The 72,089-nt window shown below is 41.0% G+C and overlaps 2 protein-coding genes and 1 non-coding gene across 3 annotated transcripts; 1 reads left to right on the forward strand and 2 right to left on the reverse strand.

Annotated features, from left to right (window-relative positions):
- Positions 1-10,176: 10,176 nt before the first annotated feature.
- LOC101596827 (proline-rich nuclear receptor coactivator 2-like) lies at positions 10,177-10,611 on the reverse strand. Its single transcript, XM_004661845.2, has one exon. It carries the CDS (start codon positions 10,585-10,587, stop codon positions 10,177-10,179), a length of 411 nt encoding a protein of 136 aa, XP_004661902.1. The 5' UTR covers positions 10,588-10,611.
- Positions 10,612-40,890: 30,279 nt separating this feature from the next.
- LOC123462401 lies at positions 40,891-41,098 on the forward strand. Its single transcript, XR_006638225.1, has one exon. It is a non-coding gene; the product is annotated as a small nucleolar RNA U3 (small nucleolar RNA).
- A 3,901-nt stretch (positions 41,099-44,999) lies between these two features.
- LOC101609484 (mast cell protease 4-like) lies at positions 45,000-47,444 on the reverse strand. The gene is made up of 5 exons (XM_045154934.1): positions 47,324-47,444; positions 46,799-46,949; positions 46,102-46,237; positions 45,651-45,905; positions 45,000-45,300 (listed from the first exon to the last, which is right to left on the reverse strand). Exons 1-5 carry the CDS (start codon positions 47,442-47,444, stop codon positions 45,136-45,138), a joined length of 828 nt encoding a protein of 275 aa, XP_045010869.1. The 3' UTR covers positions 45,000-45,135.
- Positions 47,445-72,089: the final 24,645 nt, after the last annotated feature.

Consider the following 72,089-nt stretch of genomic DNA (forward strand, 5'->3'; position numbering starts at 1 on the left):
GACATGGCTGGTCCCACCCCTCCCACATTTCATCCTTCCCTCAGATTGGCTAAGACCTTGGTCCAGGACAACAACCTGCCTTGTGACATGGAAGATGCTGAGCCCCAGCTCCCATCCAGTGAAGTGAGTGCAGAGGAGATGGAGATGGTAGTGCAGGTAGGTGGTCATTCAGCAGAGGAGTTGACCACAGAGACATGGGTACAGGGTGAGAAGTAAGGAGAGGAGCTGGGCTTTTTACTGTAGTGCAAATTCTGGCTGTGCTGTGCTCTGCTGAGCTTGGTTGGGGCATGGCTATAGTCAGGGCTTCAGAGAACAAATGGTAAGAACTGTCCAGCCATAGTCCTGGCCTTTCAGGCTGACCTTCAGAGGACATTCAATAGTGCTGTCCCTCTCACATCTCCACATAAGTCAAAACAGACCTTCCTGTTGGGAGCCATTTTGGCTGGACTTGTATCCATAGCTCTGGGCTTCTGGCAGCAAGACATTAGCAAAACTATAGCAGCCTACATGTAAGCAAGATTATGTAAATTCAGTGTCCAGAAGCCATTTGGCAGCAAGACTTTAGCACCTACTTATAAGCAAGATTATGTATATTCAGCCATTTGGCTGGTCTTTTGTACTGAGAAGTGATTGAAGTGCAAAAACTCTGTAACAGGAAGGGTTTTTTGATAGAAACTTGTGAAGCTCATAAAATCTTTGTCCATGGAAAAACTGTTTGTAAGAAGATATAAAAAGGAATGCTGTGAAATAAACCAAGTCTTCAGTCCTGGATTGAGGCCTTGCTTCAGCCCTGGACCGGAGTCCTAGTTTTCAGTCTTTCTTCTGTCTTTCCTTAATCCTCACTCTCCATCAGGATTGACCCCTTTCAGCCGGCAGGCTCCGGCACCCTCCTGAGGTAAAATCAGTGTGTCTTAGACTTGCTCCTTGTGGACAAGTTACTAAGGCTGAGAGTTCTCTCCACAGATGGGGGGCTCAGGGATTTAGAAGAGTATCCTCCCCCATGACTACCATCCATGTGCATGCTCTGTGTAGGTCTCTCATTGTCACATCTTACTGTGACAATGCACTTCTGTCTTGAGCCTGAGACCCTAGTCCCAAAGATGTGCTCCTTAGGGTGGGGCTCAAGGGCCAAGGGCTTAAGGGGGGACTGAGGTCTTCAACAGCATGAGGACTGGGCTGTTCCAGGGCAACTCTGAAGTGAGCACTGAGGGCTCTTCAGGCTTCCTGCCTGACCAGTTCCTCTTCATGGCTTACCTGCCTCACTCTCTGATCTAGGTATTCTCTGTTGGGGGTAGACACTTGTGGAGAGTGTCTTCTGCTCTCTCATTCATACCGTGGCCCTAACTGGAGCTTCCAGACTGGGGAATAGCAGATTATTTTCCCATGACAGTAGTTCTTGACTGATGCCTCTATTTTTCTGCTTTTCCACGAAGGTTAGTAGAATGTGGGATTTCACAGTGGTCTGTGAGGAGTGGAAAGCAAGGTGAGGGAGACGAGCAGTGACAAGGTGTGCTGGAAACTAATGTCATCAATCTGTACCAGGAAGAGGCAGTGATGGCTTGTGAGAGTAGGGTGACCAATCTGCCTTTTGATTACAGAGGGATCTCCTATTGTAGGTGACTCTGGGGCTCCTAGATGTGAAAGAGTTTGAGGCCCTGTGCTTGGGAAGAGGACCATCCTCAGTCACATGACTCTCATCTGTCACCTTTCCTGCCTTGTTTCCTCATATGCAAAATGAACATGATCATCACACTTACCTCAGAGTTGTTGTCATCTCCAAATGACCCAACTCAGGAAATGAGAGAATTGTGTCCTCAAAAGTATTAGGCTGAACAGGCCAGAGAGATTTGCTCAACCATGTTTGTAGTGACTCACTTCATAATAACTAAGAGCTGGAATCAACCTAGATATCCATCACTAGAAAAATGGATAACTAAGATGTGGTATATCTACACAATGGAATTCTATACAGCAGTAAGAAAAAAATGACACAATGAAATTTGAGGAAAAATGGTTGAACCTGGAACAGATCATTCTCAGTGAACTTACCAAATCACAGAAAAAAAAAAAAATCACCACATAGTCTCACCCATCTACAGTACCTAACCTGAATCAACCCAAGATACCTTATATACTCAGCAAGCATCTCGTGGACTAGACACTAGGATGGATGGGGAGGGAGGGGAGGGCATCGAAGGGGTGGGAAACACAAATATAGACCCAAACAGCAATGGTACCATAAACTTCTACTTCCTAAAAGGCAGAACAAATGGCTGAACCTTCACCAGGCCCTTATAGGGAACACCTGAACCACAAGACCCTGGAGAGGGTAGGATCAAGGCTAACCTTAATCTTCTACATCTCCCCTCCCTCCCTCTCCCTCTCTCTCCCTAACTCTTGTATATTAGTTATCTTTTTCCTCATCTTCTTAGTGGGCACTGACCTGTAACTTCCAGTACCAGCATGGGGCTATCATCCACAATGAGCTTTTGATCAGAGAGACCTACAAGGTTTCCTAAAAGAAAGACAGATTTCTGTCAGAGTACTTGATGACCCACCAAAGGTTAGTGGTAAGACCCTACTGCTGAAGACACCATATGCAGTTGACATGTAAAATGGGAAGGCATGGTTGGAAGCTGGAAGAGAGTCAGTCCCCAGACAGTCAGCGCGTCCAGGGCCAGAAGGTGCTACATGGGTGACTGGGGGAAAATGACCAATATCTGTCCAAGCAACTCATGGTCTAACCTACTTAGCAGCAAATAACCTGTTGTGATGCCCACACAAGTACAATAGTAGCACACAGCCATGGTAGGGAACCAACTGCTCTTGATTTGGCTAACTGATCCCCTCAGTGGTATGGGACCCATAGCTGGAGCTGGGAACCAAGTCAGAACCATATCCAAACATAAACCCACTCTCCAATATCAAGCTACCATCAATCATGGGCTACAAGAGGGCCTACACCTATTAAATTCTCTATAAAAAAGTAAGGGTCATCTCATTTGTCCTGGTGCTAACTTACTCTTTGTTGGAGAATCTGCTTCTCTTTTTCAGATAGATGTAGATCCTAAGGAGAGAGCCACCCCATCATACCTCAAAAGGGCCCCCGCCAAAATTAAGAAAAATTGGTGAAACAAGCAAGGGTGCTGTTTTCCTGATGAACCAGATACCAGCACAAGGGGGAAGGAGACCAACACAGAGAAAAATCAACTCCTACCAAATCAGAGAGCCAGAGCCTCAGAGGCCCCCAATACCTCATCACTGAAGCAGACCACAAATGAACCCAACATGGCTCAGGGAAATTTTGTGGAAGAGGGGCAGAAAGAATTTCAGAGCCACATGTTGGGTCATGATATGCAAAGACATTTATCTTACCCATAACTTTGGGTAACTCCACAATGCACGACCCATATACCTCAACAAGGAGGGGCCAATGGGAAGGGGGTAGGTCACAGATGAGCTTAGTAATGGTACCAAACTGACTGTATTTGCTGAATACAAAACTAATTAATAAACAAAATAAAAAAAAGTATTAGGTTGAACCATATGAAATTTCCTTTGTTTAGATAAGCTTGCAGATGGAGGGGGCTCATGTGGTGTGCTCAGTACAGGCATGTAGGTGTAGCTGTCTTGGTACACAAAAGTCACAGATAGGAGGGTGATGAGGTCCTTGAAGGTAAGTTATGAGGTCCTTGAAAGGGAACTTAAGGAATGTGGAACCTGGGTTGGGAAGAACCAGAACCAAGGAGGGCTGGGATTTGGAGATAGCATTCAGGTGCCCAGTATAGAGGCACTGAGTCTCTGTGGGTGCTCCAACCCTGCCATGCTCTCCTTCTTCCTCCATGGGTGAATAGTCAACTGGGCAGTTTTAAAGACAAGTTTGGATATTAGGACACATGGTGATAAGCACTCTGGTCATATATAGAGAAGGTGACAGTACAGAAGCCCTCCTGTTGTGGGGATGAAAAGGCCTGGGTTCCTTTCATGAAGATCTACAGGGTCTCCACATTGCTGCATTGCCACTGGGCTGAGTTCTGACTGAGGAAACACTAACCTGGATAGGTTTGGCATGGGAGTTCTAGAAAGACCTGTTTAGGATACTTAAGAGCCTCTGGTGGGGGCCCTAGCACACAGTCCACTTGTATCAAGTGTGGTTTCATTGTATAAGAGGATCTCTGTTCTTCAGCTAGCTCCACTTTTAGGATTAGGATGTGAGTGTGTTCAAGGTGGGCCTTACCCTAACTCAAGTGAAGAGGAGACCAGAATGGCTTTTGGTAATTTGGATCTGATGGCTCTGTCTCCACTTTTTGTTCACCCAGTGTATTAGCATGTGGACATGAGTGTAAGGTCCACATGTTTCTAGAGCTGGGCACTGTAGTGTTTGCTGCAGATCTTGAGCCCCTACCTTCATCTCCTACCTTCATGCTGACCTTGCTCCCTGTTCACTCCCAGCATCCTCTTTGATAGAATGGTTGAGCAGCTGGACCAGTACCAGGCACAGCTAGCAGCAGAGATGGCATTCAGAGTGAAGATGATGTCAAGAGGGACTAGGCTTAGGCTTATGGCATCCCCTCCCACTCCCAGGTGTGTCAGCCAAGTGCACTGGGAAGAACCTTATCACTGTTCCTTCACTCTGCCTCCCTCTGCTAGTCAAGAGAATGAGTCAGAATGTTAACTCCATTTAGACACATGATCATAAATTCTCATGTGACACAGAACATGGCTGTCACCATTTGATAACCTCATAAAGATAGGACAAAGACCATGTGACAATGTGCATTTGAAGGAAGTTCATGGGAAGTCCTGCTTCCAGGTACTGCATTGGGAATAGACATATATGCATCATTCATTCTTCTCCTCACTCCTTTATTCCTTCACTCACTCAACAACAGTAACCCTAGCCCAACAGCACTTACATCTGTCCCTCATGTCAAGGCCTGTGTCACAGTACACAGACCTATGTTCTCATGTGCCTCAGACAGCCTCCCTTTGAGAGGAATGTCCATGACCAGTTCAGGCTAATGGAATTCTTATCCCTTAATCCCTTATCCCCATATACATATGTCCCTTCATTCACCAGTATATCATGAACACATCTGATGTCAGTCCCCACATTTCTTCCTGTGATTTGTTTTTGGATTCTGGGAGTCAATCCCATATCATCCAGCATGCAGCAGAAGTACTCTACCACTGAGCCTGTCACAGCAAACAACACATTTCTGTGATGTCATTTGTGATAATGTATACTTTCCCATGGGTGCGTTTGGCATGATTTTAGGTAGACAATAACTCATCAAAGCTGTTCATATATCTGATTGTTTCCCCCTCATTGATAGTGCCCTGGATAACTTGAATATCATGACATTCTCCACTATATGATCAAGACTCTCTTGTAAAAATCAAGCAGCTTCAAGCCTGGCCAGACATAACAACACTAATCTCCTCCTGGGTTCCTGAAGAAACTTCCCCTAGATGTGTCCAGCACTAGCTGAGTTCCATGTATCTTCTGTTCCCTCAATATTCCTGGAGGTGAAGCAGGAAATACTGGGTAGTGATATAGATGACTCAGCAACAATTACTAGGGAGCCTGACTTGAATGGAAATGGGGCTCTGAATGAAGGACTGCTGGAGCCTGCCAGTTGAAAGGGTTTGGGCCTGATGAGGAATGAGGATTAAAGAAAGACAGGAGAAAGAATGAAAGCAAGGACTCCAGTCCAGGACTGAAGCAAGGACTGAAGCCACATTTATTTCTCAGCAGTCCTTTTTATATCTTCTTCTAAACAGTTTGCCCATGGACAATTCCATGAGCTTCACACAAGTTCCTATCAAGACAACTTTGTGTTACAGAGTTTTTGCACTTCAATCACTTCTCAGTACAAAAGATTATCCTAAGGTAGGAAACAAACAAATCCTTTGATCCTAGCAATACAAGCATAAATCTTAAGGCATGGCCAGCTCTTATCAGTAACACTGAATATACATAATCTTGCTTACATGTAGGTGCTAAAGTCTTGCTGCCAAACAGCTCAGAGCTATGGATACAAGGCCAGCCAAATGGCTCCCAACAAAGGACCCACCAGTGTGGAGGAAGACATGAGGATGACACCTATAGGTGCTCCCAGGCAGCAATCAGGTCACTGTATAGAACTTCAGGTAAGTAACTTGGCCCTTAGTCCCCTGTAGTTTTATGCAATCTGTCCTAGAAGATTCTGGTGGAGACACTCTTTGATGCAGACAGAGCACACCAGAATCTCATTCCATGACCTGTCTCGTCTGCACATGCAGGGCTGAGGATGCACAGCTAGAGATGATGACTAGTTCACCAGTTACCATCTGTTAGTCATTTGTTTTCCTTAAGAAAAATGACAGGGAATTCTCCAAATATGAACTGATTCTGAGTGAGGGTTTGAAGAGGGTGACAGAGTCTTCTTTGAAGGATTTTCACAGGCAGATGCTTCCCATGGAGTTGTACCATACTCGGAGGGGCATGAGGCTGTTGTTGTAAAGCATCAGGTAGTGCCCTGTTACCTGTATGGACATCAACGACGTAACCCCGTGTCAGTCATGCAGCACAGGCTGTGATGCCAGTGAACATTTCCCTTCAGGATTATCCAGAGTGCTCTTCGAGTTACAACTTAGCACAAGGATAAGCCCTTAGGAACAAATAAAATTAACACCAGCACTGAGGAGGGAAATTTTAGATAATTTCATGGTGGTCAGGAGTGACATGGAGTGTTGCTTGATTGTGTGGAAGAAAAGATGAAAGACATGGAGAAACACTATTGTAAAGTCATTCAGCCCTAAAGATGCCCTGTATTCAGAGTGAAGGAGTGGACCACTTTCCTGATAGAAGAGAAGATGATGATGACATCTGCTTGGGATGAAAGCAAAGAACAATGTGTGTGTGTCATCTGTGGATAATGTACGTTTGTGCATAATGTGGAATCACTAGATGGTGATAGTGAACACAGTGCTGGGGGGCATGTATGCAGGAAGTGGGGCAGATGTGGCATTCCTAATAGTGCCATTTTTATCTCACCTGTATGCCCTCAAATGGACCAGAATTTGAAGCTTGATGATAGATGTGAGTTTCCAAAATTATTACTAGTAGATGAGATTTTATAAAAATTAGATGCCAAGGATCCTTCAAATTGTAATCTCCATCCACACTGTTGTTCATAGTGGAGGTCCTCTTGGTGGACACTGCATGGTTGATCTCAACCCAAAGTGGATCGTGTGTGTTTTAATTTGATGATGATGTGTAGAGCGGTACAGAAGAGGAAACATCCCAGCCCAATCTCATGATCTCAGTGATGACTTGTCTTTCTGCTGCTGTACTGATGCCTATGTGTAAGTGTGAACAGAGAATCAGAGCTAAGTGACACTATCAAGATTGTATGTGCCATAATATCCCTCAGGAGTTGGGGAAGAATTTCAGGAAGAGACAAAAATTAAGGCCACTAATCCAAGGAGAAGCCAGGGTCCAATCTGTATATGCATGTGCAAGGAGTCACAGAGGAACAGTTTCATGTCTTCTATGAACATGAGATGCATGATGAAGATAAAGTGATGGATATTGGGTTCACGGTTCTAAAGAATTCCTGGTTGAGATCATTCATAGCATGTCCCCAGACTATGGAATTTCCATGGGATCAAAGTTGATCATGGCCCATGCAAGCAAGCAGTAATTGAAAAAAAATGGACAACAATGTAGAAAATGAAGCAATAGCAATGAAACAATGACTTAACTCTGTGATAGTGCAAATCCTTGGATCATAATTGTGGAAACAGTGGGTCCCGAGTGGCTGTTAGTGGAGCTACAGATCCAATGTTTGATTGATATTGAGATATAATGCTATCATTGAAGATGTCTGATCCTAAATCATGGTGTGTGAATTAGCATAGGACATGGCTTTACACTCTTACATATTTCCCCAAATTCTTGACTTGTTCCCAGTTAGGTTGACAGATTTATCCAGGATAGTAACCATATCGCCTGTAAGGAAGTTAAATGGAATTTAACAAGAGAATTCTGGACTATGACTAGTCTTTATAATTACCTTGATGAACCAATGGATAGTGATGACATGATTGTGTTTCAGAAGGATGAACTGTAAAATGATAATAGTGAATTATCTACCGCATGAGAATAAATCATAGATAATAGGATCTATATCATTGTGATGAAACCAATCCCTAATTCCTGGATTTGGTTACATTATGGAACAAGATGGATTTTCTTGTTGTAAGGACAATTGATAGAGACTCATCCTGGACCCTATGTTACTGCAGTTTCTGAAGTCTGGAGATTGTAGAGATGGGTGAGGCAGTCCTCTGAGACAGAATTTAGAAGGTGTTTTAAGAGATCTACAATTTTTCAAACTTTACATGCAAGTTTCCCCACACATAGAAGCTATGTAGCCCAGTGAAAAAGCCGGGGGTAATTTGGGCCATGGGGAACTATAAGTAACAAAATTACTGGTGTGTTTAGGAAGATGAGATATCAGAATGTTTATTTTCTGCAAGGAGATGAAGGTTTCCCAGTGAGGAAATACCTGTGGATCAAGTTGAATGGATCAGGAAAGTGGGATGCTGACCACAGAGGTGCATTTCCACAAGGGGTCTTAGGCATGACTGGAATTCTGTTTGTGCCAAGGATATACCAGGTAAGCATTTCAAAAACTCACCATAGAAACCCAGAACCTGCTGGACAGGACAAACCCTAGGTAAAGGAGTTGAATAGTTGAAATGTGTGGTTGCCATGATGGGTGACACCAATAAACTTGTGAAGGGAAGGATGGGATAAATTTGAAAATCTCTGATATGCAGCTGAGTCCAGGACTCAACTTTGGTCTTGCCAAAACTGGACTGTGTGAACAAAACACCAACGAGGGGTCACTACCCCTATCTTGAGCAAGCTGTTAAAATCCTGGACTTACTTCTTTTAAAAAAATATTATTTTAGGGTTGGAGAGATGGCTTAGTGGTTAAAGCATTTGCCTTCAAAGCCAAAGGACCTTGGTTCAATTCCCCAGGACCCACGTAAGTCAGATGCACAAGGTGGCATATATGTCTGGAGTTCATTTGCAGTGACTGGTGCCCTGGTACACCCATTCTTTCTCCCTCTGTGTGTGTGTCTGCCTCTCTCCTCCCTTGCTCTATCAAATAAACAAATAAATAAAATTAAAAATATTATTGAAAATTTTTATTTTGTTGTCTTTACTTTTTATTTTAATTTTTTTTTGAGGTAGGGTCTCACTCTGGCCCAGGTTGACCTATTGATATGTAGCTTAAAATCAAATCAATTGTACATACACTGGCACTTTAGCATGAGGGTAGGCTTCTTTAAAATAATTGGGGACCTTTAAGATTAGGCCCTAGTAGAAAAAAAAAAAGTCCATGGTCATACATCCAGCAAATTCATACTAAAAATAGTCTTTGTAGGCTGAAAGAAAACTTTACATATGTTACAAGCTTATTACATGTATTTACATGGCTCTTTCTTCTCTAGGTACTTAAAACAGTTTTAAAAAAATTAGTCCCTCTGCAGGCAGATGCATATCCACTATACTTAAGAAACGGACAAAGCCAGGCATGGTGGCATACACCTTTAATCCCAGCACACTTGGGAGGCTGAGGTAGTATCACTGAGTTCAGGGCCAGCCTGGGCTACAGTGAGATCCAAAAAACAGGGCCACTTGGACATCGACTGCTTTGTTCCAGCAAGCCCTGACTGACCTTCACACATATACCAATTAGTAAGTACAATTTAGTAAAATGAGATCTTCAGTAAAAATTCATTTTCTTTTGGCAGTTTAGGTGTCTCTAGGACATTTAATTTCCTAATGTTTACATTATTTTTCAGTCCCTGTATATTTCAGCTAGAAACCTATAACCTGACTGACTGTAAACTACTTTCTCCATAATAGACAATTTTAAAAGTCAGCTATTCCCCAAATCAACCTGAATGGTTCACTTGAATTTACTTTCTTGGCAATCCTATCAAGTACAATTATTTAAATTGCAGCGATATGTCACCATGCACACAGCACATAAAATAAATGAGATAGTCTTGATTGTACTTGTAAATTATAAGTTTTACCTCCTTAAGTCAATTTGGTTCAGACCAATTCATGACTACATAAACAGTGCTAAATTTAAATATTAGTACTTCATCTTAAACTTGCACTTTAAGTAAGGTTTTAAGTTGAAATGTCATTATTTCCTTATCTGAAGGATTAAATGAAACTGGAACCCAGTGGCCTGGTGGCTTGGGAAGAACACTTGGTGGCTCACTAAATTTGGCTCCAGCATAGTTCTGGTTAGCTTGAGATTTAAAAAACAAACTGGGACTCAACAGGCTAGAGTTCCAATTTGGATTACTAGAAAAATTGTTCTTCCCGCCATTTTGCATGGCCTGCCATGCAGCTGCTGATGAGTTGTAACTGTGACCTCGTTCTTTTTTCTTGTGAACAGTCTTCATCTGGGAATTCTGTTCTTTAGTCTTCTGTCTAGTAAGCTGCTGTTGGTTCTTACTGACTTTTCTAGATTGAGGGGCAGGACTGTTATACCTCTCTCCGCCACCCATCGTTCAGCTTCTATGTCACCTTTCAGTGTGCTCTTTAGATTGCAGGAATTCCACTACTTGTCCTCTTCCTTGCTGCCAAGTCCAGGATAATAGATGTTGCTTTCTGCCAGATCCTTTCCTTTGTCTCAATACATTAGTTTTCATGAGCCAATCTGCTGAGTTCAGCCTAGGAGCTGGGGCCAACATCTGAGCCTCCTTAGCACACAAGTTTGAGAGAAGTCCTAGCGACTTCGAGCTGACTGCCGGGGCGGAGGCTCACTCTGATCCACGAAGCCTCCTTCTCTTTCCAGGGAGAACCAAGGCACTTCTGAGCAAGCGAGCGAGCGAGCCACTGAACTCTCCAGCGTCTACCGACAAAATGCTTATGTCTGTTTTCTTTGGGTGCTGGAGAGCTGAACTTTGACCTTACAAGCAAGCACCTTTAGTAGCTCTGCATTCCAAGCCCCTGTCCTAGGATTCCTTTTCCCTGGGGAGATGTGAACTTATGTTTATTCACCCCAGCTAGTGTACAGAAGACAGACTGAAGTACCATTGTGCCAAAATCAGTTTTTATCAAGTTCTGACAAGGGGTACTGGCTGCAACACCCCGAAGTCCACCTCCAACAACACACCTCCTCCAGCAAGATTCTACCTCCCAAATGGCCATTAGCTGGAGAGCACACATTCAAGACACAAGGGTGTATGGAGTCCATCTAATTTAAACCCTCACATTCTATTTCATGCCCATGCAATTTTACGACCATCTTGATGTAAAATGCAATGCATTCATTCCAGTTTTCTAAGTCCCCATAGTTTTTATGAATTCCAATGCTATTCATACATCCCCATAGTCCAAGGTCGCTTAACCATGAGGTTGTAAAACAAAAAACACACAACAGAACAGAGTAAACATTCCCACAGCAAAAGATGGCTTTGTGCAGGTCCTAAAACAAACAGGGGCAGGCCAATCAGGAAGATGGAGTAGAAGGCCTGCTTCAGACATACACATGCAGGGTCCAGGCAGCCCCAAGCCACCAGCAGAGGTGCTAGGACCAGGGAACTGGTAGGTGGGAAAGGAACCTGGACCTCTTATTCCTTGGGCACAGCCTCTGGAGCCAATATTTATTCTCTCAATCCATGAACATGAGATGCGTTGTCATTACCCAGTGTCATCTGTAATCTCTCTCTTGAGAGTTTTTAAGCTTTCATCACTTCCTTGGTTAGGTTTTGTGGTGGTTTGATTCAGGTGTCCCCCATAAACTTAGGTGTTCTTAATGCTAGCTCCCCAGCTGATGGAGATTTGGGAATTAATGCCTCCTGGAGGGAGTGTATTGTTGGGGGCGGGCTTAAGGGCTTTATAGCCAGTTTCCCCATGCCAGTGTTTGGCACACCCTCCTGTTGCTGTGTTCCACCTTAAGTTGGCCAGGGGGTGATGTCCACCCTCTGTTCATGCCATCGTTTTTCCCTGCCATCGTGGAGCTTCCCCTCGAGCCTGTAAGCCAAATAAACCTCTTTTTCCCAGAAGCTGCTCTTGGTTGGGTGATTTCTACCAGCAATGCGAACCGGACTGCAACAGGTTTATTCCAAGGTAATTTATTTATTTATTTGTTTTTCAAGGTAGGGTTTCACTCTGGCTTAAACTGTCCTGGAATTCACTGTATAATCTCAAGGTCGCCTTGAATACATGGTGATCCTCCTACCTCTGCCTCCTGAGTGCTGGGATTAAAGGTGTGAACCACCATGCACAGCTCTACTTTATTTTTATTTATTTATTTTTGAGGAAATTGTGGATTTCATCTTTAGCACATTTGTTATTGGTATATAGGAAGGGTAATGATTTCTGTGTGTCAATTTTGTATCCTGCTACATTGCTGAAAGTATTTATCAGCTCTAACAGCTTGCTGGTAGAGTCTTTAGAGTCCTTTATGTATAGAATCCTAGCATCTGCAAATAACAGTAATTTGACTTCTTCCTTTCCCATTTATAACCATTTTATTTGTATTTCTTGTCTTATTGCTATAGTTAAGACTTCTATAGTACTATAGTAAATAAAAGTGGAGAAAGTGGCCACTCTTGCCTTGTTCCTGATTTTAGTGGAAATGCTTCAAGTTTTTTACCATTGAGTAAAATTTTGGCCAAATGTTTGTCATAAATATTTTTTATTCTGTTGATATGTTCTTTCTTTAGGGCTTTGATCATGAAGGGATGTTGAATTTTGTTATCCCTTTTCTGCATCTAGTGAGATGATCATGTGATTTTTGTCCTTGATTCCACTTATATGGTACATTACATTTATTGATTTACAGATGTCGAACTATCCCTGAATTTCTGGAATAAAACTCTATAAGGGAGAATGACCTTTCTGATGTGTTGTTGTATTTTGTTTGCCAATATCTTGTTGAAAAATTTATTTATTTATTTTTTTATTGACAACTTCCATGATTGTAAACAATATCCAATAGTAATTCCCTCTCTCCCCTACTTTGCCTTTTGAAACTCCACTCTCCGTCATCCCCCCTCACCTCAATCAATCTCTCTTTTATTTTGATGTCATCATCTTTTCCTCTTATTATGATGGTCTTGTGTAGGTAGTGTCAAGCATTGTGAGGTCATGGATATCCAAGCCATTTTGTGTATGTAGGAGCACATTTTAAGGAGTCTAACCCTTCCTTTGGCTCTTACATTATTTCCGCCACCTCTTCTGCAATGGACCCTGAGCCTTAGAAGGTGTGATAGAGATGTTTCAGTGTTGAGCACTCCTCTGTCACTTCCTCAGAACCATAGTGCCTTCTGAGTCATTCCAAGGTCACTGCCATCTGAAAAGAGAAGGTTCTCTAACCACATGTGAGAGCAGTATTAATATATGGGTCTGAACATTAAGAGAAGTGCTTACTGGGTAGTTTGATGAGCAGAGTATATACATTTAGTCAGACAGCAGCAGACTTTACACCCCTAGGGCTCATGATTACCCTTGTTGTAGGTTTTCAGTATCAGGGATGTAGTCTATCCCATGTAGCAGGCCTCCAGTCAAATTAGAGGTGGGTTGATGTTGGAGATTAGGCTGTAATTTTTATTTATTTATTTATTTATTTTTGTTTTTTGAGGTACCGTCTCATTCTAGCCCAGGCTGACCTGGAATTCACTATGGAGTCTCAGGGTGACCTCGAACTTACGACAATCCTCCTACCTTTGCCTACTGAGTGCTGGAATTAAAGGCATGTGCCACCATGCCCGGTTGTAATTTTTTTTCTGTGAGAGAGAGAGAGAGAGAATGAGAGAGAGAGAATGAGAGAGAGAGCAAGAAAGAAAGAGAGAGATTTGGTATACCAAGACCTCCAGCCACTGCAATCAAATTCCAGACATGTGAGCTACCTTTTGTGCATGTAAAACCTTGCACATATATTGCCTTGTGCATCTAGCTTATGTGGGATCTGTGGGAACATGGGTTCTTAAGTTTTGCAGATGAGTTCCTTAACTGCTAACCCAGCACTATAGCCCTGTAATTTTTTTTGTGTGTTTTTATCTGGTTTTGGCATAAGGGTAATGCTGGCTTCATAAAAGGATTTTGGCATTATTACTTCCTCTGCTATTTTATAAAAAGAAATATGAGAAGCACTGGAGTTAGTTCTTCTGTAAAGGCCTGATAGAATTTGCCAATGAATCCATCTAGGCCTGAATTAAAAATATTTTATTTAGGTATTTATTTGAGAGAGAAACAGATATATATAGATGCCCTAGCCAGTGGGGAGTTGAACAAAGACTCGAGGAGAAGCTAACCTGGGTGAAAAAAGGCAAACAGACACAAGAAGGAGACCATGCTAGGTGTTTCTCAAGGCCTCGAGAGTTTATTCTTACATGTAGATTTATATAGGGTTGTAGGGGGAAGGGGACGTAGTTAGGGCAAAGATCACAGAGTTACTGGTTAAACCGCAATGCCTTTGTTTCATCAGCTACTGGCAGGATGGGGGAGTGTTTAGCCAGGTGTACGATTCCATTGTTTCTGGTAGTTGAACATTAGGTGAAGTAGAAACTTAACTTGCTATATGGCAGTCTTTGTTTCTTGTAGTTGAGTATTAGGTGAGGAAGTAGAAACTTAACTTGCTATATGGCAGTCTCTGTTAACATGGCTGAGGTTTGGTTCATAGCTCCCAACATATAGAGACAGCATGGGTGTACCAGGGCCTCCAGCCACTGCAAACCAACTCCAGACACATGTAGCACCTTGTGCATCTGGCTTTACATGGGTAGTAGGGAATAAAACCTGGGTCCTTAAGCTTTGGCAGGCAAATGCCTTAACTGTTAAGCCATCTAACCAGCCATACTTTTTTCTCTTTTTCCCCACTTAAAAACTATTTTATTTTATTAGAGATTGAGAGAGGAAGAGAGACAGAAAGTGAGCGAATGGTCATGCCAGGGACTCTAGCCACTTCAAGTGAACTCCAGATGCATATGCCACCTTGCATATCTGGCTGGGGAATTGGACCTGGGTCCTTAGACTTCTCAGGCAAGCACTTTAACTGCTAAGCCATTTCTCCAGCCCTGAATTTATTTTTATTGGGAGATTTTTTATACCTGCTTTATTCTCATTGCTTGTTATATGTCTGTTTAAATTGTTTATCACATCTTGCTTTAATTTAGGTAGTTCATATATACCTAGAAATTCATCCATTTCTTTTAGATTTTCCAATGTAGTGGAGTATTTGTTCTTAATGTGTTTCCTTAGGATTTTCTGAATTTCACTGGTATCTGTTATAATGGTGCCCTTTTTACCTCTAATTTTATGAATTTGTATCTCTCTTTCTTTTGGTCAGTTTCTTAAATGTATTTTTCAAACTTTTTTTATTGACAACTTCCATAGTTATTGATGCCATGGACTGACTCTCAGGGAGATCAGGACCGAGGGAGAACAAGGGCGAAGGCTCAAGGAGAACTCGGGATTCGGCGAGGAAATGACAGACAGACACACTCTAAGTTGAATATGCTGCTGCGATTTACTGAAGTTTTCATCAAGGTTTTATACAGATTGAACAAGTGATCTCAAGAATTATTAATCTAAACAATCTTAAGTATTGTTCTATTCTATACATGCAGTGTTTATCAGGCAGGAAATGTACCCATTTTCTGAGAAGCACGTCTCGCACCATTGACCACAACATTATATGAACAGAAACTAGGGCAAAAGGTGTAAGGTAAATAACAGGTTACTTATTTCTTATACCCCAAGGACTGTCATGCCCCAAGGACTGTCCCAAACCATCTTTTTTCCACTTATTAAATCATTTATATAATCCTCATATTCATTATAAAAGTGTTTCCATCCAAAAGACCACCAATATTTTAAGGCTGGTGTAATACTTTCCAGAAATTCCCTTCTTACTTGTTTATTGTATAAACACCAAGGCTTACGCTTCCTTGCTAAGTGTTCCATAAATGGAAGAGAATGCCATAGCCTCCTTTTTCCTTCATAATTCACCCATCTATTACCGAATTCATCATATCCTCCCTCATAGGGGAGTGGATCTAAGTAGTTTCCAGCTCTAGGAGTCCACTTCGGTGGTGTCCACCATCTGCCCTTTATCAAGTACTGAACATATCCCCCAGGAAGTTTCCTGGTGGGAATGCCTAAGTTTTGCAACTCCTTTTCTGCAGAACTGTCATGCTTCTTATGAACATTACCGATCAACATTTCTACTTTCATATTCTCAGGCTCAGTATCGTTCTCAAACATCATAAGCTGTTTTTGCTCTACACCATCAAAAAATTGTCCTAAAGTTAATTTTTTTATTCTTAGTAGAGTTATACATTCCCTCCATTGCCCTAATTATAGGAGGGGCACATTCAATGCTCAGATTGTTCCTTGTACTCTGATTGCGTGCATGATTAATAGTAAGTGTTGAATTAGCTGTTCTTAGACAAACAACTGGAAGGAAGCAGGAAAGAAACAGAGCGCAGAAAACAGCCCATTGGTGCCAGCAATTGGGTCTTTGTGACTTCTTATGGGCAGCAGGAACCATTACAGTAACCGACTGCCAAGGGGTCACCGGGGGCATCCCTCCGAGGAGTGCTGGCCCTCTGTCCTCAGCTCTCTTCCAGTGTAGAGGCATCTTTGCTACACAGGCGAGGTCGCCGTGGACGTAGCATATTGACAATAACCCATGGTAATTCTAACTGTCCTCCCACCTTCCCCTTTGCAACCCCACTCTCCATCATACATTTTCCCCTCTCAATCAGTCTTTTATTTTGATGTCATCATCTTTTCCTCCTGTTATGATAGTCTTGTAGATGGTGTCAGGCACTGTAAGGTCATGGATATTCAGGTCATTTTGTATCTGGAGGAGTGCATTGCAATGAGTCCTACCCTTCCTTTGGCTCTTACATTCTTTTTGCCACCTCTTCCATGATGGACTCTGAGCCGTGGAAGGTGTGATAGAGATATTTCAGTGCTGAGCACCCCTCTGCTACTTCTTCTCAGCATCATGGTGCCTTCTGAGTCATCCCAAGGTCACTGCCATCTGAAAAGAGAAGCTTCCCTAACCAAAAGTGAGAGTAGCATTAATATATGGGTATGAACATTAAGAGACATGCTTACCAGGAAGTTTGGTGATCATGGCATATACATTTAGCCAGATAGCAACAAACATTACACCCCTAGGGCTTGTGAGTACCCCTGTTGTAGGTTTTTAGTATCAGGGATGTAGTCCCTCCCATGGAGTGGGGCTCCAGTCAAATTTGAGGGCAGTTGGTTTCCCCCATAACAGACATACAACTATTACACCCATGGCTCATTTGGCCTGGCTGGCCAAATATAAAGCTTGCAGTCTTGACTGTTGAGTTTCTTCACTGGTGATTTCTCTCTCTCCCATTGAACTGTATGCAGCATGGCTTGTTCCAGATTTCTGTCAGCAGCAGGAGATAGTGTATTAAACACTGGCAAGGGGAAGCTGGCTACAATATTCATAGCCCACACCCAACAATACACTGCCTTCAGAAAGCTTCAGTTCTCAAATTACCACCAGCTGGGGACCTAAGCATTCAGAACATATAAGTTAATGGTTAAAATATTAACCAAACCACCATATACTGCCACTGGCCCCCAAAACTGATAACTATCCATGTGAAATTCAATGCATTCAGTTCAACTTTAAAAGTCCCCAATAGTTATTATCAATCCAGTGATGTTCAAACATCTCCATAGTCTAAGGTCTTTTAACCAAGCCATAATAGAAAAAAAATTCACAAACAAACAAAACCAAAAATAAAACCAAAATGACACAGAATAAACATTCATGCTGTAAAAGATGGTACTAGACATAACAAGGAAAATTGCACCAATGCAAAATTTAAAACAAGCAGGGCAAACATCAAATTCTGTAACTCTAAGTCTGATAACTTTAACCCATAATAAGTTTCCAAGTTTAATCTAACCAGTGATGAGTCTTTGGAGTACCAATTCTGCCCCTCCAGCTAGGCTACTATATGTCTTGGTGCCAGAAGCTGCCCTTGGCAGCCATCCCATATGCCTGGCATCTCCATTGGGTCACCACTGCAACCCACAGTTCATTCTCATAGGTCCATTGGGTCTCCATGCAAGTAATCCAACAAGCTTGCTTTGCACTGCCCATGGCCATTTCCCAAAACAAAACTGTGTTGCAAATTCAATGACCCTCTCTTTCCTGCATTTGTTATGCTCCATAGCATCAGGTGGGATATCAGTTTGTTAATCTGGGGAGGGAAGGAATAAAGTTTACTTTGAAGAACAGGACACTCCTTTATCATTCAGGCCCCTTCCAAAGAGTCTGTATTCTTCCTGTTGTCCCAGTGCAGATCAGTTGTCCCAATCTCGATGGTTGTAATCTCTCAAGCAATTGCAGCTGGATGGGCAGCACTTTCAGTCCAAAGATTTCATTTCTTTCTGTGCCATATTCTTCTGCTCATACCAGTCCATTTCTATGCAATGCTACATTGCACAAGTTCTCAGAACATGGGCATAACAGCAAGCGTCTCACACAAACTGCTTCTAGCCCACCCACTTCAGGCAAAGCTCTTTCTCATCCTCATAAGCCAAACCTCATAGTTCATAGTTCTTAATGTATTCAGATCTTTCAGCTGTAACCAAAATGGTCAATCAAGCTGTACTTAAAGAACTGTAAGGTGTCTCTTAGGCTAAGGTTTCAAATCCTCCCACATTCCTTCCGCCAGCCAGTTACAGATGACTAAAGCCACACAGTCAGGTTTCTAGCAGTAGCAGTTCCACTTTACTGTTACAGTCAGCCTCACATTGCTGGCAAAACCCACCAGACCAAGAGAAGCTTGTGGGAAGAAAGGGTTTATTTTGGCTTACAGACTCAAGAAAAACTCCATGATGACATAAGCAGAGGATGGGCATCACTTCATGTCCAACCTCAGGTTGGTAACACAGCAGGGGAGTATGCCAAACACTGGAAAGGGGAAGCTGGCTATAACATCCATAAACCAACCCTGAACAATACACTGCCTCTAGGATGCTTCAAGTACCAAATTGCCACTAGTTGGGGTCCTACCATTCAGAACATATAAGTTTATGGGGGATACCTGAATCAAACCACCAAGAGTGACCTTCTTTCTGTTAGCAGGTCTACATGGAGGAGGTTTTCAGCTCAGCTCCAGCAAGATTTTTCAGGGACCTTGTAGCCTAAGCATGTGGAGTCTTCAACAATAGGGCCTTGCCATTTATTCCTGGTGGGAAACAAAGAGCCCTCAGCTCCAGAAACCTTGCAGCCCAAGCAGGTAAGTCTTTAGCAATAAAATGTAAATATTTTCAAAAATTAATATGTTGATGAGAGGTTCTATTCTGGTCTTGTCTGTTTGGTGTTCTAAATGCCTTCTGTATTGGTTTTGGCATCTTTCCTCTTATTTGGAAGAAATTTTCTCCTATGATTTTTTTTTGTTGAAAATACTATGCCTTTAGATTGAAATTCTTCTCCTTCTTCTATACCCTAAATTATTAATTTTTTTTGAGGTAGGGCCTCACTCTAGCCCAGGATAACCTGGAACTCACTCTGTAGTCTCAAGCTGGACTTAAACTCACTATGATTCTCTCCTGAGTGCTGGTATTAAAGGCATGTACCACCATTTCTGGCCCCTGAATTTATTTATTTATTTTGAGATAAGGTCTCACTCTAGCCCAGGATAACCTGGAATTCACTTGTAGTCTCAGGCTGGCCTTGAACTCATGGTGATCCTCCTACCTTTACATCCTGAGTGCTGGAATTAAAGGTGTTTAGTACCACACCTGGCTGCATAGAGATTTTTATATCTTGAGTAATTTCAATGCTTGGACTTTCTAGTTATCTGTATTCTTAGAAGTGTAGCTCAGATATAACTTTAGATATAATTTCAGTTTTCAAGATGTCAAATGTGACTTCTTTATTACTCCCAGAGTAACTGCAGGGGTGACCCATGCTGGTGGATATGCCTGCTATGCACATATCCTAGTAGGACATTAACAACAAATGTTACTTTAAACTTCAATAATTGCTGGTGGGCAAATGAACAAGGCTGGTATGAAGTATGCTAGGGTTTTGGTTACTTAGAACTGGAAGCAGTGTAGGGTGAGTAAGTGTAAAGACTACTATCAACTTTGGAAAAGGTGGCACAAATATCTATGAGAGAGAATTTTGGATACTGCTAGTTTCCACAGATTATATAGGTTGCTGAGGCTATGAAAGTTTGTAGTTATGGAGAATAAAGTAGAATGAATAAGGATATATTTGGTGCAGGATTTTGACCCCCTCCCCCTAGGCCCATGAATCCTAACCTTTGGGTTCTTATTCATTTAACAAAGAATTGAGAAAATAGACTCCAAAAAGGGTGAATTATAAATTGTGAAGTTTATTTTAGATTTGGTATTGAAAGGATAAAAGTTGCCCTATTTCTGCTGCCCTGTTTTCTAGTTGCTCTGATAACCTGCCTTTTTAAGCTTCTGTAATATGGCTTGCTTGCTGCTGCACTGAATCACAGAACCGCCATTTTGCAACTGCCTCCATTTTATAAAAAGTATACCATGAGGAACCTGACCTTTTGTATGCCTTATACAATGCCTAAATTCCAGGAACTCGAGTTCCTCATTAAGATAACTCCCCACCTGGACACAACCAATCAATGGTCAACACATATCTGAAGCCCCCAGACAGTAGCCCACCCCGTGGGCCCCACCCAATCAGAGGGACCCACGGCTGCAAAGCCCCTATGACTCTGCATACCTGTGGTTTTAGCCTATATAAGCTGACCAAACTCGTTGCTAGGGGCTCTTCACCCCTCCTGCAAGAGGAATCTGTGTTGAGCCCCGATGCATCGGATTCAATAAACCTCGTGTGGTTTGCATTGAGAGCGTCCTGCGTGAGTGTTCTTGGGGTCGCGTAGACAGCCCTGAGCAGGGACCCCTTTGGGGAACCCCGCAGTATCTAGGAGAAGGCTGTAAAGTCTCAGGACAGAAGAAAATTCCCCTCCTCACTCCATTGGAGAGATGAGAGAATGGAATGGGGGAAATCTCCAAGAGAGAAGCCCATGGAAAGGGCACAAATGGGAGGCCAGGCCAAACAATTTAAAAGAAACACAAATGTGGGAAGCAGAGCTTGTGACCACAAGCTCTTAATTTTCACATAAGAAAGAGCCAAGGGATCACATAGTGAAGCAACCAGAGCTGAGAAAACAATCATACATGTAACACAGAAAAAGCATCTAGAAACCAAATGAATGTAAGAAGCAGGAAAACACCCAGTGCTTCCCTCTCTGTAACTCAAAGGGAGCAAGTGTAATTCACTAGGATCTGTTACAGCTGGGCCAAGCAAGAACTGCCAACAATCAGTAGGATCAACACTGTGTCTCCCTGCTAAGTACTTTCAGGAAATGCACTTCCTAATGAGGACATCCCCTTGCTAGTGGACTCACACAAAAGAAAATAAACTACTAAACAGAACCACCAAGAGGAAAGAATTTAAAACTGAAAGGCCTATCCATCCCCACAGATCCACAAAACACCATTAGAAAAAGACTATGGGACAACAACCCACCATGACACATTCCTGACCTCCCACCTCTCACTGAGAAAGCTGTAATGTATGAAAAGAACATAGAACCCTATTTTCAAAAATAATTAACAAATATAAGTGGATAAATGAGCTAAAGATATCTATTCAAGACCTCAGTAAGTCTCCAAAATGAACAAAATGGTGAGTAAACTAGAAGAAAACTTCATTAATATGGTGGAAAATTTGGAAAGGAAAATGGAACACTAAAAATACCAAACAGAAAGTATGGAAATGAAGGAAAGAATCAAATGAAAACCTCATTAGAAAGCATCATCAATAGATAAGATTATGTAGAAAGGTTAATTAGGGATGGAATAACAAAATCAGGAGAGTAGTATACTCAGACATACAAAAAGAAAGAAATTAAAGACTATGACCAGTACTTTCTAGAATTCTGGGATACATGAAAAAGACCATGCCTCAATGTCTTAGATATAAGAAGAAGCTGTGATAAATTAAAAAGAAACAGACAGAATAGACTTATGGGTAAGATGGTGGTGTAGGAACCACACCAAAGCAGCCTAGGAGAGAAAAAAGCCCCCCCCCCAAAAAAAAAACCCAGAGAAATACACTCTTCTAAAAAGTGAGGTGTATAAGAAATTACCAACTGGGACTTCCAGGTAAGATGATGGCATAGGAGCCATGCCAAATCAGCCTAAGGAGGGATTTAAGTAAAACCACAGCAAAATACACTCTTCTTCTGAAAAGTTAGGGACTATAGGTTATTCTTAGACACAGTGGAGAAATTGGAGAGACCAAGATTCACCAGAAATGAGGAAAATAGCCAGAATCCCACTGAGGTGCTTGCAGCTTGCCAATTTGTGCACCCATATGGCACCACCCCATCAGGTGTGCCAAGTGGTGGCCACAGTAGAGATCAAACAAGGGTATTTTTCAAATTCATCAGCCTTCTTGCAAAGTTAGGAAATTTGAAGGTCAATTAGGGGGCTACTGAAAGGGATACAGGTGGAACTGTGTGAGCAACTCCAGAGTCTGCACTCTCCCACCTCCCAACATTAGAACCTCCTGCATTCATCTCCCAGTGGCAGCGCAGCCAACACAATTGATCAGAGCTCCAGCTCCACAACACAACACAGAAGGATTGAGGTGGGCACTCAGCATTGGTGAGACTGGAAGCCACCCCCAAAGATAAAGAGGCTGATTGACAAAACACCACCACCACCACCACCAACAACAACAACAACAACAACAAAAACAGGTACATAGGCCTGCATTGGAAGAGCTAGTCTCTCTTTCCATATCAGGGCAGGTTATGGATAACATATTCTTGGTTAGCTTTACCATTTTCAAATAAGCTATAATTGGGGGTTGAGTATTATTGCCTTTGATGCTTTTATAGTTATAGGGCCTTTGTCTTTTGCTTCTGTCATTATTGGGGGCAAGGTCTGGTCCAGATCCAGGCTCACCTGGAACCCAATTCAGAACAGAAACCTCCCAGCTGACAAGATTAAGGGTGTAGAACAACACACACTCTCAGGGACTTTGGCTTTATGAGACTATCTGTCTGTTTTAATCCCCACAATTGCATACTCTATGCTGGTTTTTATTGAATGTGTATATTGCTCAGTTGAGTTTAGAATTTGCCAGTAAATTGTTCCACCCAGTCCACTACAATACTTGCTTAGCAAGCAAACTCAACACATAAAATTACTTCTGCTGTTGGATTGGAGTACAAGAGCTACACCTAGCACCTTAAACTCATATGATGAAAGTATATACAGGTAGATTGCCACATCTAAGAACACTGCAGATAAGTAGAAAACCCAAGAATCAAATCAATTCAAGATGCAAAAGTTGCTACATTATAATAGAAGAAGCACAAAGAATTAAGACAATAAAGTCCCACTACAAGTTATAAATCCATCAGAAATGATCACCAATGAGACTGTTTTAGATAAAATGCCTGACAAAGATTTTAAAAAAAAAAGATTGTATCTATACTTGTGGGGTTCCCCAGAGGGGTCCCTGCTCAGGGCTGTCTACGCGACCCCAAGAACACTCACGCAGGACGCTCTCAATGCAAACTGCACGAGGTTTATTGAATCCGATGCATCGGGGCTCAACACAGATTCCTCTTGCAGGAGGGGTGAAGAGCCCCTAGCAACGAGTTTGGTCAGCTTATATAGGCTAAAACCACAGGTATGCAGAGTCATAGGGGCTTTGCAGCCGTGGGTCCCTCTGATTGGGTGGGGCCCACGGGGTGGGCTACTGTCTGGGGGCTTCAGATATGTGTTGACCATTGATTGGTTGTGTCCAGGTGGGGAGTTATCTTAATGAGGAACTCGAGTTCCTGGAATTTAGGCATTGTATAAGGCATACAAAAGGTCAGGTTCCTCATGGTATACTTTTTACAAAATGGAGGCAGTTGCAAAATGGCGGTTCTGTGATTCAGTGCAGCAGCAAGCAAGCCATATTACAGAAGCTTAAAAAGGCAGGTTATCAGAGCAACTAGAAAACAGGGCAGCAGAAATAGGGCAACTTTTATCCTTTCATACTCAAAGAAGTCAAAGAAGAAATGAAAGGAATCAAAGAAGAAAACAAAGGAATTAAATAAGAAATTAAAAATAAAACTCCTAAAAGAGAACACAGGAAACCAGTTTAATGAAACCAGGAGGTTATTACAAGACATGAATAAGGAAATAGAAATACTGAAAAAACAAACAAACCCAGGCTGAAATCCTAGCTCTGAAGAACTCAGCCAGTGAAATAAAAATTCTGTGGAAAGTCTCACCAATAGAATGGATGATGGAGAGAACAGAATATCTAAACCAGAAGACCAGGTGGCAGACCTAATACAGTCCAACAAAGAGAAAGACAAGCTAATAGGAAGGTACGAATGGGAATTTGAACATATTCGGGACACTATGAAAAGATCAAACATAAGAATTCAGGGTATAATAGAAGGAGAAGAATTTCAATCCACGGGCTTAGTGGGTGTTTTCAACAAAATCATGGGAGAAAAATTTCCCCAAATTGGGAAAGAAATGCCAATGTAGATACAAGAAGCTTTTAGAACACCAAACAGACCAAAGTTCGAAAGAAACCTCTCCTTGCCATGTTATAATTAAACTACTAAAGATGCAAACCAAAGAAAATAAAAAAGCAGTTAGGGAGAAAAAGCAAGCCACCTACAAAGGCAAGCCCATCAGAATAGCTGCAGATTACTCAACACAAACATTAAAAGGAAGAAGGGCTTGGAATGATATATTCCAAGTTTGGAAAGATAATAACTGTCAACCAAGATCATTTTATCCTACAAAAATATCTATCCAAATAGATGGAGAAATAAGGACATTCCACATTGAAAACAGGCTAAAGGAATTCATGACAGCTAAACTAACATTACAGAAAATACTTGAAGGAATCCTTAGTTCTAAAGAGAAAGCACAGGAGGAAATAGGAAAAAATCAACCATACTCAAATAACAGTTAAAACAAGTACCTAAATGGAAAACAGGAAACAGTACAAAATAAGAAGAATAGTGAGAATAAATGCATACCTTTCAATAATAATTCATAATATCAATGGCCTCAATGTACCAACCAAAAGACACAGGCTTGCAGACTGGAGTAAAAGGCAGGGTCCTGGGTTGGGGAAATGGCTTAGCAGTTAAGGCATTTGCCTGTGAAACCTAAGGACCTGGTTCAATTCCCCAGGACCCATATAAGCCAGATGCATGGGGGGGTGCATGTGTCTGGAGTTCATTTGTAGGGCTGGAGGCCCTGGTGTGCCTATTCTCTCTTTTTCTTTGCCTCTTCCTCTCTCCCTCTCAAATAAATATAGAAATATAATATAATAATATATATAAAAATATAATTTTTAAAAAGTCAGGATCCTGCCATTTGTTGCCTCCATGAAATTTATCTCTCAATAAATGATAGACACTGTCTTAGGGTGAAAGGATGGAAAATGGTATTTCAAGCAAATGGGCCTAGGGAACAGTCAGGGGTTGCTATCCTAATACATGACAGGATAGACTTCAAACCAACATTAGTGAGGAAAGATAAAGAAGGTCATTTTATACTGATTAAAGGAACACTCCAACAGGAGGACATTACAATCCTAAACATACATGCACCTAACATGGGGGCTCCTAGTTTCATCAAACAAACACTATTAGACTTAAGGTCAGAGATAACATCAAACACAATTGTAGTGGGTAACTACAATGCCCCACTCTCATCAATTGACAGGTCATCCCAGCAAAAACTAAACAGAGAGGGCTGGAGAGATGGCTTAGCGGTTAAGCGCTTGCGTGTGAAGCCTAAGGACCCCGGTTCGAGGCTCGGTTCCCCAGGTCCCACGTCAGCCAGATGCACAAAGGGGCGCACGCGTCTGGAGTTCGTTTGCAGAGGCTGGAAGCCCTGGCGTGCCCATTCTCTCTCTCTGTCCCTCTACCTGTCTTTCTCTCTGTGTCTGTCACTCTCAAATAAATAAATAAATTAATTAAAAAAATAAACAGAGAGACGTCTGAATTAAATGATGTCGTGGAACAAATGGACCTGATAGATATCTACAGAGCATTCCTTCCTAATGCTTCAGAATACACATTTTTATCAGAAGCACATGGAACATTCTCTAAAATAGATCCTATATTAGGGCACAAAGCAAACCTCAACAAATAAAGAAAAATTGAAGTTAATCCCTTGTTTGCAGTGGCTGGAGGCCCTCTCTCTCTCAAATAAATAAATAAAAATATTAAAATGATTAATAAACATTTAGCAAATTTGACCAGAAGAAAGAGAGAGTAGACAAAAATTAATAAAATTAGAGATGAAAAGACACCATTATAACAGATACCAAAGAAATTTAGCAAATTATAAGGACATGCTTTAAGAATATATGAGCCTCTAAGTTTGAAAATCTGAAAGAAATGGATGATTTCCTTGATTCATATGACCTACCAAAAATAAATCAAGATGAGATAAATGATACAAATAGACCTATAACATGTATGGAGATCCAAGCAGCTATAAAAGGATTCCCAACTAAAAAAAAGTCCAGGCCCAGATAGATTCACTGGTGAATTTTACAAGACTTTCATGGAAGAACTAACACTACTGCTTCTCAAACTTTTCCATAAAATAGAAAAGGAGGGAATTCTACTGAACTCCTTCACTGAAGCCAGCAAAATCCTCATACCAAAACCATGCAAAGACAGAACAAAACAAAGAAAATTACAGACATGAACACAGATGCAAATATTGGCAGACAGAATACAAGAATATATCAAAAAGATTATTCACTCCAACCAAGTTGGCTTTATCCCAGGGATGCAGGGATGGTTCAACATATGGAAATGGATAAATGTAATACATCATATAAATGGTCTGAAGGACAAAAATCACATGATCATCTCAATAGATGCAAATAAAAGGCATTCAACAAAGTCCAACATCCATTCATGGTAAAAGTATTACAGAAACTGGGAATAGAAGGAACATATCTCAATATAATGAAAGCTATTTATGACAAACTTACAGCAACATAGTACTAAATGGAGAAAAACTTGAAGATTTTCCACTAAATTCAGGAACATGACAAGGATGTCTGCTGTCCCCACTTTTATTTATTATAGTACTAAAAGTCTTAGCTATAGCAATAAGGCAAAAGACACTCACAAAAGAGATACAAATTGTAAAGAAAGAGATCAAATTATCATTATTTTCAGATGATATGACTCTATATATAAAAGACCCTAAAGACTCTACCAGCAAACTGTTAGAACTGATAACCACTTTTAGCAACATAGCAGGATACAAAATAAATACACAGAAATCAGTAGGTTTCCTATATACTAACAACAAACATGCTGAGGATGAAATCAGGGAATCTCTCCCATTCACAATTGCCTCAAAAAAATAAAGTACCTTGGAATAAACTTAACCAAAGAAGTGAAGGATCTCTACAATGAGAACTTTAAAACACTCATGCAAGAAATTGCATAAGACACAATAAAATGGAAATATATACCATGTTCTTGGATTGTGAATATGTCAATCTTACCAAAAGCAATCTACACATTTAATGCAATCCCCATTAAAATTCTAATGGCATTCTTCACAGAAATAAAAAAAAAAACAATCTTAAAATTCATTTGGAAGCACAAAAACATCAAATAGGAAAAATAACTATGAGTAACAAAAATAAGGCTGGTGGTATCACCATACCAGATTTTAAGCTGTATTACAAAGCCATAGTAACAAAACAGCATGGTATTAGAACAAAGACAGACATGTAGATCAATGGAACAGAATAGAGACCCAGATGTTAATCCAGGCAGCTCCAGCCATCTGATTTTTGATAAAAATGCCAAAAATACTCACTGGAGAAAAAACAGCATCTTCAACAAGTAGTACTGGGAAAACTGGATATCTATATGTAGAAGGATGAAAACAGATCCTTGTCTTTCTCCATGCACAAGAATCTAATCCAAGTGGATCAGGGACCTTAATATCAGACCTAAAACTCTGAAATTGCTATAGGAAAAGGTAGGGGAAACCCTTCAACATATTGGCATAGATAATGACTTTCTAAATATAACCCCAATTGCTCAGGAAATAAAACCATTAATCAACCCCTGGGATCTCATGAAATTACAAATCTTTTGTACAGCAAAGGACACAGTGAATAGAGCAAAGAGACAACCTACAGAATGGGAGAAAATCTTTTCCAGCTACACATCTGACAGAGGATTAATACCTAGGATATACAAAGAACTCAAAAAATTAAATAATAAGAAATCTAACAACCCAATTAAAAATGGGCTATGCACCCTGAGATGACATAGTAAATTCCAGGTCAGGCTGAGCTAGATGAGACCCTACCTTGGAAAAAAAAAAAAAAAAGGCTGTGGAACTAAATAGAGAGTTGTCACTGGAATAAATACAGATGACATATAAACATTTAAAAAAGTGTTCCACATCCTTAGCCATCAGGAAAATGCAAATTAAAACTACTTCCATGTCTATCTTGTCAGAATGGCTACCATCAAAAAAAAAAAAAAAAAAAAGACAACAAATGGTGGTGAAGATGCAGAAAAAGAGGAACCCTTCTACACTGTTGGCGAGAATGTAATCTGGTACAGCCATTGTGGAAATCTGTGTAGAGGTTCTTGAGACAAAAATAGATTTACCATATGATCCAACTATAGTAGTCCTAGGCATATATCATAATGACTCTTCTCACTACCTTAGAAATGTTTAGACAGCCATGTTTATTGCTGCTCTATTCACAATAGCTAGAAAATGGAACCAGCCTAGATGTCCATCCACTGATGAATGGATAAAAAAGATGTGGTACCAGCACAACAAATATTACATGAAGTGATTGCTGAATCACCAGTAATTTTACACATAAATACAAGTTTTATAAAATAATTTTCAGAAATTCCATCCTGCATCATGATTTTGCAGCTTTATGACTAGTGCGATGCTTAATTTTGTTACAACCCAGACTGAAATGCTTCAAAATTAAACTATCTCTAACTTAAAGAGTTAAGTCTAACAAAATATATCCTACATACACTAACGTTATTAACAGATCAGAAGAGCTGGCCATCGTGTCACAGGCCTACAATCCCAGAAATATGGAGAGGGAGGCAGGAGTTCAAGGTCACCCTTGGTTACATAGTGAGTCCAAGGATAGCTTGGGGTACATAACAATTTGTCTACAAACAACAACAACAAAAATAATACCAACAATAGAAAAAAAAATCCTATACCTCATATGAAAAGGCCAAAATAGCCAGGCATGGTGGTGCATACCTTTAATCCCAGCTCTGTGGAGGCAGAGGCAGAGGCAGAGGCAGAAGGATCACCATGTGTTTGAGGCCACCTTGAGACTCCATAGTGAAGTCCAAATCAGCCTAGGCTACATGGACCCTACAATGAAAAAAAAAAAGAAATGTTTTGTTTACTTGCCATTTCCTTAGCTGGACTTTCTAATGTGATATTGTTGGGAGCTATGAACCAAACCTCGGCCATGTTAACAGAAACTACCATATAGCAAGCTAAGTTTCTACTTCCTCACCTAATATTCAACTACCAGAAACAAAGACTGCCATATAGCAAGTTAAGTGTCTACTTCCTCACCTAATATTCAACTACCAGAAACAAAGGGATAGTACGCTTGGTTGAATACTCCCCCATGCTACTGGTAACTGATGAAACAAAGGCATTGCCGCTAAACCAGTAACTCTATGATCTTTGGCCTGATTACGTCCCCTTCCCCCTACAACCTTATATAAACTTACATACACCTAGCATGGGCTCCTTCTTGTGTCTGTTTGCCTTCTCCCATTCAGGTTAACTTCCCCTCAGGTCCTTGTTCAACATCCCGCTGGCTGGGGCAGATATTAAGACACTGTTAATTACGCCATTTCCTGGAACATATTACATTTAATTAAAATGGAAATTTGAGTGAAGAGAAGAGAATGCTCATGTTCCAGTAATGTGCCAGAGTTGACTTCAAGCTCTCAATTGTCTTAGTCAAAATACAATTATACTTTCCAGAGTCACACATCTGACACACAGGGGAGAAATATGCAGAACTATAATCTGAAGGGCTGGAGATGTCTTTTCATTTCCTAGTGTCTTCCGCAAGTTTTCACTTGAGTGTTTTAAAGTTTTCATTGTAGAGATCCTTCACTTCCTTACTTAGGTTTATTCCAAGGTACTTTATTTATTTATTTATTTATTTTTTTATGCAATTGTGAATGGGAGTGATTCTCTGATTTCATCCTCTGTGTGTTTGTTGTTAGCATATAGGAAAGCTACTGATTTCTTGGTGTTTATTTTGTATCCTGCTACATGGCTATAGGTGTTTATCAGCTCTAACAGTTTGCTGGTAGAGTCTTTAGGGTCCTTTATGTATAGATCATTTCATCTGAAAATAATGATAACTTAACCTCTTCCTTTCCAATTTGTATCCCTTTTATGTGTGTCTCTTGCCTTACTGCTATGGTTAAGACTTCCAGTACTATATTAAATAAAAGTGGGGACAGTGGACACCTTTGTCCTATTCCTGATTTTAGTGGAAAAGCTTCATGTTTTTCTCCGCTTAGTAATATGTTGGCCATAGACTTGTCATAAATAGCCTTTATTATGTTGAGATATGTTTCTTCTATTCTCAGTCTCTGTAGGAATTTTATCATGAAAGGATGTTGGGTTTTGTCAAATGCTTTTTCTGCATCCAATGAGATGATCATGTGATTTTTGTGCTTCAGTCTATTTATATAATGTAATAATTTGTCGATTTGCATATGCTGAACCATCCCTGCATCTCTGGAATAAAGCCTACTTGGTCAGGATGAAAGAAAAAAGATGTGGTACATTTACACAATCGAGTTCTATTCAGTGGTAAAGAAAAAATGAAATTATGAAATTTTTATGGAAATGGATGGATCTAGAAAGGATTATACTAAGTGAGGTAGCCCATGCCCAGAAAGCCAAACATCACATGTATTCTCTCAGATGTGGATCCTAGCTACAAACATATAGACTCGTGTGTGAGCTGGAACCAAAAATCAGTAACAGAGGGCCATAAGCTAGAGAAAGGCTATAAGGGAGGGAGGAGAGGGAAAGTCTTAAGGGTGTGGTACTGTATATATGTAAGTAGTAGAACAGATTACAGAGAGGGAAAAGGTCTAAGCATGGTCATGGGAAGAGATTGTGTAAAAGAAGGGTGGGGGTGGGAAAGGGTCAATCAAAATTGAAGATATTCTAATAATACATATGAAAATCTACTTTCTTGAATAATGGCACATATAGAAACCATAGACTGTTACTAGAAAATTTTCAGTACCAGGGATTGGATCCCTTCCAGTGAGTTGTTGGCCAGGGAGATCTCTGTTGCTTTCAAAACATTACAGGCTATTGTCAAGGCTCTTGGTTTCCCATGAGAAAGAGATGGTAAAACCCTATTGTTGAAGACTTTTCATGCCTGAGCTGTAAAGTCACTGAGAAATTAAGCTGGTGCTGAGCAGAAAACCTTCTCCTTGTTGCCATGACAACTGAAAGCTGGAAAAAGCTACACTGTATGCAGCCTTATGTGAGACAGAAGTCATTAGTGTTGAAAGCAGTGGACACTGGAAGCCTCATGTTTGGCCAGACAGTACAAATATCTGAATGAGTGCAACAGTGATATGTCTGCTTTGGGGGAAACCAATTGCTCTCTAATTGGACTGAAAGCCTGCTTTATGGGAGGGAATACATGCCTGGTATCTAATCAAAAGCCTATGGCTGGGGAGGTCATGAGCCCTAGGGGTATAAAGCCTGCTCTTGTCTGGATAAATGCATATATTATTCTCACCAAATTGCCCTGAAAGCACCACACTTAATGTTCATATTCATATATTAATTCTACTCTCACTTCTGGTTAGAGAAGCTTCTCTTTTCAGATGGTGATGACCACTGGGATGACCCAAAAGGCAACATAGTGCTGAGATGAAGGTATGGAGGAGTGACCCGCTCTGAGAAATCAAGCTGGTGCTGAGCAGAATACCTTCTCCCTGTAGCCCAGCCAACTGAAAGCTGAAAAAAGCTGCACTGTATGCAGTCCTGTGGGAGACAGAAGTCATCAGCAGTGAAAACCATGGACAATGGAAGCCTCAAGTTTGGCCAGATGGGCCAAATGACTGAACAAGTGCAATAGTGGCATGTCTGCTCCGGGGGAAACCAACTGCTCTCTAATTGGACTGAAGGCCCACTCTATGGGAGGGAATACATGCCTGGTATGAAAGCCTACAGCAGGGGAGGTCATGAGCCTTATGGATATAAAGCCTGCTCTTGTCTGGATAAATGCATATATTATTCTCAACAAATTGCCCTGAAAGCACTACACTTAATGTTCATATTCATATATAAATGCTGCTCTCACTTCTGGTTAGAGTAGCTTTTCTCAGATAGCAATGACCACTGGGATGACCCAAAATGCAACAGAGTGCTGAGAAGAAGAGATGGAGGAGTGTCCAGCACTGAAACATCTCACACCCTCCAAGGCTCAGTGTCCATTGCAGAAGAAGTGGCAGAAAGAATGAAAGAGCCAAAGGAAGGGTACCATTCCTTACATACAACTGTCCACACAGAAATTTGCCTCGATATCCATGATCTCTCTGTGCCTATATAATACCTATATAAGTAATACCTATATAAGACCCTCATAATAGAATGAAAAGATGATGAAATCAAAGTAAAAGGGAGAGAGGGAGGGGTTATGACAGAGAACACATAAAGGGGAAAGTGGGGGAGGGAGGGAAATACCATGGTTTATTGTCTGTAAGTATAGAAGTTGTCAATAATATTATATATATATAAATGATTAACTGCAGAGATATAGAAGAGATTCAGAGCATCTAGAGCCCACAGAAGCAGTTAGAAGCAGCTCCAGCAGCAGTGGAACCAGGTCTGTGTGGCCACAGCTGCATGGCTTGGCCTTTGCCACAGAATTTACCAGGTAAGGAGTTTCTCCATTCATACTTTCTTGCTCACAAACTCAAGAAACATGAAAGGTGGACAGCAGGGATCAAGTGAGTTGCTAATGAGGAAGAGGATTGCGAGGATCAATGGGAGAACACCATCAACAGCCTCCAATCCTCCACCACCAGTGCAAGCACCAGAAAGCACCAGAGACCTGGGGAAGGGAGCTCACCAACAAATTACCCAGCACAGGAGATCAAAGCAGTGACCCAGCCAGCCTACCTGAGCCCACAGTGCAGCAAACAGGGATCCATGCAGAAGCACAGCATAATTGAGACCCAAACCATCCCAAGAGGTAACTGGTATTACACCAGGTCAGTAAAAGCCAAATAAGCCTGGTATATAGTCTTGGATTAGAAGTGCTAATTGCACCTTCCATGTTAGGGTAAATTATATGTTAAATCAGATGGATTGTCAGATTTTCCATTCTTAAATAAGCTATATTTTGTGCTTGTTGTTTGTTGCTTCCTGATTTATAGTGCCTTTGTTTCCTCTTCTGTTGTTCATTAGGGAAGGGTCTCACTTGGTCACAAGCTGACTTGGAACCCTCAACAGACCAGAAATCTTAGCCTGCTAGCTGACAGGATGAAGGGTGTGGGGCAACACACATCCTAAGGAAGCATCTGGTTGTCATAATAACTACTCTTGCATAAGTACTCTGTGCTGTTTTTCATTGAATGTGTACCTTGTTTAGTTAAATTTTAGAATCTGCCTGTATTTTGTTTTATTTAGCCTACTTCAACACTCTCATAGCAGGCAAACCTCACACCTATGGTCTCTTTAGTTGTTATTCTGGTAGTCTTTAGAGCCATGACTAGCACCTTAAGCTCCTACCCTGAAGATATATAACAGCAGATTGATTGATACATCTAATAATACTGTAGATAATTAGAAAATCCAAGCCTTAAATTAATCCAAGATCCAAAAATTGCTACATTATAATACAAGAAAGACAAAAGAACCAAGACAATAAAAATCCAACAAAAAGTATTAATGCATCAGAAATTACCTCCTGAGAAAGGTTTCAAAAGAATGATTATAAATATGTTTAAAGAAATCAAAGAGTAAATCATAGGAATGAAAGAGGAAATCAAAGGAATCAAAGCAGACATAGGAAATCAAATTAATTAAATAAGAAGTTCAATATAAGACATAAATAAGGAAGTAGAAATAATAACGAAAAACCAGTCAGAAATATTAGCAATAAAGAACACAGTCAGTGAAATTAAAAAAAAAAAAACTCTGTAGAAAATATTGCTAGTAGAATGGATGAAGGAGAGGACAGAATATCCAAACTAGAAGAGCAGGTGGAAGATTTAATACAGTCCAACAATGAGGAAGACAAATTAATAGGAAAATATGAATGGGAATTTCAAGATATTTGGGACACTTTGAAAAGATCAAACATAAGAATTCAGCATATAGTAGAAAGAGAAGAATTTTACATAGTAGGTGCTTTCAACAAAATCATAGAAAACTTACCCAAAATTGGGAAAGAGATGCCAATGTAGATACAGGAAGCCTTTAGAACACCAGACAAATCCTGGAAAGAACCTCTCCTCGCCATATTATAATTAGAGTACTAAACATTCAAACCATGGAAAATATATTGAAAGAAGCTAGAGAAAAAAGTCAAGTCACATACAAGGGGAAGCCCATCAGGATCACAGCAGATTACTTAACACAAACTTTAAAAGCCAGAAGGGTTTGGAATGATGTTTTCCAAGTCCTGAAAGGTAACAGCTGCCAACCAAGATTACTTTATCTTGCTAAGCTATCCATTCAAGTAGATGGAGAAGCAAGAACATTCCACAATAAAAGGAAATATTGAAGACAGAACCATGTCCATATCTAAATAAATAAATAAATAAAGAAGAAAGAAAGAAAGAAAAGAAACAATGTGAAAAAAAAAAAAAGAAGGAAATACTTGACAGGATCCTCCATGCTGAAGAGAAGGAAAAGCACACATATAAGAAACCTGGAAAAAAACAAACCATACTCACATACTGGTTAATACAAGAGAGCAAAGGTAAAACTGGAAGAAATACAAAACAAGAAAAATGATAAAAATAAACACACATCTTTAAATAATAAATCTTAATATTAATGGCCTCAATGCCCCAACTAAAAGACATAAGTTTGCAGACTGGGTTAAAAAACAGGATCCTTCAATTTGTTGGCCCCAAGAAACTCACCTTTATACAAAGGATGGACATTATCTTAGGGTGAAAGGCTCAAAAATGGTGTTCAAGCAAATGGGCCTAGAAAATAAGCAGGGGTCACTATTCTAATATCTGACAGGGTAGACTGCAGTTCAACATTACTTAGCAAAGATAAGGAAGGATACTTTATATTGATTAAAGTCCCAGTTTAACAGGAGGATACTACAATCCTAAATATATGTACACCTAACATGGGGGCTCCAAAATTCATCAATCAAACACTAATAGAACTAAGGTCACAGATAACACCAAACACAGTTGTAGTAGGCTACAGGTAATCCTGGCAAAAAATAAGCAGAAATGCATCTGGATTAAATCAGGTCATAGAACAAATGGACCTAACAGATTCATACAGGACATTTCACCCAAATACTGCAGAATACACATTCTTTTCAGCAGCGCATGGAACATTCCCTAAAATAGACCATATATTGGGACACAAAGCAAACCTTAACAAATACAAGAAAATTGAAATAATTCCTTGCATTCTATCTGGTTATAATTGGATCAAACTACAAATCAATATCAAGGAAAGCTATTTTTATGGAAACTAAACAATACACTACTAAACGATGAATGGGTCAATGAAGAAATCAAGAAGGAAATCAAAAGATTCATGGAATCAAATGATAATGAAACACAACATTCCAACACCTTTGGGACACAATGAAAGTCGTTCTAAGAAGGAAATTTATAGCTTTAAGTGCCTATATTAAGAAATTAGAAAAGTTTCAAGTAAACAACTTAATGCTTCACTGTAAAGCCTTGGAAAAGGAAGAACAAGGCAAACCAAAAATCGGTAGATGGGAAGAAATAATAATGATGATGGCAGGAATTAATGAAATAGAAACAAAAAGAATCAAAGAATCAATGAAACAAAGATTTATTTCTTTGAAAGAATAAACAAGATTGAAAAACCTTTAGTAAATCTGACAAAAAGAAAGAGAGAAAAGACACAAATTAATAAAATTAGTGACGAGAAAGGTACCATCACAACAGATACCAGAGATATTCAAAAAATCACAGGGACATATTATAAGAACATACAGTCCACTAAGTTTGAAAATCTGAAAGAAATGGACGATTTCCTTGATTTACATGACCTACCTAAGTTAAATCGAGTACAGAGGTCCAAGCAGTTATCAAAAATCTCCAAACTAAAAAAAGTCCAGGCTCAGCCTTCCTATATGCTAACAACAAATGCACAGAGGATAAAATCAGAGAATCATTCCCATTCACAATTGGATGAAAAAAAAAAAAAAACAAAAACACAACTAAAGCACCTTGGAATAAACCTAACCAAGGAAGTAAAGGATCACTACCATGAAAACTTTAAAACACTCAAGCAAGAAATTGGAAAAGACACCAGGAAATGGAAAGACATCTCTTGTTTTTGGATCAGAAGAATCAATAATGTGAAAATGTCAATCTTTCCATAAGCAATCTACACATTTAATGCAATCTCCATCAAAATTCTAATAGCATTCTTCACAGAAATAGAAAAAAACAATCTTTAAATTCATTTGGAAGCACAAAAAACCTCAAATATGTAAAACAGACTTGAGCAACAAAAATAAGGCTGGTGGTATCACCATACCTAATTTTGACTGATATTACAAAGCCATAGTAACAAAAAACAGCATGGTACTGGCACAAAAACAGACACGTAGATCAACGGAACAGAATAGAGGACCAAGATTTAAGTCTGGGTAGCTATAGTCACCTGATATTCAACCAAAATGCCTAAAATACTCATTGGAGAAAAGATGGTTGTCTTCAACCAGTGGTACTGGGAAAACTGGATATGTATCTGTAGAAGGATGAAAATAGATCCTTATCTCTCTCCATGTACAAGAATTAAGTCCAACTGGATCAAAGTCTTTTTATCAGACCTGAAACTCTCAAACTGCTAGAGGAAAAAGTAGGGGAAACCCTTCAAGATATTGGTTGGCAAAGGCTTTCTGAATATAATCCCAGTTTCTCAGGAGATAAAACCACAGATAACCACTGGAACCTCATGAAATTACAAAGCAAAGGACACTGTGAATAGAGCAAAGAGGCAACCTACAGAATGGGAGAAAATATTTGCCAGCTCTACATCTGATAGAGGATTAATATTTAGGATACACAAAGTACTAAAAAAATTAAATTATAGGAAATCAAACAATCCATTTAAAAATGGGCTATGGAACTAAGTAGAGAGTTCTCACTGGAACAAATACAGATGGCATATAATCATCTAAGAAAATGTCTACATCCCTAGTTATCAGGGAACTGCAGATTAAAATTACATTAAGATTCCATCTCATTCCTGTCAGATTGGCTACCATTATGAAAAAAAAAAAAATGACCCTAAATGCTGGTGAGGATGCAGTAAAATAGGAACTCTTCTACACTGTTTGTGGGAATGTAATCTGGCTCATCCATTGTGGAAATCAGTGTGGAGTTTCCTGAGACAAAAATGGATCTACCATATGACCCAGCTATACCACTCCTAGGCATATATCCTAAGGACTCATCTCATTGCTTTAGAGATACTTACTCAACCAAGTTTATTGCTGCTGTATTCACAATAGCTAGGAAATGGAACCAGCCTAGATGTCCCTCAACTGATGAGTGGATAATGAATATGTGGTACATTTACACAATGGAGCTTTACTCAGTGGTAAAGAAAAAAATGTAGATATGAAATATGCAGGAAAATGGATGGATCTGGAAAGTATTATAATTAGTGTGGTAACCCAGGCCCAGAAAACCAAACATCACATGTTCTCTCTCATATGTGGAACCTTGCTATAAATGATTGGACTTCTATGTGAGCAAGAAGAAAACTCAGTAGCAGAGGCTGGTAAGCTAGAAAGGAGATATAAAGCTAGTAGAAAGGGAGGGAGAGGGGACTTAAAAGGATGGTACTTTATATATGTAAAGAGAAGAACAGATTAATGGGAGTGAAAAGGCCTAAGTGAGGTCAGGGGAAGAGATTGAGTAAATGAAAGGAGGAGGGAGGGCTAATCAAAATCTAAGAAGACATAAGTAAGTCATATGAAAAACTATTTTTTTGGACAACGGAACACTCAGGAGCCATAGATTGTTACTAGAAAATTTTCAGTGCAGGGATCGGATACCTTCCAGTGAGTTGTTGTCCAAGGAAGCCTCTGAGGCCCCCAAAACATTACAGGCCATTGCTGAGGCTCTTGGTTTCCCAACAGTAATACATGTTAAGACCCTATTCCTGAAGACTCCATATACTTGGGCTGCAAGGTCACTGAGAAATCCTGCCGGAGCTGAGCTGAAAACCTCCTCCATGTAGACCAGCTGACAGAAAGCTAGAAAAAGACATACTGCATGCAGTTCAATGGAAGAGAGAGAGAAATCACCAGTGAAGATATTCAACAGTTGGTACTGCAAGCCTTATATTTGCAGCCAGGCCAAATGAGCCAATGGGTGCAATAATGGCACATCTTTCATGGTGGAAACCAACTGCCCTCTAATTGGACTGGAGGCCTGCTCCATGGGAGGGAATATATCCCTGATACTGAAAACCTACAACAGGGGTAGTCATTAGTCCTAGGGGTGTAATGTCTGCTGGTGTCTGGCTAAATGTGTATACTATGCTCACCAAACTGCCCAGTAAGTACTTCTCTTAATGTTCATACCCATATATTAATGCTACTCTCACTTTTGGTTAGAGAAGCTCCTCTTTTCAGATAGCAGTGACCTTGGGATGACTCAGAAATCACCTTGGTGCTGAGAAGAAGTGACAGAGGAGTGTTCGGCACTGAAATATCTCTACCACACCTTCCAAGGCTCAGGAGCTCAGGATTCATTGTGGAAGAGGTGGCAGAAAGAATGTAAGAGCCAAAGGAAGGGTAGGACTCCTTACAACGTGCTCCTCCAGAATGTGGAAGTCATGTGCACTTAGGTCCAGTGGTGTGTTGGTGGTGCTGGCTCACCTGAGATGGCGGCTGCAGGAGGGGAAGTTTCTTTCTGTTATCGTGCTCTGTTGTTCTCACTTTGTGCTTTGTTTACACCAGACAGGTTCTTGGTTAGATTCCTGGAGCTGTGTCTTCGTGAAGTTCATTTGTGGAGACAGGTGACATGGTCTGTAAGGTGAGGTGGCTGAAGCTTGTGTTGGTTGGGGTCTGTGGTAGCTTCCAGGGGATGGTGTACTTTGTTGTCTGGGGCCAGTTGTGCTCCTGTGCGGACATCAGCTCATTTAGGGGAATGCAGTGGATGGGTTGACCAGGGTAAATTCCAGTGCCTGGGAGACAGTTGACAAGTCTGGAACTGCTATGACTACATTCACTGCCCAGGGACCATTGTAGCACCCATGGGATGGTAGTAGCATGTCTGGAGACTGTTGTGGTTGTGTTACCCAGGGACAGTTGTGTGCCTAGGAGATGGGTGTGGCATGTCTAGTGTTGGCTGCTGAGGGCAGATCCAGAGTGGTAGTCACGGGGCTTTCCTTCACAGTCGGAAGTCACTGGTGGTGCAGTTTCTGAAGGCCATTCACTGGATGAAGCACTAGGATTGTTCTGCAGGGTGCCTCCTTGTGTGCGCCTGGGACCGCAGTCCACTGATAGCTGCCTTAGTTGGCAGAGTCTGGTTGTGGAGGGAGTTAACCTGTCCATCATGGAGTTGGTATTGGCAATTTGGCTGTGTGGTAGAGCTGCTATGGTGTCTCTCATGGCTTGTGCTCCACCTTCTTACTTGGAAGTCTATTCTCAAGATTTCAGTCAGGCACACCACGTGAACAAAGCTACTGGGAACACTGGACGCCATGGTCACATGTGGTATGGAGTCCACATAGCTGTGATAAGGGCTAGCCAGCCAGGAGTAGCTTTATTTTTTCTTATTTATTTTTTAGACAGTCTCATGTAGCTCAGGCTAGCCTTACTCATGGTATGTAACAGAGGATGGCCTTGAATTCCTTAGTCTCCTTAGGGATTATAGGCATTTGGCATGATGCTTGGTGTAGGAATGTTTTTCTTTTCTTTTTAAAATAGTTATATTTATTTGTAAGCAGAGAGATAGAAGATAGACAGAGAGAATGGGCACATCAGGGTCTCCAGCCACACTGCAAATGGACTCTAGATGCATGTGTGACTTTGTGCATCTGGCTTTACATGGTTACTGGGGAATCAAACTCTGGTCCTTGGGCTTTGCAGGCAAGCACCTTAATGGCTGAGCTATCTCTCTAGCCCAAGAATACTTTTCTTTAGGAAACAATTTTGCAATGTGGGAATAGAAGTAATTAAGGTATTCAAGATATATTAAATGCATAACCATGACCCCAAGCTGCCATTTAGTATCTCTGTAGTGTAAAATAAAAAAGTGGGTGTACTGTAATCTTGGAACTCAGGAGAGGCAAGAGAATGGCGAGTGTCAGGCCAGCCTGGGCTTCCTACTTAACCTTGTCTCAAAAACAAAACACAGAACGAAACAACTCTCCCCAGCAACACAATCCAAAAGTTCTTTGTGTTTGAATAGAATGTCACAAAGTAGGATTCCTTCCTTCTGAAGAATGTTTCTAGAAAGACTGTACTTTCAGGGATCATTATACAGTTCATTTGTAGAGAAGTTTCTCTGACCCGGGAAACCACAAGGAGGCGTAGTGTTCTCTCCAGAGCGTGAAACCGGCTCCTGGTGTTGCTTTGCTTTGCTGCCACTGGCCACTTGCCACTGATGATTGTTCCTGCTCTCTTTCCGGGGAGCTTGAGGAAGAGAACCCCATCTGAGTGGACAAAAGAAAAAAAAATGAAAGCAGAAGAAAAAAATGGACAAAAAAGAACCCCCCCAAAAAAAGTAAAAAGAAAAAAAGGAAAAAAGTTTCTAGAGGTACTGAAAAACTTGCATTTGTAAAATAATTGATAAAAATCTTGGGCTGGAGAGATGGTTTAGCAGTTAAGGCACTTGCCTGCAAAGCCAAAGAACCCATGTTCAACTCCCCAGGACCCAAATAAGACAGATGCACAAGGTGGCACATGCATCTGGAGTTCATTTGCAGGGGCTGGATGCCCTGGTGTGCCCATTGTTACTCTCTCTCTAACTCTTAAAAAAAAAATCTTCCCCTGGGTTGTACAAGAGCAGTGAGACTGCTGTTAACATGTGGTACAAGACAGACTCAACCTCAGCTTGTTTCTTTCATACTTCACCACAGATTGGATTCTCCATTTTAATTTTTCTCTATTCTAAACATAAATCTTTAGTTTCTCAGTCATGTCACCTGTTTCCCCTTTTCCTTTTATTTGGATCTTTATTTTGCCTGGGACTTTATCCTTTCTTAGTGCCTCTTTTGCTTTGTTTCTCCTTTTGCAGCAGCAAGCTTAGCTGACTTCCTCTTGGACTCTTCCTTTGGCTGTGGTGACGTGCTTTAGGACAATTTCCAGTGGTGAGGCTGTTTCAGTGCCTGTGAGCCTTCATGAAGCTGGGCTTCCTGGTGTTGCAACTCCCACCACTTTTGCAAAGCCTTATCTGAGTGGTTTCTTCTGCTGACCTCATGATCCTGTGACTGGCCTCGTGCTCTCAGCGTCTGTTAGGTAGGCTCTATCTACCATATCTCTGAATGAATGCTGCACTAGTAATGATGTTCTTATCTTGTTTTTGGAGAAGTTGGGGCCCCAACTGCTCTTTCCACACCAGATATCCATGTGATACACCATGTGATGTGATGGAGTTTGGTGGCAGTGGTGGTCTTTCTGGAAGCAAATCAGGTGGGCTCAGCCTTGCTTTGGTTAGCCTCAACCTGCCCACTGGCCTGCAAAGCCAAAGGATCCACATTTGACTCCCCAGAACCCATGTAAGCCAGATGCACAAGGTGGCACATACATCTGGAGTTCATTTTCAGTGGCTGGAGGCTCTGGTATGCCTATTTTCTCTTTCTGTCTCAAACATATAAAAATAGTGTATAATTTTTAAGTCTTTTTAAAATTAATTAATTTATTTGAGAGAGAAAGAGGGAGAAAGGGTGGGGGAGAGAATGGGCACATCAGGGTCTCTAACCACTGCAAATGAACTCCAGATGCATGTGCCACCTTGTGCATCTGGCTTATGTGGGTCCTGGGGAATCAAACTGGGTCCTTAGACTTCACAGGTAAGTGCCTTAACTGCTCAGCCATCTCTCTGGCACTTTCTGGTTCTTTTTTGAGACAGTCTTCCTTGTAGGTTTTTTTTTTTTTTCTTTTTGCTACTGTGTGTGTCAAGTCTAGTGGCTGGCTCATGAGTTTCTAGATTCTTCTGGCTCCTCCTTTCATTGCTGCAGGCTTGTTGTGATCACAGACTCCTGCTCCATTTTGTGTTTGTGGGCTCTGGGGAATTGGACTTGGACTGGCAGGAGCAAGTGCCTTTAACTATTAAGCCATTTCCGTAGCCCCATATTTTACATTTTAAAACTATTATTTAGTCTGGGTTAGAGAGAATGCTCAGTTATTAAGTACATTTCCTGCCCAATCATGACAGCCTGAGGAGGCCTGAGTTCAAATTTACAGAACCCACTTAAACAACTGGGTGTGGCCAGTGGGGTGGGTAGCTGAGCTGAGAATCGCTGAGAAAAAGCTCTGCTATAGGTAAAAGACTTTGGCTTAACGACTTTGGCTCAAATGACAATGGGTGGAAGAGAGCTGGAGTGGGTCATTCACTCAGGCTGCCGTAGGTGAGCACACTGCACTGCAGATGAGCACATGAGGTGCCTAAAAGGCACATACACATTGCACACACACACACACACACACACACGCACGCAACAATCAAAACAAGACAACAATAACAAAAAACCCATGCTATTTAAGCCAGGTATGGGGGCTCGTGTCTGTCATCCCAGCACTAGGGAGAGTTGTGAAGTAGAGGTTGGACTAGGCCACATAGTGTGACCCTGTTTCAAAAACCAAACCAAATGCAAACTAAACAAAACAAGGCAAAAAAAAAAAATCCTATTATTTAGCCACATGTGTAAAAAAGAGTTAAGAAGAAAGAAAAAATTATCATTGTAATTGTGGTCTAATAGTTTTTTTTTTAAATTTTTTATTCCTGCATGTTTCTTTTGCAGAGTTAGAAAACAGTTTATAGTCAGCCTTGTGCTCTATGCTTCCTATGTTTTGCATCTCTACTGTCAGTGGAAGCCAGGCAGTGGGGAAAGTGAAGGGCTAAATAATTGAAAATAATTAATAATTTAAATAAAGTAGTAAGTTCTCAGTGTGAGGGTCAACAGCGTCAAGCCTCTCATCTTGGACCTCCTAAGGTTGCAGTGTGATCGTGTGGGGTCACTAATATGGGAATTTGGGATTTTTTGAGAGAGTTAGAGCCTTATCTTGGCCCTTGGGTGGGTGATAACTCAGGAGGTAAGGTCGTGGCAGATCAGTGGTCACATAAAGCTCACAGTCAGTGGCCTCTGAATTCTCATCTTTATGAATTTTGATGAATGAAAGCCATAGACCAGAGGTTATGTTGAAGAGATTTTATTATAGCTTAGGGGAAAGAGAAGTTACAGAGACAGAATTTAAGAGGAGAGCTTAGAGAAGGGAAAACACAAGACTCTTCCCCCCAAATGGGAATGTCTACCTAGAGACCCAGATTGGGGTCTGTTAATGGGGGGCTCCTGGACAGGGAGCAGAGTTGGTCAGTTTACTCCCGATGCTAGGTATCTGGGTGGCATCAGGCTCTCAGAGACTAATCCTTATTCTTTTCTCTTCTAGGAAAGGAAGAGATAAGAACAGAGGCACTTATTTATCTTTTTTTGTGATGTTTTAGGGTAAATCAGATTTAAAAAAATAAGATTATAAAAAACACAGATTCTTCTTTATAGGTCCAAGGATATTTTTTTGCCTTTAGCTACTTTTAGTTTACTTTTGGGGGCTTGTAACCCTTATGCTGCCTCACTGCTTTAATTGAATGTTCCACAATTACCTGACGTTCATGCTGTTTTCCTGGCTCTGACCCTAGTTCACACACTAGTGGCTTTTTGGATTTAGGGGATAGAAGGTCACTTGAAAGTTGACCTAACTTGGGTGTCATCTCAGGAAGATGACAGTTGAATTGAGTGGATTTGATGCAGTTTTGGGGTCAAGCTTATGCTGATGTTCTTAGGAATTATTTTCTGGGCTGAGTTGATCCTGTCCTGTATACAGCCCAGATAGGGCTGAACCTCTACTGTCATTATTGCTATAGCCATAGACACATCCCAAGGGCTTCTGAGGGTAGGCGTCCCTCTAGCTGCAAGTGCAATAGTGATGATGATGATGGCGCAGGTGTCCAGGAACAGCACTGTCAACAGCCAGGCCTGGCTTTCTCTGGTACAGAAATGAGAATTTGCTCTGGTGTGTGGATGGAAAGCATTGGCTAAGGTATGGAGTTTGTGGGAAGAGGAGATGAGAGAAATAGGAGGATAAAAAGAAGAAAGGACAGTGGAGGAAGGAGGAAGATAACTAATGCATGCCAGATGACCCTGGATGTGAAATCAAAGTATAGATCCATATATTTTGGTAATATTCGATAATTAGTAATAAAAAATAGCACATCATGTGCAGGTAGCTTAGTAGTCAAGATTATTAAACTGACAAGGGAATAGCTTAAAGCTATTTTTCATTAAGGCTAGGGTGTGAGTAAGGGAGCAAACCAGCTTGGGGAAGTGAGCAGAATGGAGTCACACATGCTGGAGGCCGAGGCTTTATTGAGATATTGGGGGAGAAAAACCACTAGAGGCTTCCTCGAGAGCCCCCTGGGAACATGCTAGGGATGGGCTCTGCGAAGCCAGGGGCTTCCAGAAGAACGTTGGCTTGAGGACTGTCAGGATGGTAAGGCTTCTTGGCTACCCTTCTTTATGACTTCGTTAATCCAGGGCACATATGGAGAGATGCGAGTGAAGACAGCAGGAGGCTTTGCATCTTCACGTCCATAGGACACGATACCATGGGCCACTCCAGCACATAGGAGGGGTCCCCCGGAGTCTCCCTGTAAGAGATAGCAGACCATGAACAAAGACTGTCCTCCCCTCACTCCTGTCTCCACATCTCATCCCCATGTATTCAGAGTGAAGTCAGGAGTCCTAAATTAGGAGCTTACTGCAGGTTTTCTCTCTCTGGCCTGAACCTCAAGATCATGTCTCCCTCAATCCTATTCTCTTCCCTTCTGGAGCCCCATGTGGCAGTCTGGATAGGAAGATGGAAACAAGAGGAGGATTCCAGTTCCCAGAGTGCTAGGAACCCAACGATGCATGACAGGCACTGTAGCAGGGAGTTGTTCATCCTCTACCCCCTGTCTCCCTTTGTGGGGAGGAAGGGTGTATGCAGGTATGTAGTCACCTTGTATGCAGATCTTGTCTTCCTAGGATTGCCCACACAGATTTGCAAATTGTTGTTATAATGCCAGTACTTTCCACAGGCCGTTTTATCCATGATTCTCAACTTCACCTCTCTCAGAGTGTCTGACACTGGCTCTGTTGCTCCAGTTCTCCCCCAGCCAGCTGCTCGACACATTCTCCCAGGTTGAATAAAGGTAGCTGGGTTTGGCAGAGGTACTGTGTCCACAGCAGTGGTCAACTTGACTTTCTTTTTAAGCTGTAGGAAGAGAAGAGGGATTGCATATCAGAGAAGGAGGGTGTCTTGGACAAGGCTCACCAGTTGGATAATGATGACATGGATCTGCGTGGGGGTGGATCCTGAGAAAATAGGTTGGATAAGAGAGAATAGGAAAGGCCAGGAGGAGAGTTAAAGGAGGGAAGGTTAAGAAGAGAAAAAAAGATAATAATGGTACCTTCAGTAACATGATGTCATTGATATTGGTAAAGAAGTGGTAGTCCGGGTGAACAATTTGCTCTATGACTTTCAGCTTCTGCTGTGTGGATTCCTTCTTTCTCACATTATGAGCTCCAAGAGTGACAGTAATTTCTCTGTTGAGAGGGACAAGAGGGGCAATAAAGAGTACTGGTCATGTGAGAAGGACCCGTTCTGAACAGAGGGCCATCAGGCTCTCTTCTTTACCAGTCAGAGATGCTGAGGGGATTTGGCTTTTACTCAGGTTAGAGTTCTCAAGGATCCTAGGGTGATACAGGTCTGACACAGCTGATTGTTTTCAGTACTGGTATTGAACCTAGATCCTCACACATGCAGGAAGGTTTGTGCTTGGCTGCAAAGACCTGTAGAAAGTACTGGGTTGTGACTGTAACTTCCAGCTCCGTGTGGGCAATCCCGGCTTGACTGTGGAGCTAATCCCTGGCCCAGAACTGAGAGTGCTGGTTGCACCAGGGCTGCTCTGTTAAAAGTCCTGGCTTCCAGAAATGGAGATGACAGATGAAGTGGCCCAAGTGAGGGCTGTATGTGCTACTCGTCCTCCCCGTACACCCAGCTGCCCATCTGCAGGTGAGCAGGGCAGAGAACCTCTTCCTAGGCTGCTTCTGCACTGTCTAACGCCATCTGTACATGTCCTCATCTGTACACGTGAAGCCACTTACCTTCCTTTACAATGCGCAGCAGTTATCACAAACTGTGGAGTTATGAGAAACCCCCCACAGCTGCCACTGTAGCCTCTGTCAGTGGTGATCTCCAGATGGGCCATGTAAGGGCGGGAGTGTGGCTTGGACTCAACACCATCAATAATCTCCTCTGCAATAAAGAATACCACATCTCCAGTCACAGACTTTTGGGGCTCCCCAGCAGAGCACTGCTCAGGTAGATCAGGATAAAGCTGAGGGACACACCAGAGCCTCACGCCACCTCTCATGCAGCTCAGTTTCTTCAAGCAAGCTGCATCTTTCCTATCCCATTCCTCCCTTTACTTCATATCATGGGACACCAGGAAAGCACCACAAATTGAATGGTTGTGTGTGAAATAATCCATTTTCTGATCCTTCTGACTCAAGACTCCTAAATCCCTGGAAACCTGGTATCAACTCCAGGAAAGAACACACGCCTGCAGGCCCAGATTTTCCCTGGAACAGTTGTAAAGGATCCCACAGCATCTTTACAGAGTCTCTTACCCAGGCTAACAGACTTGGGATAGGTTGTAAAATCCCAGAGGACAGAGTGGTCCAGGAATGGCTCACGAGATCCAGCTCCAGGAGACAAGAGGAGAACCAAGAGAATAAGCAAGGCTTGCATTTTCCTGGTGATGCTGCCACGGCATGCTTCTGGTGCTACCCAGTCCCTAGTCCTTCCTTTATAGTTTCAAAGCAGGGGAGAGGGAGGGCTGGAAGCCACCGCACTGGGTAGTCAAATGCTGTTTTCACTCTGGCTGCATTATCTTATTCAGAAATTCTCATGACTGTTCTCTGCTCTGCTGGTGTTGGATCTGTGGTTAGCTCCTAAGCCCTGGCTCCTAGGACAAAAATGCTCTTAATTTCTCCAAAACAGTGCTTCAGAAGTGGAAAGTAACACAAAGGGAGGGGAATTTAGATCAGGGATCTTTCTGTAAATGGTCAAATATTATTTTCAGCTTTGTGGGCCATACTTCCTCTTTTTTTTTTTAATTTTTATTAGCATTTTCCATGAATATAAAAAAATATCCCATGGTAATTCCCCCCCCCCACTTTCCCCTTTGAAATTCCATTCTCCATCATATTACCTCACCATCTCAATCATTGTACTTACATATATACAATATCAACCTATTCAGCACATACTGCCTCTTTGGAAGTATTTATTTCTGCCCTTGCTTCACAAACAGCCGTACATGTTACAAGAGAAAGTAGGTGTATTTGTTTCCATAAGTTGTTATTTACAAAAGCAGTGGATTCTGAAAATCAGGTCTGGAGAGATGGCTCAGAGGTTAAAGGCACTTGTTTTCAAAGCCTAAAGGCCTGGGTTTAACTCACCTGTACCCATGTAAAGGCAGATATAGGCCCTGGCATTCCCATTCTCATTCTCTCCTTCCCTTTCCCTCTCTGTCCTTGTAAATAAATAAATAAATAAATAAATAAATAAAATTAGATCACATCTCTTGCATTGCACAAAAAATAAATTCAAATTGGGTCAAGACCTTAATTTCAAACCAGAAATAGGGTTGGAGAAATAACTCAGTGGTTAAGTGTGTATCCTGTGCAAACAAGAGGACTGAGGGAACCTAAGACCACCTGAGTTTTAAGAACCCATGCAAACAGCGGGGTATGGTCATGCAGGTTTGCAACCCTGTTCCTTTGGGGAGCAAAAGCCAGAGAATTTCCAAGGCCCATGAACAGAAAGAATTGGATTCAGTAGGAGATCACATTACAAGGAAAAACAGGCAAGTGAATGATGGTGAAGGACACCTGATGCTCTCCACTGGCCACCATGGATGAGCGCACTGGGTACTGCATGAGCACATACAGGTGCATAAATTGTGCACACAACACACAACATACATGCTATGCATATGCAGAAACAAAGCCAAAAATACTGATACTGAGAGAGGAAAACCTCGGGAATATACTTCAAGTTACAGGTACATGCAAGAACTTCCTGAACAGCACTCCAATAGCACAGTAAAATGGTACCAAGGACCAATATATTGGAACTACATAAAGTCAAACAAGGAAAGAGTGCCAGATATACTTCAGATGGGGGTTGATATCTAGAATATATAAAGAATGGCAAAAGTTAGGCTGGAGAGATTGCTTAATGGTTAAGGCACCTGCCTGTGAAGCCTAAGAACCAAGGTTTGATTCTCCAGGATCTGCATAAACCAGATGCACATGGTGAAGCATACATGTGGAGTTTGTTTGCACTGGTTAGAGGCCCTGGCACACCCATTCTTGCTCATAAATAAATAAACAAATAACTATTAATAAAGAAACTAAGACAGATGTATTGGCCAGGTGTGTTTAAAAAGATGGCAAAATTAAACACCCCCAAAGTCCCACTGCTAATTAATAAATGTGCTAATGAAATAAACCATTCTCAAAAGAAGAAATACAAATGGTCAAATGATATTTTCTTTTTTTTAATTTTTATTAACATTTTCCATGATTATAAAATATATCCCATGGTAATTCCCTCCCTCCCCACCCCCACACTTTCCCATTTGAAATTCCATTCTCCATCATATTACCTCCCCATTACAATCATTGTAATTACATATATACAATATCAACCTATAAAGTATCCTCCTCCCTTCCTTTCTCTACCCTTTATGTCTCCTTTTTAACTTACTGGCCTCTGCTACTAAGTATTTTCATTCTCACGCAGAAGCCCAGTCATCTGTAGCTAGGATCCACATATGAGAGAGAACATGTGGTGCTTGGCTTTCTGGGTCTGGGTTACCTCACTTAGTATAATAATTTCCAGGTCCATCCATTTTTCTGCAAATTTCATAACTTCATTTTTCTTTACTGCTGAGTAGAACTCCATTGTATAAATGTGCCACATCTTCATTATCCACTCATCTGTTGAGGGACATCTAGGCTGGTTCCATTTCCCAGCTATTATAAATTGAGCAGCAATAAACATGGTTGAGCATGTACTTCTAAGGAAATGAGATGAGTCCTTTGGATATATGCCTAGGAGTGCTATAGCTGGGTCATATGGTAGAAAAGATATTTTCAAAAATGTTCAACATCCTTAGCCACCAGGGAATTACAATTTTAAACCATCTTTAGAGCCCATCTCACCTCAGCCAGAAAGGCTGTAATCAAGAAAACAGATGACAACAAATGCAGGCAAGGATGTAAGGAAAGAGGCACCTTTATTCACTGTTGGTGGGAGAGTAAACTGATGCAGCCACTATGGAAGTATAGGGGTTTATCAAAAACTGGAAAATAGAAGTACTGTATGACCCAGCTGTACCACCCCTGGGCACATACCCAAAGGACTCTAGGTCCTAGACAGAGATACTTGCACATCCATGTTCCCTGCTGCTGTATTCTCAACAGCTAGGAATGGAATCAGCATAAATGTCTACCACCTGATGACGATGTAAAGAAAATGTGATACATAAATCAATGGAACTTTCTTCAGCTGTATAAAAATGAAATTATGGCTCCTTCTGATCACTTGGGAATTTTCAGCTGTGGGTGAGTTGTTTCCTTGGCTGGACCTGGGCTGGCTCAGCCCAGGCTCAGGCCTAAGCCCAGGCCCAGCTGGGAGGCCCCTAGTCCTTACTTTCCACATGGGTTCTTTATCCCTTCCAGCTCCCCACATGGCAGGAGCTCCTTGAACTTGAACTTTCTTTTCTCTTTTCTTTCCATGCTTTTTTCCCCAGGCCTTCCATGTGGGATCTCTAGCCACGTGGGTGCCTTTCTTTGGCTTACTTCCCTCAATTTAATAATTTAAATTAATTAAATTAGTAATTTAATAATTTAAACGAATTAACTTATTAATTTAAATTAATAATTAAAAAAATGAAGATATGGTGCCAGACATGGTGGCACACATCTTTAATTCCAGCACTTGGAAGGCAGAGGTAGGAGAATTGCCATGAGTTAGAGGCCACCCTGAGACTACATAGTGAATTCCAGGTCAGCCTGGGCTTACAGTGTGACCCTACCCCCCCCCTCCAAAAATGAAAAATAAAAACGTGAAAATTTCAGGGAAACGGATGGAACTGGAAAAAAATTATACTAAATGAGGTAACCCTGGCCCAGAAAGACAAAAATCACATATCTCCTACAAGAATCCTAAATATTAAAGTTTGTATACATGTAACTAAGGAGGTATAAGAGTGGGAATAGGCTATGAAGCGACACAGGTGGCCATGAGATGGGAACAAGAAGTGTTAAAAAGAAAGAAGGGGGCTGGAGAGATGGCTTGGCAGTTAAGCGCTTGCCTGTGAAGCCTAAGGACCCCGGTTCGAGGCTCCGTTCCCCAGGTCCCACGTTAGCCAGATGCACAAGGGGGTGCACGCGTCTGGAGTTCGTTTGCAGAGGCTGGCAGCCCTGGCGCGCCCATTCTCTCCCTCTCCCTCTATCTGTCTTTCTCTCTGTGTCTGTTACTCTCAAATAAAATAAAATAAAAAAAAGAAAGAAGGGCAAAAGGACACATGTGACATGAAAATGGAAAGGAGGCTATGGTGGGGGGGCAGAACAAGGAGAAAAGGATAATGGGGGTAAATAGGGAGAGAGAAATAAAAACAAATTTTGGTTGAAAAATGCCACAGTGAAATCAACTATTTGTATGCTAACAAATAAAAAAAATGCCTAGCTCATAGAACCTGAAGTATGAAAATTATATAAATCAAAGCATAGTTTTGTCATTTTTTGGGCACACCAGGGCATATAGCCACTGCAAACAAACTTCAGACACATGTGCCACCTTGTACATCTGGCGTCCCATGGGGAATCAAACCAGGTCATTAGGGTTTGCAGACAAGCACCTTAACTGCTGAGCTATATCTCCAGCCCAGTACTATTTTTTTTTTCTTCAAGGTAGGGTCATGCTGTAGCCTAGACTGACCAGGAATTCACTATGTAGTCTCATGGTGGCCTCGAATTTATTGTGATCCTCCTACCTCTGCTTCATGACCTACACATTTTTAATTTCAGCCCTGTGAGAGTCTCTTGTATAAAGCTAAGTTTTTGGTTGGGAAAATATAGGACTGTGATGGTAACATGTTTAGGCAGATAGTGGTAAAGTTTGGATGTCAAATCTCTTAATTTTTTCAATGTTCCAACAATAAAACAGCTAATTTTTCTGGATCAAATAACTTAGCCTTCCTTACCTTAAGAAATTATACTGGAATCCCCTGAGGCAGTTTATTTTTATTACCAAATACACAGGAATATACAATTATCCAAAAGAAAAAGGGTTCATCAAAAGCAATTTTGGTTGCCACTTGTTACCATGTGTATTATTTATCCTCTTCTTGCTGTGAACAAACAAATATATTCAGAAGCAACCTAAGGAAAGAAATGTTTTTTGTTGGTCTAGTTGTTCCAGTGGGTGCTGCCCATCAGGGTAGGGAAGGCATGGCAGCAGAAGCATGAAACAGAGCTGATCACATTGCAGGCAGAGTCAGGAAACAGCACCCTTGCTTGTTTTGCTGATTATTCTTGTTTCAGCTGGGGCCCTTTTGAGGCATCTCCTTAGGATCTGCATGTATCTGAAAAAGAGAAGCAGATTCTCCAATGGAGAGTAAAGTTAGCACCAGACAAATGAGATAACCCTTATTTAATAGGTATAGGCCCTCTTGTAGCCCACAGTTGGTGGTAGCTTGATAATGGAGAGCGGGCTCATGTTTGGATATGGTTCTGACTTGTTTTCCAGCTCCAGCTATGGGGCCCGTTCCACTGAGGGGATCATCAAGCCAAATAATGGTTTCCCACCATGGTTGTCTGCCACTATTGCACTTGTGTGAGCACCATGACAGGTTATTTGCTGATAAGTAGGTTAGACCATGAGTTGCTTGGACAGATATTGGTCATTTCCCCCCAGTTGCCCATGTAGCACCTTCTGGCACTAGATGCGCTGACTGACTGGGGACTGACTCTCTTCCACCTTCCAGCCATGTATTCCATTCTACGTGTCAACTGCATATGGTGTTTCCAGCAGTAGGGTCTTACCACTAACCTTTGGTGGGTCATCAAGTACTCTGACAGATATCTGTCTTTCTTTTAGAAAACCTTGTAGATCTCTCTGATCAAATGCTTGTTGTGGATGATAGCCCCATGCTGGTACTTGGAGTTACAGGTCAGTGCCCACTAAGAAAAGGAAGAAAAAGATAACTAATATAAGATTTAGAGAGAAGAGAGAGAGAGAGAGAGAGAGAGAGAGAGAGAGGGAGGAGAGACTGTAGAAGATTATGGTCAGTATTCATCATACCCTGTCCAGTGTCTTGTGGCTCAGGTGTTCCCTCTAAAAGCCTGGTGAAGTTTCAACCTTTTAGGAGGTAGACTTTTATGGTACCATTGCTGTTTGGGTCTAGATTTAGATCTCCCACACCATTCCTTGCTGTCCCTTCCCTCCCCACCCATCCTATTGTCTAGTCCTCAAGATGCTTGCTGGGTATGTCAGCATCTTGGGTAGATTCAGGTTAGGTGCTGTAGATGAGTGATTATGTGGGGATTATCTTTCTGTGATTGGGTAAGTTCACTGAGAATGATCTGTTCCAGGTTCAACCATTTTTCCTCAAATTTCATTGTGTCAGTTTTTCTTATTGCTGTGTAGAATTCCATTGTGTAGATATACCACATCTTACTTATCCATTATTCTAGTGATTGACATCTGGGTTGATTCCAGCTCTTACCTATTACAAATTGAACTGCTTAAACATGATTGAGCAAATCTCTCTGGACTGTGGTTTAAAGGTTTTAGGGTACATGCCCAGTAAGGGAATAACTGGGTCTGTTGGTAACTCTATAGTCAGCTTTTTCAGAAGTCTCCATATTGCTTTCCAAAGTGGTTGTACCATCTTACATTCCCACCAACAGTGGATGAGGGTTCCTAATTCTGCACATCCTCGCCAGCATTTGTTTTCATTTGATTTTTTGATGTTTGCTATCCTTACTAGGATAAGGTGGAATCTCATAGTTGTTTTAATTTGCATTCCCCTGGTGATTAGGGAAGATGAATATTTTCTTAAGTGTGTGTTTGCGATTTGCATTTCTTCCTCTGTGAATTGCCTGTCCAGCTCTTTGCCCCATTTTCTAAGTGGTTTGTTTGACTTTTTATTGTTTAGGTTTTTGAGTTCTTTGTAGTATCTAGAGATTAGGCCTCTATCAGTTGGACAATCAGCAAATATTTTCTCCCATTCTGTGGGTAATCTATTGGCTTTACTTATTCTATGCTTGTCTGTAAAGAAACTCTTCAGCTACATGTGATCCAATTGGTTGAGTGACTAAGATTGTGAGCTACTGGAGTTTTGTTCAGGAAGCCTTTTTCCATTCCTATATCATGGAAAGTACTTCCTACATTTTCTTTCAGTAGTATTCGAGTTTCTGGTCTTATGTTGAGGTCTTTGATCCATTTGGATTTGAGTGTAGTGCATGGTGAAATGCGTGGATCAAGTTTCAGTTTTCTGCATATGGTTATCCAGTTTGTACAGCACCATTTGTTGAAGATGCTGTGTTTTTTTCCAGCCTGTATTGTTAGGGCCTTTGTCAAATATCAAGTAGCTATAGTTGCTTGACCCAAAGTCAGGTCCTCACTTCTACTCCATTGGCATATACTCCTGTTTTTATGCCAGTACCATGCTGTTTTTATTACTATGGCTTTGTAATATAGCTTTAGATCAGGTATGGTGATGCCTCCAGAGATATTTCTTTTGCTGAGGATATGTTTGGATATGTGAGGTTTTCTGCTTTTCCATATGAAATTTGAGATCATTTTTGTCTATCTCTGTGAAGAACACTGTAGGGATTTTAAATGGAATTGCATTAAATCTGTATACTGCCTTTGGTAGGATTGCCATCTTCACAATGTTAATTAATTTTGCCTATCCAGGAGCATGGGAGGTCTTTCCATTTTCTCAAGGCCTCCTTAATTTCTTTTTTGAGTGTTTTTATGTTTTCGTTGTATAGATCTTTCACTTCCTTGGTTATTGTTATCCCAAGATATTTTATTTTATTTTTTGTTGCTATTGTAAATGGGACCATGTCCCTTATTTCTTTCTCTGTATCTTTGTCATTTGCATACCGAAAGGCTACTGATTTTTGTGCATTGATTTTGTATCCTGCTACTTTGCTATAGGAGTTAATCAGGAATTTTGGGATGGCGTCTCTCAGGTCTCTTACATATACAATCATGTCATCAAAGAATAGAGCTAATTTAACTTCTTCCTTTCCAAATTGCATCCCTTTTGTTTATTTCTCCTATCTTATTGCTTGAGCTAGGACTTAAGTACTATATTGAAGAGCAGAGGTGAGAGTGGACAACCCTGTCTTCTTCCTGATCTCAGTGGGAATTCCTCCAGTCTCTCTCCATTAAGTATTATTTGGGCTGCAGGAGCTTTGCATGTTGCCTTTATTATGCTAAGATATGAACAAACCATGCCAATTCTGTCCATTGTTTTGATCATGAAGTGATGTTGTATTTTGTCAAAGGACTTTTCTGCATCTTATCGAAATGATCATGTGGTTTTGTGTTTAACCTTGTTTATGTAGTGTATTACATTGACAGATTTCTGTAGGTTGAACCACCCCTCTGTTCCTCGGATGACTCCCACTTGATCAAAGTGGATAATGCTTTTGATGTGTTGTTGGATTTGGTTTGCAAGGATTTTGTTCAGGATCTTTGCATCTAAGTTACTCAGGGAAATAGGCCAGCAGTTTTCTTGTGGCATCTCTGCCTGGTTTTGGAATTAGTATGATACTAGCTTCATATAGGAGTTTGGTAGCTTTCCCTGTTCTCCAATTGTGTGGCACAGTTTGAGGAAGATTGGTTTGAGTTCTTCCATGAAGGTTTGATAGAATTCATCTGAGAAGCCATCTGGTCCTGAACTTTTCTTTTTTGGGAGGTTTTTTTTTTTTTTTTTTTTTTTTTTTTTATTACTTTGCAATCTCAATGATTGTGATAGGTTTGTTTAGGAGATTAATCTGTTCTGAGTTTAGCTTTGATAGATGGTATGTGTCCAGGAATGTATTCTTCTCCTCCACATTATCCAGTTTTGTGGAGTAGAGGTTTTTGAAATAAGTCCTGATGATTTTCCAAATTTCACTTATGTCTGTGGTGATCTCTCCTTTTTCATTTCGAATTTTGTTAATTTGAAGTGTCTCTTTTTTTTGCATGATCAAATTGGCCAGGGGTTTGTCAATCTTGTTTATTTTTTCAAAGAACCAGCTTTTTGTTTTATCAATTTTCTTAATTGTTTTCTTAGTTTCCAAATCATTAATTTCTGCTGGATTTTTCTTGCTTTTCCAGTGCCTTTTGTTTGTTTGTTTGTTTGTTTTTTCAAGGTAGGGTTTCACTCTAGCTCAGGCTCTCCTGGAATTCACTATGTAGTCTCAGGGTGGCCTCAAACTCACGGTGATCCTCCTACCTCTGCCTCCCAAGTGCTGGGATTAAAGGCATGCACCACCATGCCTGGCCTGCAGTGCCTTTAAGTGGATGGTTACGTTATTGATTTGGGATCTCACTGTCTTTGTTATGAAGGCATTTAGTGCTATGGGTTTTCCCTTGAGGACCGCCTTCATTGTGTCCCATAAGTTTTGGTATGATGTGTTATCATCGTCATTCATTTCTAGAAATTTTGCAATTTCATCCACTATCCATTTATTGTTTAAAATTGTGCTATTCAGTTTCCAGGAGCCAATGGGATTCTTGGTGGGTCTTTTTCTTGTTAATTTCTAGCAACATAGCATGATCTGATATCATGCAGAAAATTATGTCAATTTTCCTAAATATATGGAGACAGGCTTTGTGACCCAGTATATGATCTATTTTGGAGAATGTTCCATGGGCCACTGAAAAGAATGTGTAGTCTGTGGATTTGGGATGGAAAGTTCTGTAGATGTCTGTTAGGTCTAAGTGATCTATGGTTTTGTTGAGCTCTCTTACTTCCATGTTTAGTTTCTGTTTGGATGATTTGTTGATTAGTGATAATGATGTATTGAAGTCCCCAACTATGAGGTAGGCATGCCAGGGCCACTGCAAACAAATCCAGACACATGCACTACCTTGTGCATCTTGCTTATGTGGGTTCTGGGGAATTGACCCTGGGTCCTTAGGCTTCACAGTCAAGTGCCTTAACAGCTAAGCCATCTTTCCAGCCTCCCCTCTTGATTAAGTTTTGAATGTTTTATTTTGCAGTTCTAGGTTGAAGCTCATTCATGATGAATCATCCCTTTATTGTAATATATGTCCACTGAAATGAGTACATAGTATGTATCTCTTTTCAAGTGCATATTTTGATGTTATAAGTTTTGTTAGAATGTTTGTATTTATTACTGTGGTAGGCTGCCTTTTAAATGGAGCCCCATTATCCCTGACTCCCACAAATTATGCTATTGCATAATCCCGTCCAAGTATGCTATACTTAATGACTGACTACATATTTAACAAGATATTGAGGATTAATTAGGATGCAATTGCCCTGGCCAGCGGGGAATTGAACAAAGAGGCGAGGTGAGAATCAACCTGAATGAAAGTAGGCAAACAAACACAAGAAGGAGACCATGCTAGACGTTTGTCACGGCCTCGAGAGTTTATTCTTACATGTAGGTTTATATAGGGTTGTAGGGGGAAGGGGACGTGGTCAGGGCAAGGAGTTGTAGGGGGAAGGGGACATAGTTAGGGCAAAGATCACAGAGTTACTGTTTAAACTGCAATGCCTTTGTTTCTTCATCAGCTACCGGCAGGATGGGGGAATGTTTGGCCAGGTGTACAATCCCATTGTTTCTGGTAGTTGAATATTAGGTGAGGAAGTAGAAGCTTAACTTGCTATATGGCAGTCTTTGTTTCTGGTAGTTGAGTATTAGGTGAGGAAGTAGAAACTTTAACTTGCTATTTGGCAGTCTCTGTTAACATGGCCCAGGTTTGGTTCATGGCCCCCAACGTGCAATTTTAACTTTAGGTTGCAAACAGAATATTTATTTTTCATTTGTTTGTTTGTTTTTGAGACAAGATCTCAGTAGAGTCTCAGGGTGGCCTCGAACTCTCAGCAATACTCCTACCTCTACCTCCTGAGTGCTGGTATTAAAGGTGTGTGCCACCACGCCCGGTTTGACATTTTTAATTTTTAAATACAAATGTAGCTTTTATCTTGTTATCACTCTTTTTCCCCCCCATTTATCTTTGTCTTTATGTCTCATGCTTGTTTACACTTTTGCACTGTGAGCCTCATCTCTAGCCAGTTGAGAGTTTTACTCTTCAGAGTGAAGTGGTAGTATGTTCTTGAAAATGCTTGTTGATGGCACTGAAGCTACTGGAGCTGAAAGGGAGACAGCAGACATGGGAAGCAGGAGATGACTTCAGGGGACTTTGTGAATGGTTTCAAATTCCATGAGGAATGCCATGTGAGTGATGACATAGTCCTTTCCTGAGGTGCTTAAGAAACAGAACTGGGGTAGAAATTATAGGGAAATGATTTTTCCTCACTCTGTGGCCAGGCTAAAAGTCATCTGTCTTATTGTTAATAGATTGTTTATGAGTATAATATATTATCAAATAATTATCATGTTTAATGGAGCCTTAACTAACTCATTGGTTTCTTCATAAGACTAATGCATAGGGACCCAGGGAAGACAATGGTGCTTGACATCAAAGGTTCCTTTCACACTGGGATTTTTCCTGATTGTTCATTTTCCTTACTATTACAGGAGACAGGAAACATACCTTGCCTACAAGTCCCTGGTTGTTTGTATATAATTCATTGATAAAAATCTGAACACTGAACACCTATGCTGTTTTGTATATAAAAACAGCCTCCAAGCCTCCAAGATGAGATTGTATAAATCTAATGATAGCAATGTGATGATTTATTCCTTCTATATTTTAGTTGTAGTGTATTTACACTTCTTTTTTTTATTTCCAAAGTAGAATTTCAGTCTAGCCCAGGCTGACCTGGAATTCACTATGTAGTCTCAGGCTGGCCTTGAACTCACAATGATCCTCGTACCTCTGCTCCCTGAGTACTGGGATTAAAGGTGTGTGCCACCATGCCTGATACAGTTCTTTTATATTTAACTTTTTTTAGAAGCTTTTCTTTGATAATCATCTTATTTGTAGCTTAGATTTTAATTATTGTACTTGTGGGCTTTCTCCTTGATGCTTGACGACCTTTCCCCCTATGCATCTCTGTGTGTCTGTTTGTCCCTGCCTCTGTCCCTCTCACTGTCATTGTGCCTGTGTTAGTGCTAGTGACCCAGAGTGAGGTGATACAGAGAGTTCCTCGTCTGACTTGTTCTGCTGCAGGCTCACTGCATATCTGAGAGCCATTAGCTTTGTATTACTTCTTGCTCTGTTTTATCTCCTTTCAACATCTTTGTATTCATGGATCATTCATCCAACCATCACTTACCCATGGGTAAAGTCTCTTACATTTAGGATGCTGTCTGTCTGTCCTCTGTTAACTCTCAGCATCAGCCCAGCTGCATCAGCCAGTTTCTGCATCTTAGAATCCAGTTTATTAATGGCAATCTTCTCATAGTTTGTGGGTTGTTGGAAAAGGACTGTAATGGCTCAACCTGTCTTTCTCAGCTGAGAAGACTACTCTTTTATTTTATTTGTGTGTGTGTGGTGGGGGAGAGAGAAAATGTATGCACCAGGGTCTCTAGTCACTGCAAAACACTCCAGATGCATGCACCACCTGTGCATCTGTGCATCATGGGTACTGGGGAATGGAACTTGGTTCCTTGGATTTTGCAGGCAAGTGCCTTAACTGCTGAGCCATCTCTTCAGCTCTCAGAGAAGGCTACTCTTGATGGTTGACCAGTGGTGGGAATGGGATTCAATCAAGATGTTGGGGATCCATGTGTAACCAAGTGAACAGGCTGAATAAGATAGTAGCAACTCAGTGTGTTGCAGGTGACCATGATCCTAGCATCAGCCTCCAGAATGTGCTTTGGGGGAAGGGAAGTGCTGACCTTACTCTGGTGCATTAAAAGTATGCCCACAGTCCACAGGGACTCAACATTTTGCTTCCACTCTGAATTTCTTTTCTTTTTTTTTGGATTTTCAAGGTAAGGTCTCACTCTGGCTCAGGCTGACCTGGAATTCACTATGTAGTCTCAGGGTAGCCTCAAACTCACGGCGGTCCTCCTACCTCTGCCTCCCGAGTGCTGGGATTAAAGGCGTGTGCCACCACGCCTGGCCACTCTGAATTTCTTATCTGGGGACTGAGGTTTGTATTTCCTGAAATCCACAGGAATGTTAAGGGGAGGTGGGATGTAGAACTAAGGTGGGATGAGAGCTTAGAGGAGTAGCCCTGTTGGTGCTGTATCATGCAACTTGGTAGAAGGGAAGGTGCGACTCCTGGGCCATAGAAGCTCCTTGCGGTATGTGTGGGATGGGAGGTAAGGGCTTCTGACATTCCACCTTTCTCAATCTACTAACTCTGAAGAGGAATTTTGGAAGGACAGGCATCACTCAGAAACAAAGAAACTCAGGACTTTTCAGGACTGAGATAGTCCTGGCTTTTATATATGCAAATAGGAAAGACCAGAGATAGTCCTGGCTTTTATATATGCAAATAGGAAAGACCAGTGAACAGAGATGCAGGTTTTTTGAGAAATGTTTCAGGATAGTGAGCAGGGGAAGAGGAGAGTCTGAAGAAGGTGGCATGTAGAAGTGGTCAAGAGAAGACATTCAAGGAAGACTAGGAAGTCAGTTTCTATTCTAGACATAGGATTTCTTTATTAGAGCCAGGCTAATGCACCTCAAGCATTCTGACCCTTGCTCAGAAACAGGGCCTGTCTTCTAGGAATGCAGAAAGAGTTTCATTGTTCTTTGAATCAAGCGAATAAAGCTAGAGACTGTGGAAGACCTGAGGAAGTTGCAGAGTATGATTGTGATAGCTGACAATGCCCTGGACCACACACGAAGGAATCTTTCTGTAGACAGAAAAAGTTCCCTACCTGCTTTTCTCATCTCAATAACAGCATGGATTGTCATAAGTGCCTATTGTTTACCTTGGTCCAGAGTGGGAGAGAGGTAAACATTCTGTGCTCTGTGACCCACTAGAACGAAGATCCTCTAATTGCCTATATTCTCTCTTCAGTTGAACCAGGACTCCAGACTCCATAACTCCTTCTCTATTTGCTCATGGAAGAAGAAAAAAATAATGGATGCCTATGGCCTGGGAGAATCTTGTTCCTATACACAGGTAGAACGACTAAGTTTAGCCATGGTTGTTGGGTTGGAGAAGACCTGGCTATGCATCTACAGCATCATTCTGACCATGGATAAATATTTGAAGAAGGTTATATCTTTACGTGATCAGCAGACTCCTTGTATTTAAGGTTTCCCACACATAGATGGGTGGACTTGTAGTAGTTTGGGTAGATATAGCATGTATGGTCAGAAGGTTTGCCATTAGCCATTCTGCCACAGCCTGCCATTGTGAATACCTGTCCAGGTCTCACCCAGTCCTGGCTCTTCAACAGGGCAATGATCTTCACAGCATCATGGAGTTGAGCCTTGTATTTCAGATGACCAGAAAGATGAAGGATGATAGCTCAGGTCTCACACTCCAGGGATAAGGTTGTCTGTACCTCCTTTGCCTGCCAAGCCTCCAAAGACCCATTATACTATACTGGGACCAATAGCTCAAACACCAGGAAGATAAGAGGGGGCTGAAACCCCAGTAAGCTGAGTGCTATGCAGTAACATATACAGGTAGACCAGAACTTAGCAAGATGGTACCCACCTTTAGTAGAGTAATATCATTTACCAGTGTTCTATCCTTATAATCATTGTCCCGGCCTTGAGAACAGGAATGAGATTCTGGGTGCTTTGTTTTTCCCCCAAGGTTACATTTATGTGCCTGAAAAGACAAGATGGCTTAGGTTATGTTGTAGGAGTAGTAACTCAGTCTCTGAAATGTAGGTTGAGGCTCAGCTTAAAGCAATGCTGAGGCTGAGCCAGAGTCAACAGTGGGTCTTCAGTAGCCTCCCTGCCATCCATACTCCCATAGAGCAACCTCTAGTCCTGTGACTCACACTCATTTTGGGTCAAATAGGAGAAAATCATGTATATATTCATCTATACTCTCTTCCTTGGATCTATATGCCAAGGGACATTCCTGATCATTTAATCAGTTCTAGGAAACTAAGCCTAGTTGCTTCCCCTCACTTTTTGTAACAGTGAGCTACTGTCATTACTATGTCTTCTTTCACCAGGAAAACACCACAGTGTGACCTGACTTATGAAAGCAACTCAACATATCTGTTAGGTCCATTTGTTTTATGACCTCATTTATTCCAGATGCTTCTATATTTATTTTTTGCCTGGATGACCTGTCAGTTGATAAGATTTGAATATTGAAGTCACCCACTACAACTGTGTTTGGTGTCATCTGTGATCTTAATTCTAATAGTATTTGGGTGATGAAATTGAGAGCCCCCATGTTAGGTGCATATAAATCATTGTAATGTCCTCCTATTGGAGTATTCCTGTAATCAATATAGAGTGACCTTCTTTATCTTTCCTAACTAATGATGGCTTGAAATCTGTCATGTTATATATAAGGATAGCATCACCTGCTTTTTTTTTGTAGGCATTTGCCTGAAACACTGTTTTCTGACCTTTCACCCTAATATAGTGTCCATCTTTTATGGAAAGGTGCATTTCTTGCAGGCAACAAATAGAAGGATACTGCTTTTAACCTAGTCTGCAAACCTGTGTCTTTTGTTTAGGTCATTGAGGCTATTGATATTAAGTTATTATTGAAACATATGTATTTATTCTTGCCATTCTTCTTGTTTTGTAGTTATTCAGGTTTTACCTTTACTCTCTTGTATTAACTAGTATTTGAGTATGGTTTACTTTTTCCTGGTTTATTATATGTGTGATTTTTTTTTTTCTCTCTTTAGCATGGAGGATCCTTTCAAGTATCTTCTGTAGAGATGGTTTAGTGTTCATGTATTTCTTTAGTCTGCTTTTCTTGTGGAATGTCCTTATTTCTCTATTTGGGTGGATAGCTTTACAGGATAAAAGTAATCTTGGTTGACAGTTGTTTCTCGGAGTCTTGAATATATCATCTCAAGCCCTTCTGGCTTTTAAAGTTTCTGTTAAGTAATCTGTTGTTATTCTGATGGGATTGCCTTTGTATGTGGCTTGATTTTTTCTCTATAACTGCTTTCAATATATTTTATTTGGTTTGTGCGTTTTGTAGTTTTATTATGATATGATGGTGAGAGGTTCTTTCTTGATTTTGTCTGTTTGGCATTGTATAGGCTTCCTATATCTGTATTGGCATCACTTTCTCTACTTGGGGGAAGTTTTCTTCTATGATTTTGTTGAAAATTCCTGTTATGCCTTTGGAGTAAATTTCTTCTTCTTCTACTGTGCCCTGAGTTCTCATGTTTGATCTTTTCATAGTGTCATGGATGTCTTGAAATTCCCACTCATACCTTCCTATTAGTTTGTCTTTTTCTTTGTTGGCCTGTATTAGATCTACCACCTGGTCTACTTGTTTGGACATTCTGTCCTATTGTTGATCCATTCTACTGGTGAGACTTTCTACAGAGTTTTCTATTTACTTACTCTGTTTTACATTTCTAATATTTCTGATGGGTATCTTTTCATTATTTCTATTTCCTTACTTATGCTTTTTATTGACCTCCTTATTTCATTATATTGGTTTCCTGTGCTCTCTTTCAGGAATTTGTTTTCTTCTTTGATTTCTGCGAGTATAGATATAATCATTTTTTTGAAATCTTTGTTATGCATTTCATCCAAAACAGCCTCACTGGGGGTCATTTCTGATGGATTTATAGTTTTCAGTAGGATAGTATTTTCTTGATTTTTTGGTATTATAATGCAGATAATTTTGCATCTTGAATTAATTTGATTTTTGTGTTTGCTAATTATCTGCTCTGTAAATCCAACTTTATGTATCTTCAGTATAAGAGTTTAAGGTGCCAAGTGTACCCATTATACACCAAGAAAATAGCAGTAGTGACCCAAGGTGTTGAGTTTACCTGCTATTCAAGTAATTTGGTATACTGGGTGCAGCAAATTACTGGAAAATTCTAAAATTAAATTGAACAGTATACCCATTCAATCCAAACTGGCACAGAGTATTTATGCCACACTGGGGATTAAAACAAACAAATCTAAAAAGCCAAAGTCCCTAAGGGTGTGTGTTGCCCCCACCTTTAATCTTGTAAACTGGGAAGTTGAAATTTATGGTCTGAAATACCTTTCATGTCAGTCTGGGGCTGAGTTAGTCCCTGCCCCCAATAATGCCAGAAGAAAAAGACAAAGGCCCTATGAATCAAGGAACACCATTGGCAACAATAGTCAACACCAAAATAGAGTTTATTTGAGAATGATGAAGCCAACCAAGAATATATCACACATACTCTTCCCTGACATGAAAAGAGAGATTAGCACTTCTAGTGCAGGACTATGTTCCTGCTTTTGTTTCAGTAGGCCCTGTTACCTTTGGAGATGGCTTGCAATCTCACCAATGCTGAGTGCCCATCTCACTCCTTCTCTGTTGCACTGTGCATTTAGTGCTCTGATTGGCTGTGCTGGATGCTGTGCAGCTGGGGGTGAATGAATTCTGTTACAGATGGGGGATGTGAGGCTTGAAAAATGCCTGGAGTCATGTGGGAGCTGCTCAGTTGGTCCCATTTGTGTTCTCCTTCAGCAGCTTTTCAGTTGGTCCTTGTCTTCTCCTTTAGGTTTTTTGGCTTTGCGAGGAGGCTGATGTGATTGGAAAATCCCCTCACCTGGTTTCTGCTCCTGCTGCTATGTGCTGGCTGGGCGGGTGTGCAAATGAACCGGGGCTGCTAGCACCTAGGGGTGATGACCAGTTCTTTCTGGAAGATCTTAGTTTTTCCTGCTTCTCTGCTGTAGTTGATAATAACTTATACACCATCGCGTTTAGGTAGAAGAGTGTATTTTGCTGTTTTTCTGTTTATTTCCCTCCCTAGGCTGCTTTGGTGTGGCTGCTATGCTGCCATATTACCTGGAAATCCCACCCTTTTTTAAAATAAAAACTTTATTACACATCGACATAATCCCTTCCCCCACAGTCTTGTGTCCTCTTACACCATCTCCTCCAATTAACCTCCTCTTCTTTACTACTATTCCCTCTGCTTTTTGATGTCTTTTCTCCCCTCCATCATGCATGACAACCTGTTGATGTGTCCAATATTATGCAAGTCTTCTGCAAGTAATGATACCATCGTAAGTTTGAATGCAATGACCTCTTTGTGTTGAGAAGGTAGTAATTCGACGCACTCCTTCCCATCTATTGGCTCTTAACAATTGTTTCCCCATTTCTTCCATTATGGTCTGTGAGTCCTTGGAGGTTCTGATAGTGCCAAAGACTCAATTACCACTTCTTTTCAGCACTTTGATGACTTTTGAATCTCCATAGTAGTCACTGCTATTTGTAAAGAGAAACTTCTCTACTCTAACCAAAATGAAGGCCGTATGTATATATGTGTGTATATACATGAATATATATATATATATATATATATATATATACACATATATATATATACATATATATGTATATGTATATATGTTCATGTGTGTCATATATATGTGTATACACACACACACACACACACACACACACATATATATATGTGTGTGTGTGTATTTTGAGGGCAGCTTAGTGGGTATAATAAATCAATTTAGCCAAATAGTAATAGCTTCTCCTGTATGACTTATGTCTTCAAAGTCATAGTCTTATGACTAGGTTTTCAGTATTAGGCATACCATGGAGCAGGCCTCAAGTCCAATCTGTAACCAGTTCTTCACTTTTGTATAAGTGGGAACATCTTGCTTGGATGGTCAGTTGTGTATCTTGCAGGGTCCACTTGTGATTAAGAAGACTGTTGATGACCTTTATCCCCCAGCAGGATACATGCACTATGTATGCATAGTGTTTCCAGCACTATGGCAACTAGTCAGCATCTGAGTTGTAGCTTTATTTCTAACTGTCCTACAATTTATGCATGTGATGTCTTTAAAAATTTGGGTTTACAATTTAGTTGTGGTGGTCCACTAAGAGCATTGGAAATAGCCTGTATTGTTTTGGAAGCCTCAGGGTCCTCTTTGACCAACAATTTGCTGGGAGGTATCCCAACACTCAACTGAAATTTTTATGTTACAACATATGGCTTCTGGGTGTACCCTTATCCAACTCCACAATGCACTTCAGCCCAAACTCTCACTCTTCTGTCTTTGTTAACACACACACACACACACACACACACACACAAGTATTTAGTTAACAAAAAAGTAGGTTCATGAAAGGTGTGGTGGCGCATGCCTTTAATCCCAGCACCCGGGAGGCAGGAAGATCACCATAAATTCGAGGCTACCCTGAGACTACATAGTGAATTCCAGGTCAGCCTGGGCTAGAGTGAGAACCTACCTCAAAAAACAAAAAACAAACAAACAAAAAAAAGTAGGTTCACATATGACTTAGTCATAGAATCTTTTGTTTTAGTTGGCCCTGTTTCCACCCCTCCTCTTACCTATCACGTTCCATGACTCCTCTTAGACCATTCCACCCCCAGTATTCCACCCATTGACTTACATATTTACTATATATCCTTACCTTGAGACCCTCCCTCTCATTCCACCCTCGTGGCTCCTTTCTAGTTTTCTGAGCCCCACTAATGACTCTTCACCACATCACATATAAATCTAAAAATTTGAAGCTAGGATCCATATATGAGAGACAACATATGCCATGTGACTTCCTGAATCTGTGTTGTCTTAGTATAATCTTTTCTAGATGATTAATTTCCAGCAAAATTTTATGCCTCAACAAAACTCCATTGTGTGTTCCACATCTTCATTTCCATTATTCAGTTGGTAATCATGTAGGCAGATTCTATTTCCTAGCTATTTTGAAGACAACAGCAATAAACATTGATGAGCAAGCCTCTTTAGTAAAATGCAGAGTCCTTAGGGCATATTCCCGGCAGTGGTAGAAATGAGTCATATAGTAGGTATATCTTTACCTGTCTCAGAAATCTATACACTGGCCTACATAATAGCTGAACTTGTTTACAATCCTACTAACAATAGAGAGGGGTTCTTTCCCCCCATATACTTGCTAGCATTTATTGTGGTTTGATTTCTTTGTTTTTTTTTTTTTTTGTTTGTTTTTGTTTTTGTTTTTCGAGGTAGGGTCTCACCCTGGTCCAGGCTGACCTGGAATTAACTCTGTCATCTCAGGGTGGCCTTGAACTCATGGCAATCCTCCTACCTCTGCCTCCCGAGTGCTGGGATTAAAGGTGTGCGCCACCACGCCCGGCTTGTGGTTTGATTTCTTGATGATAGTCATCATGACTAGAGTGAGATAGACTCTCAAAGTAGTTTTAATTTGCATATCTGTGAAGGCTAAGGATGCTGAGAAAATTTAAATATATTTATTGGACATTTGTATTTCTTCTTTTGACAAGTCTGTATTAAGTTCCATAATCCATTTTTTGATTGAGTTTTTTGAATTTTTAAAATTTAATTTTTTGATTCTTTATATATTCTAGTAATAATCCTCTGTTGTAGTAATTTTCTCGTTGCTGGGTCAAAACACACAACCAAAAACATCACATGGAAGGAAAGGATTTATTTATATTAGCCTACGAACTCAAAGGAGATTTTTATCCTGTCCTTGCAGAGCAGGAACTGGACATCATATTGTACATATCAGATGGAAGCTAGTAGCAAGAGTCAGCTGGCTCCAAGGGAAGGCTTTGTCTATAACATCCCAAGGTGTGCCCAAAATGTCACGCCTATTCCCAGCAAGGTTCCACTTTTTAAATTGCCACCAGCTGAATAATGAGTATAAGGCTTAATTACAAACACATGAGAATATGGGGGATATGACCACACAGGCCAAGCCTTCACAGTATAAGGTCTTTCTTTTCTTCTTCTTTTTTATTTTTTTTTAATGTCTTTTAAACTCTAACCAGAATGATCTACCAAGCTCTATGTATGCAAGCAATTCAAGGTATTTACTGTCCAAGATTGCAAATCATTCCACAGTCAGCTTACTGATCTATTTCCAAATGATCAAAACCCCATGGCCAAGTTCATACCAACAAGGACCTCATTCTTTGGTACCAATGTTCTGTTGCAGTTACCTTGTAGTTTCTGGGACCAAACAATTGACCAAAGTCATCACATGGAAGCTTACAGTCTGAGGGGTAAATTTCATGATGGCATGGCAGAGCAGAGGCTGGGCGTTACATCTTGCACATCAGATGAAAAGTGGCAGAAAGAGTGGCTGGCTCAGACAAATGTGTTTGGGCTATAACACCCCAAGACTGACCCCAAGTAATGTACTTCCTGAAGTAAGCTCTACCTCCCAAATTGCCACCAGACGGTGTTTGAGTTTGATGCTTAATCATAAACACCTCAGGCTATTGGTGACATTTCACATTCAAATCTACCACAACTAAGGACATTGGACATTTTAAAAATTGTATTCATCCTATAGTCTATCTTTGATTGGGTTGTTTGATTTTATATTATTTTATTATTTTATGACTTTTGAATATCCTATATACCAATCCTTTGTCAAATTTATAGGTGACAAAGATTTCCCCCATTTTGTAGGGTGTCTCTTTGCTTGGTTAATGGTGTCTCTGTTGGTCAAGTTCAGCCCCCAGAACTTAGTGCCAGAGCTAACCTCTTCCTGAGACAGCCCCTAGCCCTAACCAAGCAGCTGGTCCTCTGGTTCACCTGAGCCAGAAGGCAGTCCACCACAACTAAATGTTATAACATATAAAACATTATAAATATCTTTGCAAGGAGAGGGCAGGCTCTCTGACCACTTGGGAACTTGTAGCTGTGGGTGAGTTTATCCCTCTGTCTATGGGAAAATATTTGAAGATGGCTATGTCTTTACCTTATCAGTAGCCTTCTTGTATTCAGGGTTTCCCACACACACGTGTGTGGATGAGTGGTAATATGGGAACTTGTCTTCACATGTCTCCTCATTCTGCACTCTCAGGTTCATTTCCTGAAGAGTGTCAGAAGGTTTGCCATTAGCTGTTTTTCCCTAGCTAGTCAGTTTGCACACTTGCCCAGGTCTCACCCAGTCCTGGTTCTTCAGCAGGGCAATGGTCCTCACAGCATCATGGAGCTGAACTTTGTATTTCAGCTGACCAGAAAGATGAAGGATGATAGCTCAGGTCTGACACTCCAGGGATAAAGTTGTCTATACCTCCTTTGCCTGCATACTTTCTGAAGACCCATTCTATTGTACTGGGACCAGTACAATGTCAGATCAGCCAGGAGGAAGAGAAGTTAAGACTGAGACTCCAGAAACCTGAATGCCAGTTAGTAACCTGTGCAGGTAGACCAGAACTTAACATGATGTAATTGGTCAATGGTTCACTGTGATTTTCCTTGTGACAGATGGCTTTGACAACAGAAATGATCTGATGGACCTTTTCCTCAACCTTTATATTGTGAGAATCCAAGATTACCTCCATTTATCTTTAAAGATAAGATAGATTAGATCTGTCACAAGTGTCTGAAATGTAAGTTGAGGCTTAATTTAAGGCAAAGCGGCAGCTGAGTCAGAGTCAAGGCTGTGTCTTCTGTAGCCTCCCTACCATGCAAGCCCTTCTCCAGCCCCTCCAGTCCTGTGCTCCACACTTATTTAGGGTCAGATAGGAGAATATCAGGTGGATCTCTGCTGTGGACTGGCAAAGCCGGGACCACCAGTCCGAGGGAAACAGGGCCTTGGGAGGTGGGCAAGGAGTCGGCGAAGTGGCAAATAGACACATACACACAAGGTTAATGTATCTGAGTGTATCTTACTGAAGCAGAGAATGAGGTTATATACAATTCTGGCTGCATAAGCTTAGCCTTTGTTTGGTACAATTTCTATGAATAGCCTGTTCCAGGAATCAAGGCACAAATACATGAGTAAAGATTACAATAACACATTTAATAGTTAACGTCTCACCAAAATTAGTGTTAGACAGTCAGTGGTTACAAATGACTTTTAGTTTTTAGCTTGCTTCAAGCATCAAGTATTTTTAACAAAAGTTCTAACAGGGAAACTTCATAACTCTAATATATTTTCTTCCTTGAACCATATCATAAAAATGTAGGTGTATCAAAGCCTGCCTTCTCATAACTGGATCCCAGTTGTTTCCTAATGCTTTCTCTTTGTGCTTTAGTAAGCAAGCACCAAGGTGGCCTCAACTTAGCAAGTCTGTCCACAAAAGTTAAAGAATACCAAGAAACATGTTTTCCACCATTGTTTACTAGAATATCCCTATTCCTATACACTCCTGTATAAGGTGATGGTTCATCGATTGGTTCTAGTCCTCGGAATTCTGACTATGGCTTGAAACAACAGTGGGGTCTTTGGAGAAAGTGTGACACCATCAGGTGACTCAATTTTTGGAAATTGTTCCATACCTAATTTTTACTAAATTGTGAAAGAACATCATGCTGATGCTATATGTCAGGAACAGAACAGTAGTAAAGAAGAAAACAGCTATCAGAGAGCAGCAAAAGGCACTACAAGCCTGGAGAATGCACGTCCTTCCCGGAGGCTTTCTTCCTTGAAGCTTTCACCTCAGCCTGGTGAACAGGTCACACAGACTACACTGGAGTTGGTGTGGCAGATCTCCACTCACCCTTGGATCTATATGCCTAGGACATCCCTGATTTGTTGTTAATCAGTTGCAAGAACAGAACCTAGCTGCTTCCCCTCACCTTTTGTGACAGTGACCTGCTGTCATTATGATATCTTCTGTTACCAGGAAACCACCACTATACCCTCAGATTGTGTTGCATTTACAGAACTTTGCCAGTGCCAAGTAGGACTGGGAGTGGGATATGACTCACTACCTCCTCTCATTTCTCTTGAAAGAGAAAATGTATTTTGGATATCTAAGTTCATAGAAACCATATATCAAGCATGGTGGTAAGAAGAAGGGCTGTTTAATTATAAGATAATCTGTAGACTTGAACATGGATTGAGAAATTCAGTCACTTGTAGGAATTGCCACACATGAGAAGGTACAGTGAAAGAGAAGGCACAGTGAAAGACTTGCAGAGTGATCTACTGTTTCTTATTTTTACCATTTTTAAATAACAATGATGGAGCTGAGAGTTTATCCTGAAATCAGATAAGCTTCATGGACATGCCAAGGAAAAAGGTGTGTATTCAATATAAAGTGTCTATATACTCTGACCAATTATGTTTGGTCTTCTGTATGAAGATTCCCAGACACTTGATTTCTTCTTTAAGCACTGGGCTGCTTCTGAAGAAATGAACATGCCATGTTCTTGGAGCATAAAACTATGACTGTTTCCCCCATTGTGACTTCTGTCCATAATAAATACTTCATTTGGATGCTACAAAATTCTTGGCTAAAAAATTAACTGTTCTCCAATGTGCTATGGCAGTAGCTGGAAGGAGTTCCCAGTGGAGCCTGAACTTGTCTCTTTGTGCACTGGGCCCTCAGGATAAAGAAGGAAGAGTGTAGAGCAAAGGGATCAGAGGGAGGGGGGAGTGGGCTGCAAGGTGGGAGCCTGTCTCCTCAGGCTGTGAGTGGATGAAGTACTCTCTCCTGCCTCAGGTTCTGGATAGCTGGCTTGGTCAACCAACATTGCTCAGACAAAGGGCGACAAGGTACATGTGACAATAACCTGAGTGGAAAATAGCTCTTCCAGTCTTAACCCAGGGGAAATATCCTGCAGTAAAGCTGCCCACACTTAGGTCCTAATGACATTTTAATAATTTGTTACATTTTGCTGACTGGGGTGTGGCTCACTATCTTTGCAAGTAGTTCTGTGTAATTTCTGGGCGGTTTATTCACTGATAGTGCTAGGGGTTGGCAAACTTCTGTGGACGAAGTGAATCAAGGCTTGATGTTAGAGACAGCCCAACTCTGTGTACATGGGGAAGGCTACTTACTCCTCCTGCACTGTAGGATAGCCAGCATGATCAGGAGTGGGGGCAGCTTCTCCAAAGGTCTGACCAGGTCCAAAATGTTGTTACTTGCTTACTACTTGCTACTTTTCAACCTCTAGGTTAATAAAGAGTGTCAGTCAGTGACCATTTATTTCCTTTGTGATCATCAAGATTAGAATTTTCACCATATGCTTTCCTCGAACCCTGAGAGGTCTGTGGTGAATGAACAAGAAGCACAAGGTCAGTTAGGTGCTTCTGAACATGGCTGCTGTCTCCACAAGGAGCTTCCTGTAAGAAGGGAGAGAGTATCTGTGGCAGGACTT

This window comes from Jaculus jaculus, chromosome 7 (assembly GCF_020740685.1).
Source record: "Jaculus jaculus isolate mJacJac1 chromosome 7, mJacJac1.mat.Y.cur, whole genome shotgun sequence".
Taxonomy (NCBI): Eukaryota; Metazoa; Chordata; class Mammalia; order Rodentia; family Dipodidae; genus Jaculus; species Jaculus jaculus.

Bases quoted from the DNA above. Each gene is read 5' to 3' on its own strand.
- LOC101596827 (XM_004661845.2), bottom strand. From the start codon at position 10,587: ATGGGTGGCGGAGAGAGGTATAACAGTCCTGCCCCTCAATCTAGAAAA.
- LOC101609484 (XM_045154934.1), bottom strand. From the start codon at position 47,444: ATGCAAGCCTTGCTTATTCTCTTGGTTCTCCTCTTGTCTCCTGGAGCT. The intron at 46,950-47,323 runs GTAAGAGACTCT...TCTTTATTGCAG, and splicing joins TCCCAAGTCTGTTAGCCTGG to AGGAGATTATTGATGGTGTT. The intron at 46,238-46,798 runs GTAAGTGGCTTC...CCCTCTCAACAG, and splicing joins GCTGCGCATTGTAAAGGAAG to AGAAATTACTGTCACTCTTG.